The sequence below is a fragment of the Juglans regia genome, unplaced genomic scaffold (assembly GCF_001411555.2).
Source record: "Juglans regia cultivar Chandler unplaced genomic scaffold, Walnut 2.0 Scaffold_57, whole genome shotgun sequence".
Taxonomy (NCBI): domain Eukaryota; kingdom Viridiplantae; phylum Streptophyta; class Magnoliopsida; order Fagales; family Juglandaceae; genus Juglans; species Juglans regia.
This window is the reverse complement of record NW_023360567.1, coordinates 1,175-73,263: the sequence shown is the minus strand read 5'-3', so window position 1 is coordinate 73,263 and position 72,089 is coordinate 1,175. Positions and strand designations below refer to the sequence as shown.

General features: G+C 36.7%; 5 protein-coding genes across 6 annotated transcripts in view; 2 read left to right on the top strand and 3 right to left on the bottom strand.

The window, feature by feature from the left end:
• The window catches only part of LOC118345911 (bifunctional riboflavin kinase/FMN phosphatase-like), a 13,006-nt gene extending 10,354 nt beyond the window's left edge, over window positions 1-2,652 (bottom strand). For both annotated transcript variants that reach the window (XM_035687041.1, XM_035687042.1), the window contains exons 1-2: window positions 2,485-2,652; window positions 2,193-2,382 (exon numbers count right to left, since the gene is read on the bottom strand). In XM_035687041.1, the coding sequence (XP_035542934.1) occupies window positions 2,193-2,382; window positions 2,485-2,566 (272 nt within the window). In that variant the 5' untranslated portion in view covers window positions 2,567-2,652. The remainder of the gene's footprint in view (window positions 1-2,192; window positions 2,383-2,484) is intronic.
• A 22,272-nt stretch (window positions 2,653-24,924) lies between these two features.
• On the bottom strand, window positions 24,925-25,365 carry LOC109018055. The gene has a single exon (XM_019000245.1). The coding sequence runs from the start codon at window positions 25,363-25,365 to the stop codon at window positions 24,925-24,927; it is 441 nt and encodes a 146-aa protein (XP_018855790.1).
• A 14,293-nt stretch (window positions 25,366-39,658) lies between these two features.
• Window positions 39,659-45,338, bottom strand: LOC108998966 (heavy metal-associated isoprenylated plant protein 28-like). Its single transcript, XM_035687043.1, has 3 exons — window positions 45,263-45,338; window positions 44,913-45,180; window positions 39,659-39,761 (listed from the first exon to the last, which is right to left on the bottom strand). Exons 1-3 carry the CDS (start codon window positions 45,327-45,329, stop codon window positions 39,659-39,661), a joined length of 438 nt encoding a protein of 145 aa, XP_035542936.1. The 5' UTR covers window positions 45,330-45,338.
• A 1,980-nt stretch (window positions 45,339-47,318) lies between these two features.
• LOC108998965 (protein AGENET DOMAIN (AGD)-CONTAINING P1) lies at window positions 47,319-47,759 on the top strand. The gene has a single exon (XM_018975738.1). The coding sequence runs from the start codon at window positions 47,319-47,321 to the stop codon at window positions 47,757-47,759; it is 441 nt and encodes a 146-aa protein (XP_018831283.1).
• An 8,257-nt stretch (window positions 47,760-56,016) lies between these two features.
• LOC109020806 lies at window positions 56,017-56,439 on the top strand. Its single transcript, XM_019003324.1, has one exon. The coding sequence runs from the start codon at window positions 56,017-56,019 to the stop codon at window positions 56,437-56,439; it is 423 nt and encodes a 140-aa protein (XP_018858869.1).
• Window positions 56,440-72,089: the final 15,650 nt, after the last annotated feature.

Here is a 72,089-nt window from a genome sequence, read left to right as displayed (position 1 = left end):
TCCATTTAGGGGAAACTAGATGCTGATATGATATGAGTATACCACAAGCAAGTTGGTGTGGATCAAAGATCGTGCTAGCAGCAATTATTCCTATCATATGCACAAACAGTGGCATTGAGGAGCAAACCAGGAAGGGTCAAGATACAACTGCCTAGCAGTACTGATTTTGACTATCATCAGGGATGAAACCATATCAAAGGTTAGTGGCCCCCCCGGCAACAAGAATGAAAAAGTATATCATTCTAATACGCCCCCAAAAGCTTCTATCACTTCTATATAAACAGAAAATTGCCTCCCCTGACTCTTCCAAAAAATTGATAATTCTTCTGCCCCAAAAGTTTTATATGGAAATATAGATAGAAAATGCCCTCCCACCCAAAAATAAATTTATATCTCTTATGCACCCCTAAATTTGTATAAATTCTAATGTACTGTGTATTTTCTATGAGGCAGTCCTCCCACCCAAAAATAAATTTATAGCTCTTATGCACCCCTAAATTTGTATAAATTCTAATGTACTGTGTATTTTCTATGAAGCAGTCCGTCCAAAATTAATGTTTTGGCCCCAAACAATTTCTAATTTGATGGGTTAGTTATAAAAATTAAAACGGGAGTTTGAGTTGTATATGAAATACTAGCCTTCTTAATATGGGCCCGGAAGTTTTTATATAATACTATGCTTCCTAATATGAATGCCAAAGTGTATAAACCATTCAAGGTTGATGCAATACTTGCAAATTAGATGAGAAGTTTTATCCTGAAGATTTCATGGAGGAAGAAATCTGTTTGAGATTTCAATTGTAGCATTATGACCTTGCTGTGGCGCCAAAATATCCAGATTTTACACTAGCTTTGGTAGTTTATATTGCTAAAAATATTTACTATAAGGATGATAATAGATTAAGTTTATTCCATGAAAGACCGTTTTCGAGCATAATTTTGAAGTAGATGCCAAGTTTTTTTTTTGAATTTTGGTTGTACATGTCTATAATAAATTAGGAAAGTTTTGTATTGAAAGGAAAGTTCCCTTCAAATGAGTTTATAGACATGTAACTTACGTATACAATTATGGTTTATGACTTGCTATAGAACTAGACTTAATTTATCTGTTTCTATTTTACATAAACACAGAGACATTATTCATATAGAAAGATTATATGAATTTTAGGTAGGTTGCCCCATCCCAAACACAAAATTTTGGTTCCACCCCTGAATATTATCATACAGATCATGTCATTCATCCACTGCTCTCATGCAAATCAGTACACAGATGTAAATGTCATTAAGAAAGCAGCCATACCTAACTAGTAACTAGTACCTTTTCTCCTGTAAAATTCTGAAACTTCATCTTCTTAAAATGGACTGTAGAAAATTGTTTTCCTACGCAATCATTATAAAAATTCTTATGTAATTCTTTGAAACATTCCAAATGCATGACTTTTATTTTGTATGGCCTTGGCTTGCAGTAAATAACTAACAATGACAACAAAAGAAAAGACAAGGATCATAGACAATAATGACAGAAATACTGCTTCCAATCCTTAAACTTGAGATCTAATAAGTTAATATAGCTCAATCCTAATAAAACCTGCATCTCCCTTGTGCAATTCATTCAGATCTAAATGCTTGTGATAGCATTATTTATGATAGTACATCAAGACAAAAGCTGTTCCTTTATAACCGTAATTTATTGTTTCTAGCACCTTGATTAGTCCAATTCAAAACTTGTTAACTTAACAAAGACGCATGTTGGGGTGCTAAAAGTTTCTTATCAAAATAAAGTTTCTTCTATGACCGCATATAGTGAATAGAATGAAATTTCTCAAATGAATAACAAAAGCTATAAGATTCTTTATAAGGATGTCTAACAAATGCACCAAGAAAATTAAGGAGAAAATAGGATTGAGGTGTGTGTGGGCATGCGCATGTGGGCTATTTTTTAGTTTATATTTGTTACAAATAACAACAAGAAAAAATCCTGACGCGCATATTTTCACAAATGAAATAAAAATTATACAAAATTCACAGACAAGAAGAAGCATAGGTTACGAAACAGGGTCGTCAAGGAAAAAAGAGAGAAAACAATCAAATCGTGTCGTACATGTTCCTGCAGTAAATCCTAGGGAGATATAAGCTAATCTTTTATTCACTTTTAAGTAAATTGACATAGAAAAAGAGAAAAAGACTCTTACTTTTCACGATACATAGGTGTGATTTCTTTGATATACTGATCGGGTGTCAATGGGAGGTCATAGTCCTTAACGATACCAGCAGCTGACTCCTTCTGTGTTGCCCCCAGCCTTTTCTTGTCCTCCCTCTCCCTATCGATTTGTTTCCCATATTTTGCCAAGAACTCCTCCAAAACGCCTTTTGTAGTTCTCTCTACACTCAATTAACCACGCAAATAGAATTTAGAAAGAAAAACAAGAAAGAAACCATTAAGTGAACACGAACGAGCCATGATTTTGAAAGGAATTAAAGGACCTGTGTCTAAAAGGGTCCCATCCAAGTCTAGAATTACTGCCAAAATTTTGGTTTTGGGTTTGCAAGACTCACAGCAGCTCATTGTAAAGCCCGCGAAGTGGGTGTGTATGTTTTGTGCGTGTCTTGAGCGAGCGAGAGAGATAGAGAGAGGACAAAATGGTGGTGCGTGTGTAGGTTGTGAAACAAGGAAGATATAGAAGCGTAGTAAGAATAAAATGCAATAACAGGAGACGTGCGGAGGGATCAATACCCTTGAAGAGGAGGGAAAGGGACAGCCAACGGCAATTTGTTGGGTGCTCTGTAGCGTATGAGATCTCATGCAAATTGTTCCCGCTTTTTTTCCTGCAGAAGAAAGCGGTCATAAACAGTTCCACAATTCATACGGAGTAATGTTAAAATAGAAGTTATTATAGCAGAGTATACTTTAATATTCATTATGTGACTGTCTCTAATTAATTATTTTTAATATTTATTTAAAAAGATGTGTGGTTTACATGATGTCACATTATGTGTACAAAATAAATGTTCTTAATAATAACTTCTATCTATATTTATTTTTCATATAAATTCCCTCTCTGTCATTTCTTAACGAGATAAATCAATATTAAAATTAAAAAATAAAATAAAATATTATTATAAAATATTTTTTAATATTATTTTTATTTTAAAATTTAAAAAAATTGAATTAATTATTTTATTTTATATAAAAATTTTAAAAAAATCATAATATTTAAATAAAATGAACGGAGATAAAGTGTGAAAACAAACTAAAAAAAGACCAAACACTATTTTATCACAAAAGAGGATATTTGGGTCATTTTTTTTTTTTTTGAGAAAAATTCTATTTCGAAGTCAGTGTCACACTCTCAATTTAATTGAAAGGATAAGATTTAATTTATTAAAAAAATTAAAATAAAAATCTCTTATAAATCAAATTATTTTTATTTTTTACCTGAACGTTGAAGATGTATTTGTTCTATGTCTGGTGATACCAACTGATACAGTGTCAGCAACTGTTGATGATAAAGGATGATCTCTAAAAATAATTGGTACTCTTATAATTGTATGCGCATCTGGAGAGAGGATAATGGATATACCCTCTTTTGCCCATTAAAAATGGAGGATACATAAATTCAGGCTGCAGGAATATGTTTATATTCACCAATGAATGCCCACCACTTGTCTACTGCTGGTTAAAGCTTTCAACTGCTTGCTCACGAATTTATTCCTCTTTCTTGCAAGCACCAGATTGATTTTCCCCCCAAACATAATCACGAATTAATCACTTTATTATTATTATTATTATTATTATTGATACTGAGTGTCCGGAATAGCGTTCTGACTAATCTGAAATGTGTATAGACCATCCAACAAAGAATTTCATGTAAGTACATTCAGATAATTTAATGAAAAAATCTCTTTAATATGATATATATATATATATATATATATATATATATATATATGAGCAATGCTAGGTACAGTCCCCACTTGGAGACTGCATGTGCAGGCTTAGGCTATTTTAACTTTAAAATTTTATAAAATTACAAAATTATCCCTCCTAAAATAATGTTTTCTCTCATTTAAGCATGTGCTTGCACATGCAGTCCCCACTTCAGGATTACAAATAGAATTTCTCTATATATATTAGTAATACTAGATGTGATGATTCATGATTTTGAAGGAGGAAACAAAACAAAGAGATATCCCCTTCACCCTCCAGTACTCACTAATTGCTTTGCATTTCGAAAATTCGAATTATTAAAACAAAATTGACACATCTCAATTGTTCAAAACTTGATATTCCTGGTAAGAAAATCACAATTAATCCCTAAAAAAGTTCGTGCTTAATTTGTTATGTAATTTGTGTTTATAAGATAAATGTTTTAAACATAAAAAAAAAATTTCACAAAAGTAAATTTACAAACGGAAATAACTTGATATGATGCATCATATTGTTAACTATTTTTATTATAAAATAGATATAACATATTATATAAAATCACGTTAACTTATAAATTTAATTTTATAAAATCTTTTTATAATTATAGTACTTCCCTATTTATAAGGCGACATCAAAACTCCGCACTTCAGTAAACAAAAATACCGCCTTTTATTTTTCTTGCAAATACATTATTTTTTCCCATATTTCGATGCCTTGAGAAAAGAATATCTCACATTCGGTTGAATCAATTTTTAAACATATTGCTAGTAGAAAACATGCAGTCTTCGTGGCGTTCCGATGTAGAACATAAAATTCAAAATTCCTAAAAATCCGTAGTTTTGGAAATAATTCAAACAAAAAAATTTCAACTAAGAAGCACAGACAATTCTGTATATCTCTTTAAGGATTGCCTTTCTTTATAAATTCCGATGTTGCAAAAAAATCTCCAACCAAAAAACTGATAAAAGGGCCTTATTTCATAAGGGTGACAATATGTGATAAGACCCGTTAATATAATACGAATACGACACAAAAGTATCAAGTTTGTATTTGATGTTAACGGATTCAGATCAAAACAGGTAACCAGTTAATACACGATTCATTAACCGGTCAACCCACTTAATTTATTAGTAACCCGTTAAATTTTTTACTCAAAATTACAATTATATCATTTTTAACCTAAACACAAAAATACCCTAACCCTATTTTGTATTTTCTGACTCTCTCTCAGTTCTCCATTGAGTCAGTTCTCACAAGTTACAACTGCCTCTTATCGTTTGGATTGTAATTTTGGACTTATGTAGTTAGTTTTATATTTTTAGGAGATATTATGATTTTAATTTTTATGTGAAATTATATTAATCAGATCAAATTGATTATTTGAGTCAATTCAACCCATTTATATAAATGGATTGAAATGAGTCGTGTCATGTCAATATAATTTTAATTAATGCATAACGGGTCAAAATGGGTCATGTCGTTTTAACTCGTTATTTTAATAGGTCGTGTTAGGGTTTAAAAATTTAACTCGTTAAGCTTAACGGGTCATGTAAGGGTTGGCCCATATCGTATAATATATACGACTTGACACGACACGAACACGACCCGTTAACACGATTTTCCACCTATTATAACTAAGAAGAAGGATACAAGGGATTGTAAAAATGGTTGTCTTTCTTACTCTTGAAGGTTCATGGATGCTAGCCACCAATTTCATGCGTTATGCAGTCTTCTCAACCAAACAATCTGGTCTTCTTCAAAGGATACAAGGGTTCTGAAACACACAATTGAACAGACAATCGAAGAGTTTGCATATGGATCACCTATTTGGCAATCATCCACGAATTGAGAAGATCAAATTGCTGGTTTTTAGACTTAAAATATTTACTGTTAAGTAAAAAATAATGTGAACTATTGTCATTGTTCAATGTGTTGGTTTAGTTATCAAGATTTAAATTAATGTGTCATAGTGACTTGAACCAATGCATACCCTCTTTGGGATAGGAACCTTAACTACTTGGCCAACAAACAAGGGGGGGTTGTGCCCTTTGGTGAATCAGAAAATTTTCAATCTATTCTCTACAATTTGAAAAGTTGTGACTTCTCATAAGTACCATTTCATTTTATATAAGTTGTGACTTTTTACAAGTACTCTTTTATTTATATAAGTTGTGACTTTTTACAAGTACCATTTCATTTATATAAGTTGTGACTTTTCACAAGTGCCATTTCATTTTTTATAAATAGATAACCCCACCCACAAATTTACTCACTTCAAATTCTCTATAAAAATTAGAGAAACACTTCCTCTTTTTTGTCTTTCTTTCTTTTAGTTTTGACTATTTTATATTGGGTTCATTATCTCTTTTTGTGTGCACCGAAAAGAAGATTAATGGGAACCAACATTGTTATATCTTGGGAGTAGATTGTCAAGAAGCCTAATGCATATTAGATTTGGAAGCGGCGAAATCTACTCTAAGGAAAATATACATCACAACGTGCCTCAACACTGGGTTCTCTCTTTCTAATTTGTTCTTATTATTTCTACATATTCTCTAGTTTACAAAACGTTTGCACATATATATTTTATTATACAAATTTTCCTAACACAAACAATTGGTAGCAAAGGCAATGCAACGAAAGTAGAACTGACTCCAATTATTTTTCTTTGAAAAAGGAAAAGGCTTGCATGAAAAAAATACTTTGAACTTTAAAGCCAATATGATATACAAACAACAGAAAACCCCCCTAAGGAATTAGGTCAATCCTCTATAATCCATCTACCATGATCAAGGGACGAAAAGCTTCGGTAGATGCAAATTGGATTGACAATGTCCAAACATCACACTAGATAAACCACACCATCTTTTGCCTCCCCAAAATACAATAAGCCCTTTTTAGGATCTAACTTGAAGCAGAATAATGAAATAGATGGAAAAGAGAAGTATGAAAGGAATTAGAGAGAAATACTAAAGTGGATATAAATCTGAGAAAAAAAGAGTCACATCTTAGAATAGTTTGAGGCACCCCAATTACTCCATAGATTCAAGCTAAAGCAATATTCCAGAATGCACTTCCCTCTACAAAAACTCTCCATGTGGAGGATTACAATTTGTAAATGAAATAACAAACTCAACAAAACCAAATGATAACCAACTACATGTAATGTATGACTACAGACTACAAATTATTGGACTAATATGCAGCGTTCCAATTTTGATGGGAATCAAGGTGGACCTAGTCTTAAAAATATTTTGCAAATTCCAGATGAGCCAGTTACTAGTTGAAGGGCCAAGAAGATTAAGGAGGCAATGCAAGAATTGATGCAATCTACTTGGGACGAATTTAGTAAGAGCTCTACATTCAAGACGGGCTTAAAGGATGAAGATTTAGTTTTGATTAATTTGATAAGTTATGGAAAGGGCAACAGCATGACTTAAAGGCTTTGGGCACTTGAAGGCTTTTAACTTGTTTAATTCATTTAAATGACTTATTTTATTAGTTTAGAATAATTGAGTTTATTATGGGAAGCACTTAAGGGGGGCCTATGCAAGTGCATGTTGGGAAAGTTATTATTTTATTGAGGGTTTTATTGTAGCTGCACTGTAGATGCGGTACTATTCACACAAGGGGCATTTTATTGAACTAAGGTTAGGGTTTTACTATAGCGAGTACTGCAGCCACACTGTAGCCACGACACTGTTCATCTAGAGGCATTTTTGGAATATGGGACATTATTTAGGCTAGGGTTTGATTAGGTTTTGTTTTAAATACTCTTTGTAGCCTCATTTTAATAAGTTTATGAAATTTGATGAATTTATTCATTGTGAGTTGAGTTTTACTCCTCTTGTTCTTAACTGAACTTTTGAACTTATCAAAGGTAAATCACAACCTTTGTGGCGTTCCTCCTCGTAATCTGGGTTTTTGAGACTGGTTCTTCAACGAGTCTAGATTTTAATATAATCTAGGTTCTTGAAACAAGTTCTCATCGGGTCTAGATTCTCCATCCATTGACTTGATTTTGGCTTTCTTCGAGAGTTTTCAAATTGATTGTGGGTTCAAGTGATTTCATTCCTACGAGTTCATATCATTTGGTATTCAAAGTAAGGTTTCCAATCAGCTCTGATTTTATCTTTTAATTATTGTATCTTTAATTTTGATTCTAGGGCTTCATTGTTCTAGGGTTGCAAAAAAAAAAAAAAAAAAGTAGGCTGTCGAAATTCTTAGGGTTTTTGGTTTGGCTGAAAATTGCATCACCTAGGGTTTCAGAATTCTAGGGTTTCTTGCATCTCTAAGTTTGTCAATTGCTTGGAGTGCCGTTTCATTGTTTCTCTCATTCATTGTCAATTCTTATGTGCTTGAATTCAATTGCTTGATTTTCACAATTGAATATTGCTGTTTGTGATTGAATTAGAAAAAAAAAAAAAAGAGAAAAGAAATGAAATGAAAAGAAATGAAATGAAATGAAAGGAAAGGAAAAGAAAAGAAAAAAAAAAGAAAAGAAAATTCAAGAAAAAAAAAAAGAAAAGAAAAGGTAGCATATTCAAATGTTGCTATATAGTTACAACAAAGAGAAATAAATACATTTGTTGATTGATCTTTATCATCAAAGTGGCTGAATACATCTTTCTAGTTGGTATCTTGGTTTATAATTACTCTTTCCCTCATATAAATTTCTTAAGTCTCGTATCATTTTATTCCTTCCTTATTTCTTGGATCTATATTACTGGTTGGGATAATACAAGGTTGTATCTTCTTAATTTTAGTTCAACTAATTCTTAAATAATTTGAGCAGGAAAACTATTGTGGTAAAAGGCAAGAGAGTGTGAGACTATTATCGGGAAAAAACCAATTAAGAGTGAAACACGAGTGAAGTGTCATTATTCGAGTGTAAACACGTAACGGAGTGTGTGAGGTTTTCCACTAACATTTTTTTTGTGTAAAACATTACGATGTCTCATAGGAGTGACTCATCACCAAAGGGGATGACAGATAACTCATCATTTGTGTTGCAAGCCATGCAACAACGGTTTGAGCGGTTGAACTTGGTGTTGGGTAAAGTGAGGGATGGTATGGATCATCAAGAAGCAATGATTAGAAATCTGCAAAGTGTGAGAGATAAGAGGCGACGTGAGCCTAGTATTGAGAATGGGTATGAGAATAGAGAGTTTGGTAAGGATGAGAAAGACCTAACATCTGAAGTTGGATTGGGTAGACATAGAGGAGTTAGGCATGAAAAAGGACTTAGGGCAAACCCAGGGGGTCGAGATGGAGTAGATAAGAACCTTGGGAGCATCAAAATAAAAATACCATCATTTTAAGGTAGAACTGACCCTGGAGTTTATTTAGAGTGGGAGAAAAGAATAGAGTTGGTGTTTGATTGTCATAATTACTTTGAGGAGAAGAACGTGAAGTTGGTTGTAATTGTGTTCACTGATTATGCGATTATTTTGTGGGATCAATTAGTGACCAATATGAGGAGGAATCTTGAGAGGCCTGTAGAAACATGGAGAGAGTTGAAAGCTATCATGAGGCGAAGATTTGTACCTAGCCACTACTATAGAGACCTCTACCAAAAACTACAAAATCATACACAGGGGTCTAGGAGTGTAGAAGATTACCATAAGGAAATAGAGGTGGCTATGATTCGGTCTAATGTAGTGGAGGATCAGGAGGCCACGATGACAAGCTTTTTGAGTGGGTTGAATAGGGAGTAGCCAATGTAGTTGAGTTGCAACATTATGTAGAAGTAGAGGACATGGTGTACATGGCTATGAAGGTGGAGAGGCGGCTAAAAAGAAATGGTACATCAATGTATACTTTGGTTTCTAGTACTCATTGAAAACCAAAGTGGGACAAAAATAATCAAGTTGTAATAAATGGGAAGACCGAACCATCTAAGGAAAAAGTTGAGAGTGAGGCTGAAACCTCAAGAAAAATAGAGAATGAGTTGAAAAATAATTGTGAGGCCGAGAATTCAAAAAAAGAGGAGAGTGAAAGAAAAAATAGAGTGAAAAGGACAAAGAGAGTGAGAAGAAAAAAGAGAATGAGGCTGAAACATCAAAAGAAATAGAGTGAAAAAGAAAATAGAGAGGTGGTTGAAATACAAGAAAAAAGAGTGGAGCCACAAGAGAAAAAAGAAAGAGAGATTGCAGAGAGAAACAAAAAGATAAAAGAGAATTTTTATGCTAAGGCAAGCTTTTATACTAACAAATTTAACGACTCTTTGCCTAGTGTTGTTGTTTCTTTGTTGCAGGGATATGAGGTCATGATTCCTAGTGGTGTGTTTAGTGGATTGCCACCTATTAGAGAGATAGAGCATTACGTTGATTTTGTGCTAGGTGCGACAATTCCTACCCACCCTTTCTTTGAAGAACACGAGTCATTCACACACTTGAAGGGACAAGGTAAGTTGTTGACTAGAATAAATGCTAAGTGGGAAGACTGTATTGAGACTTTTTCTCTTGTAATAAAATACACACATGGTGAGGAAAATTTTGTGGTTAATGCATTAGCAAGAAGGTATGTCCTTATCTTTATTTTAAATGCAAAGTTATTGAGATTTGAATATGATAAGAAATTTCATGCTAATGACGATGAGTTTGCTAGTTTGTATGGAACATGTGAGAAATCATCGTTTGGTAAGTTCTATAAACTAGATTGGTATTTGTTTAGAGAGAATAGACTTTGTGTGCGTACTAGTTTTATGCGTAAGTTGCTTGTGTGTGACAGACATAGTGGTTTATTGGATAACTTTGGTATAAGGAAGACTTTTGATGTGTTGTATGAACGTTTGTGGGAGTATCATTTACCATTTATTGACGTGTTGCACGAGCATTTGTGGAAGTATCATTTGTTATTCATTAACATGTTACATGAACGGTTGTGGGAGTATTGCTTGCCATTTATAGAGTTTGCATATAATAGGACCATGCATACTACTACTTCATATTCACCTTTTGAAATTATTTTTAGACTTAATCCATTTACTCCTTTAGATTTAATGTCTTTACCAATTGATGATAGGAGTAGCTTGGATGGACTTTTTCAAATTCTTGAACAAATTAATGATAATGCATATCAAGTAGATCTTCCAGGCGAGTATCATGTTTATGCTATTTTTAATATTAGTAACATTTTTGCCTTTGATTCAGGTGGAAATTCAAAGTCGAATCCTTTTGAGGAGGGGGGGAATGATGGAATAAGGTTGTCCTAGTCTTAAATATATTTTGCAAGTTCCAGATGGGCCAATTACTAGTTCAAGGGCCAAGAAGATCAATGAGGTAATGCAAGAATTGATGCAATCCACTTGGGACGAGTTTAGCAAGAGCCCAACATTCATGACGGGTTTAAAGGATGAAGATTTGGTTTTGATTAATTTGATAAGCTATGAAAATGACAACAACATGACTTAAAGGCTTTGGGCACTTGAAGGTTTTCAACTTGTTTAATTCATTTAAATGACTTATTTTATTAGTTTAGAATAATTGAGTTTATTATGGAAAACACTTAAGGGGGGCTTATGCAAGGGCATGTTGGAAAATTTATTATTTTATTAAACTAGGCTTAGGGTTTTACTGTAGCGAATACTGTAGCCGCACTGTAAATGCAGCACTATTCACACAAGGGGCATTTTATTGAACTAGGGTTAGGGTTTTACTGTAGCGAGTACTGTAGCCAGGGGAATTTTTGGAATATGGGGCATTATTTTGGCTAGGGTTTGATTAGGTTTTACTTTAAATACTTTTTGTAGTCTCATTTTAATAAGTTTATGAAATTTGATGAATTTATTCATTGTGAGTTGAGTTTATCTCCTCTTGTTCTTAATTGAACTTTTGAACTTATCAAAGGTAAATCACAACCTTTGTGGCGTTCCTCCTTTGTAATCTAGGTTCTTGAGACAGGTTCTTCAACGGGTCTAGATTTTAATATAATCGAGGTTCTTGAAATGAGTTCTCATCGGGTCTAGATTCTCTATCTATTGACTTGATTTTTGGCTTTCTTGGAGAGTTTTCAAATTGATTGTGGGTTCAAGGGATTCCATTCCCTCAGGTTCATATCAAACTTATTGCTACTCGATCCCATTCTTCCCTAAAATGATGTCGTGCTGTACTCCCTTGCTTGTGTGACACCGTTTCTCTCTTGCTTATGCGACACCATTTCCTTTCTCTTCACATACTTCCCATTTTTCTTCTAAACTATTCTCTTCTAGCCTATACTTAGCTTCATAACAACTCCTTCCCTATTAGAGAACCTTGCCCACAAGGTGTGGGTAACGTTTTTGTAGCTTTTTTAACACCTTCTGGTTGTTGTCGTCCGAGGAAGCTCCAACCCACTTGATGAATACTTCTATAATGGCCCTCTGCCCTAAGCTTTTGAGCCTTTGAACCACTATAACCTCAAGCTCTGGCATGATGTCCCTTGAGGAGATACCGGCGGCAGTGATGGAATGGGGTGGATGTGAGCCCCAAGCTTTTTCTTTAAGTACAAAACGTGGAAAACAGGGTGGATCTTGGAGGGAAGATTCAAGTGATAAGCTACATGTCTGTGCTTCTAAACCACTTTCAAGGACCCGTAGAACCGAGGGGAGAGCTTGAGGTTGCTGTGGTTAGTAACCAATTTATTACGGTATCATTGTAAACGGAAGTAAACCCACCCTCTAAGATCAAATTTTCTCCCAGTTCTCTTCCTATTTGCATAAATCTTCATCCTATTTTGTGCTTTTGTAAAACTTTCCTTGAGAAAGTTTCGAATTTGTTCTCTATTTTGCAACAAATGGTTCATGGCCACATTGGCTGAGGTGCCTGGAACATATGATAGGAGGCTGGGAGGGGGGGGGGGGGGGGTATCCGTATAGTGCCTCAATAGGGGTGAACTTGGTGGAGGTGTGGTAGGAGCTATTGTACCACCACTCTGCCATGGGAAGCCAATGTGACCAGTTGTGTGGCTTGTCTCCTGCATAACACCGTAGGTTGGACTCTAAACATTTATTTAGGGCTTCAATCTGGCCATCAAATTGTGGGTTGTAAGCTGAGTTGTAGTGAAATGAGGATCCTTGTAGCTTGAATGGGGCTTGCCAAAAGGAGCTAAGGAATCTAGTGTCCCTATCGAACACTATGGTCCATGGCATTCCATGTAACTTAAAGACCCAAGACAAAAATAGTTAGGCCATATTTTGAGTTGAATAGGGGTGAGATAAGGGCATAAAGTGCCCATATTTAGTGAAATTGTCTATCACTACTAGGATCACACTGAACCCATGAGACAATGGTTGCACTTCTACAAAATCAAGTGAAATGTTCGTCCAGGCTTGATGTGGGACGGGCAATGGTTATAATAGGCCTACAGGGAGTGTCATTTTAGTCTTGTTAACCTGGCATATGTCACACACTGAAACCATTTTCTTAATGTCTTTTTTCAATCCCTTCCAATAAAAGCAAGACTTTGCCCTTTGATAAGTCTTTAGAAAATCCGCATGGCCAGCCTGGGGTTTGGTATGGATGTAATGGAGAACCTTTTCTTTGAAGAGGGAATCGAGAACTATCACTAGTCTCCCTTTTTTGAGTATCAAATCATGTTGCAAGGTAAATCCCTTAGGAACTTCTTCATTATTTTTGAGTTTGTGGAGTAAGTCTGTCATTTCGATAAAAGATATATAGCTTAGCTTCAACTCCTCAATCTAATATGTAGTTGGGAAAGTAATCATGGCCATTAACCCATTTGTCTCAAAATCTATTTCTTCAATACATGATAATGCATCTGCCACATGGTTCTCCTTTCCTTGTTTATATTCAATTACAAAGTTGTACCCTAGTGATTTGGAAAGCCATTTTTATTGTGTTTCAGCTCCAATAAGAACTTAAGAGCCTGTTGGTCAGTCTTAATGACAAAGGATTGCCCCAATAGGTAGGGCACCACTTTTGTATTGTAGTGACCACTACCAATACCTCCTTTTTGTAGGTGGATAGTTGAAGGACCCTCCCTTTGAGAGCTTTGCTCATATAAGTAGTTGGCTGCTTTGTTTGCATTAATATTGCACCCATACCATTACCACTCTCATCACATTCAATGGTAAAAGTTTTTGTTAAATCTAGTTGTTTGAACATCGGGGTTGGGTGACTGCTTTCTTGAGCTCCTCAAATGCCTTTGGTGGCTGTTTCACTCCATATAAATGCATTTTTTTAAAGACGGACAATGAATGGGGCTGCAATGAGGCCATAGCCCTTCATAAACTTCCTATAGCATCTGGCCAACCCATGGAATCCTCTTAGTGCCTTCAAATTAGTAGGTTGTGGCCACTCTACCATAGCACAAATTTTTCTAGGGTTAGCTTTTACACTCTATCTCGAAATTACATGACCCAAATAATCCACCTCCCTTACCCCAAAGATACATTTAAACCTCTTAGCAAAGAGTCTATGTTGTTGTAATTTTTCCAAAACCAACCTCAAGTGACCCAAGTGCTCGGATAGTTCTTTGTTGTAAATCAAGATGTCGTCAAAGAACACCAATACAAATCACCTTAGAAAGAGTCTAAAAATATCATTCATTAGCCCTTGAAATGTGGAGGAGGGCATTAGTGAGCCCAAGAGGCATCACTAGAAATTTGTAGTGCCATCGTGAGTGCAAAAGGCTGTTTTCGGCACATCTTCAGGTACTACTTTTCTCTGGTAGTATCCTGACCTTAAATCTGACTTAGAGAACACTACTACCCCAAACAACTCATCCAACAGTTCATCAATCACTGGGATGGGACATTTATCTTTTATAGTCTGTTGGTTTAGAACCCTCTAATCCACATAAAGCCTTCAACTTCCATCCGCCTTGCATACTAATAACACAGGTGGGGAAAATGGGCTGGAGTTTGGCCTTATTACCCTTGTTTTGAGTAAGTTGGTAACTATCTTTTCAGTCTCAGATTTTTGGTAAAATGGATATTGGTAAGGCCTTGTAGAAATGGGTTGGGTTCCTTCCTTAAGGATAATTCTATGGTCTTGGGGTCTATGAGGAGAAAGCCCTTTGGGTTCATCAGACGACCCACTAAACTCCTTAAGAAGGCTATCTATTAACTCACTTGGGAATTCCCTAGTTTTACTGCATTCTGGGGTTATCATTTGTATTAACAGAGCTCTTCCCTTACTGATTGAGTCCTGTACTAGCTTTTCAGACCATTTAAAGGTTGAGTTCTTCACACATAACCCATTCAATCCAATCTTACAGCCCCCTCTTTTAAACTGCACATGCAAATTAGCAAACTCTCACACTATGAGTTCCAATGTTTCCAACCACTGCACCCCTAGCACTACATCATAGCCACTAAATTTTAACAAATAAAAGTTAAATTGGAACTGATTACCTTGGATTTTAGTTGTGATGTCCCTGCAAAGTCATTTACTCTTAATTGTATCTCCATTGGCTATCTCGACAACTAGCCTAGGGCCTTCTTCTCTATAGGGTTTAACCTTCTTCGCTATTGATGGATCAAGGAAGTTGTGAGTACTTCCAGAATCCACCAATTCACTCTTGATTTTGCCCAAAAGCCTCATAGTATTTGGAGTTGGTGTTCTAGCCATGGAATGGATGGATATTTCTGGCTCCCCTTCAACCATTGTATGGATTCCACCTTCCTTAGTTTCTTTAGAATCAAAATAGACTTCGTCATGCTTTTCTTCTTCTTCATCCTCCCCCGTTGCAGTAAATACACTTAGGGCTTTTACATAAGTGAGTAGGGTTCCACTTTTCATTGTAATGATCATATAACCATTTTTTTCTTTTCTCATCCATTTGTGTATAGGAGATTCTTCTAGTTGGAGGAAAATATTTCTACCACTTCTTAGAAGTCTCAGCTTGCTGCATAGGTTGATTTCCACTCAGATTGCCACCCCCAAGTGAGCTTCATCTATCACCTCCTACTTTCATAGATTTCTTAGTGCTATTGAGATACTCTTACTGAATCTTGGTCAATCCAAAAATCAAATCTCATCTATCATCCACTCAAAAATCAGCTAAGCTTGTGGTGTTCCGAGAGGCCTTTCAGCCGATTCACCAAGGCCTCAAATTCGGCCTTGTAACTTGCTACTATTAAGGTTTGTTTGAGGCGGGTAAGAGCTTTCATTGGATCGTCATACATGGTGAGACCAAAACTCACCTGCAATGCTCTGCAAAAATTTTCCTATTTGTTAAAGATCCCGCTCTCCACAACGTCCTCATACCAAACCATTGCTTCCCCCTCCAGGTGGTAGGAGGCCATTAATTATGTGTGCTACCCGCACCCCCCGAGGCGAGGCGTGCCGCATCTCGCACCCCACCCTCGCTTAGGCAAGGGGTAGGGTTCCCCCCAAGATCCGACCTCGCACCCTAGGGGTGGGGCCCCTGTCCGAAGTAAATGGGCCTAGAACCTTTTACTGGGCCTAGAACCTTTTACTGGGCCTAATTCTAGGCCATTTTGGGACCAGATCTTAAAAAAAAGAAAAATTTTATTTTATAATTTACATATAACGTAGAATTAAACAAAGGTTGTTTAAAGCAAAAAACATAAAAACCAAAGTATTCTAAGCTATTACAATAATATAAATTAATCTAAAAATATTACAAATTGTCAAATAATTGAAATGAATAATATTACAATATTAAAAACTGTATCTAACAGTTTGATAAACAAGATGACTTTGAGTTTGAGTCCTGAGATTGGAATTTGGGTGTGGGACAAGTGAGACTGTGAGATTATAAAACATGAAATATTAATAGGAAAAAAAATTAGAATTAAAAACAATATAATGATATATACATATGTAAAAAAGTTAAAAACATAAAACTATAAGTACAAACCAAGTGAGACTATCAAGGATTGCATATGAGATCATTGGAAATTTGGGATTAGGGTTGAAACTTAGGCAAGTCAGGATGTGAGACTCTAAAACATGAAAAACAAAATAAGAAAAAAAAAAATCATAAGTATAAACATTATATAGAGTTGTGAAAAAGTTACAAAATCAAAATTACAAACTAAGATGAGATTGAGATTGATGATGAGATCATTGGGATTGTGCATATGACAATGAGACTATAAAAACTGAAAAAAACACAAGAAAACTAATTAAAATTACAAAAAAAAAAAAAACATTATATACATATTAAGAATAAATAAGAGAATCATTATATAAACCAATGGTAATGGTTGATCGAACGAAGAAGTCATATTAGGGTCGATGTAGATTTGAATATAAGTAATAACACTATATTATAAGCAAAAGCAATATTATAGTAATATCAAAGGTAAGAGTGATTAGCGAATGCAAGCTGTGAACCACTCATCTCTTCCTTGGTCTCCAAAAAGTCTACCACATCTAGAATATGAATTAGCTAAATTTTGAGTGCAAATCAATGTCTCCACAGTGGTAGGAGACAGTGAACTCCGGAATAAATCCAATATGTGCCCTCGGTGCTTAAGGCCGACTCTGAGAATATTGTGGTAATAGGGATGGCTAAAATACTATGGGCTATGTCTATAAGGATGTGATATTTGATATCGTTGACCTTCCACCAAGGCAATATATTAAACCCCTGCGTGAATGGGTGCATCTCCGCTACCAAGTACCTATCTAACTCTGACTGTGTGTCTAAAGGTTGACAAAGCTTTGCAAGCTGCCCCAACCTCTCACACTACCTAACCTACGTTTTTTCCCATCCCGACTTCAGAAGGAGGCGATGTAGTAGGTGTAGGTGCCAAAACATTACCACCACTAAGAGCGACAAACTCATCAAACAATCTTTTAAGGGTTTCCCAAACCCTTACTGCAATATGATCCACCCATGTCGAGAGTTCACCAATGCAAATCCATACACCATGCCATCAATTTTGTATTGGGGGTTCAAGAACAATAGCCACATATAGAAAAATATTTAACCTATTTAAATTCCCCCAATACTTGTCATACTTAGCCTGCATGCTCATTTTCATTTTCCGCAGCCATGTTTGGTCACTGCCGCACATTTCATCCAATTGTTCTTTCACTTGACATACTTGCTGATAGAACTAATTGGATATATTTAACATACAAAGAGCTGGAAATTGAGGTTGTGACCTCGTAGAAAAGTCTAAAAAATTCTACAAATCCCAACAACCACCCAATCATCATCATTAGGCTTGCCCAATCCACCCTTATCACTAAAATGGTTGACATATTGTATGTCTTCCTCACCCACTATTTAAAAGGCCTTTTAAAACTTCTAGGCCTTCTCCAACATCAAGAAGGTTGAGTTTCACCTTGATGGAATATCAATACACAACCCCTTCTTGCAATCAATACTCGCAACCCTTACAACAACCTTGAATTTATCAAGGCACATTGGTGAGGATGGCTGTTTTAGGTGCAGAATAGTTCCAAAAAAATCACTGGTGTTTCAGCTTGCAAGCTTCATTCCCTAGGCCAAATAGTTGGCTTTTGGCTTAATCTTTGGAACTATTTTTGTCTTCTTTTTAGGTATGATTCTAGGGGATATAATGATGGTTTAAAGGTGTAGAATGCCTCTTGAAAAACTTGTGAAGAGGCATTGGTTTTTGTGGCTTGTTGTGTGGGTCCCTCGGTTTTGCAAGTAGAAGCTGATTGTTGAGTTGTGGTGGCATTGACATGCCTTTGACTCAATGGACATGGGTTGGGTTAATTCTAACCTTCAAGGGTTGTCTAAGAATGATGCAAAATAAGTGTAAAAGACAAAATTTTCAGATCTAAAATTATGGAGAAAAGGGTTTCAAGAAAGCTATGAAAACTCATGATGCGATACTTGAGTTACTATTCATGGGTGAGATGAATCGTGATCTTAACGCAAGTTAGGAGCCTTACCATGGTTGGACGAGAACCCTAGGGGAGTGTGGTTGGTGCTTGGGTAAGATGGAAACTAATGGTATGGTGTATGTGGGTCCTATTTGGAAGAGTGAAATGAAATACAAGGCTTGGGCTTCAAGTGTTGGGCTTTTATTGGGCCATATGAACAAGCCTTTGTGGTGGGCCTATATGTGGACTTATCCATAGACTTTATGTCCAGATTTATTGGGCCTTTCCTTGGCCTCAATAGGCCACTAGATTGGGTCCCAACTTTGGGTCTATCTTCAATTAGGCCAATGGCCTTGAATTTTACTAAATTGGGCCTAATAACCTTATTTTTATTAGTGTTATGCTTAATATCTTGTGTCTAATAAGTTAGGCATGTAGTCTTGTGACTAACAAGTTGGGCTTAAGCCTTAGTCTCTCTTCTTACCTAATAAGCTAGGGCCCTAATTAAACCAACCGCTTGGGCCTTCCCAAATCCATCTAGTATTTTAAACAAATCACTTTGCCCATCAATGCCACTTGTCATTCTTCTATTGGCCTCTTGTCTTCTTTCCTCAAAAATAAATATTGCACTAGAATTTTCTAAATATACTAACTAAGTTGATAATGTAAGCTTCTTTGCCAACTCAAACTCCAAAATTTCATTTTTCTTAAGAATCACAACTTGTACTTAACTAGAGTCATGGTTACTATGGCCAAGTCCTAAGGAGCTTTTAAGTGGGGTGTTACAAACAACATGCAAAGTTTACATGCTACATACGAACATTATCCAAGGGTAGGTTAAAACCTAACTTACAAATATATGAAGAAATGAAATACCAACAACAAGCAAGCTGTAAATATATTGCACAAATCATTAGATCAAGTGAAATAACAAAACCCTAATTCGAGAGTGAGTGTGTGGCATGCTTAGGGTTCATTCCAGTCAGTTCTAGGGTTTCTTCCTTACTTTGTGTGACCTTTTATGAGTTTGGTCCTTAAGGAAAAATCCTAGGCTGAATGGTGTTTAGGTCTCCTCCAGTGATTTGGTCCTTTTAACCCTAGTAGTTACTAGTGTGTGTGATGCATGTATGAGGTACACTTCATATGTGTCCATCTACTCTTGTGGCCAAGAGCTTTATTAGAAGGGAGACCCTTCTCCAAAACCTTAGTGGTGGTCGTGTGTAAGCTGGCCCTCCAAAGGTTCTTTTACTCCCGTTCTTGCTAGTTGTCGTTTGGTCTCCTTAAGAGAAAAGCCCTAGACTCTCATACTAGATAAGATCTATCATGGTTGAACCGACATTCCATCATCCTCACAACTCAAGACAAGGTGGTGTTGCACATCTCTTACTCACCCAAACCGAACCCCCTTAGACTAAAGAAAATCCTTGTGAGTGCGTGTGTGATCAAAAGAAAATAGTGGAGTAGAAGTGTGACGGTTTCTCACAGTGCTAATTCTTCTAGCGTGGGCTCCTTGCTTCTCTTCTCACTTGTGTGGTTAGATGGTAAGGAATGGTATGGGTATAGGAGGTGTTTTGTTGGAGAGAAAGTGAAGGAGTTAGTCTTTCCCTAAGCTTGCGAGAGAGAGAAATGGAGTAAAGGAGAGTGATCTGAAAATGAGAATGGCAAAAATGACTCTTGGGTTCTGGCCCCATAAAGGCTCCCCTTAAATACTTCCTCATTTTTCCATACTAGCCCTTCCTTTCATCATTATTTCTAACATAGAAAAACCAGAAATCTCTGTGCATGGGTGCCATGTGGCACCATGCCTCTTGTTTGGCTGAAACCCTTCCCTTTCTTTCCATTATGATTGCCCTAGCTTCGGAAATATCAAAGCCCTCATGCATGTGAGACAAGTGGCATAACTCTTGCCCAAAATTGAAGGCCTTAAATGCTCTTGGCGTGCTCCTCAAATGGTCTTGGTTCAATAAACCATCAAGGGTGTGTTAGTCTTTTGGCCCAAACCCTAAGTGGGTGTCTTGGTGTTTTGGGGTTTGGGAGTGTGCATGGTTGCCATTTGCCTTTTGTCTTCACCTCTCTCTCTAGTTGACCCTTCTCTCTTCCTCTTATCTTCACCTCCCACTAAGATTTATCTTAAATCCTCAAAAGTCAAGTGTGCCATTTCCCAAAGCCCTCTCTTCCTCTTCCAGATGATTGCACCCTTCTAGAGACTCTCATACTTCATGCATGCATTAAGTGGTAAAAGTGGTGGTTGGCCTTTGTGGTTAGGTGCGTAGATGCCTTGGCCGAAACCCTAAAGTCTCTTTGAGACTTGTGCTTCAGATTTGATATCTTTCCCATGCGCCTCTTCCCATTCCTCGACATTGCATATCCTCTAGGAACTTCACATAAACGCATGGGTGGGACTGTGGCTCTTAGGGTTCCGAAACCCTCTTTTCTCTCTCTCTCCCTTCTTCCACTTTCATGTCCTAGTTCAATGTGGTCTAGGGGTAGGCTTTGCATGTAAGTCATGTGGCATGTGGGTGGTGCAATGGGCATATGCCCTTTATGTGTTGAACCCTAGACTTCTCCTTCATCAAATTTGCCTTTTTCTAGAAGCCTTTAATCATGCTTGCCAAGTGGCAAAACATGTGCCAAACGAGATGCCCCTACCCTAGGCTCCTAATGATGGGGATTTTGGAAATCTAAGGCCTTTTCCATCCAATGGGCACCTCCCCTAAATTCCAAATCCCTAACTAGGGTTTTCTAAACCCTATCCTTTTGGTGGTTGGTTGCCACATGGGCCAATGGGCCTCTTGGTGGCTTGGGCACCTAAGGTGCTAAGAACAAGATAGAGCCTACATCTCTTACCAAGTGTTATCCTCATTCCTACTTGGGCCCAAAATTCTACTGGGTTGCAACCCAAATGATAGGCGAGGACTTGGCTAGGTTCGGGTCGTCACATCCTTCCCCCATAAGAAAAATCTTGTTCTCGAAATCGGCACTGAACTAAGAAAAGAAAATTAAACAAAAGAAAAATATATCAACCAACTAGAGGTATCTCACCTGTTAGTGGCAGTCGAGTCCTCAAATGATGAAGGAGATGGAGCCTCTCCCATTTCTTCCATCACCGAGTCTAGGGACAGATAAAATATCACGTCCAGATTCAGGTTGTAGTACATATTCAGCATCATCTCTTCAGCTTGTGCTCTATGATGATTTCATTATCCTCTAAGGGCTGGCCTTACTCACAGAGGTGAATACTATCGGTAGAGGTATCCGAAGCCTCAATGGTCATATACCTTTTAACGCAAGCTTTTGCGGTGCGACTGGTTTCTACCTTTTGGTTTATTTTTTTTTAAATAGTCAAAGGTCACATGTCCAGGAATGACCCCCTCCCCAAATTTGTTAAAAGCCCTCACTTATGGTGGAGGAATACCGAACATAATAAAAAAAATGTGCCAAAACTATGAAAAAAAGAAACAAACGTTCCCTTCAGGTGCTTAAGAATCCCCAAATCCACACTCCAAACGTCTCTAACCACCTACACAAACCCACATGCCTGGCCCCTACTAGATGGTAGCCCCCATTTATCAGTGCGTACAAGCCCACTAAATCGACTCTCTCTAAACTCCTCTCCCTAAAAATCAAAATTTCATCCCATCGCCCCTTCCTTCGCAAGAAAATCAACAACCATGTTTGCTTCACGATAAATATGCCTCACATTAACCTTCATCATCCAAAATAGTTGAATAGCTTTTTTCCAAAAATCCCATAAATACCAAAATTTGCAAACACCCGTGCGAAACCACCCCACAACCACCATTGAATCCGACTCCACCACAAAAGCCCTCAGCCCAAGTTGATTATACAACTTTAAACCATAAAAAAAAAAAAAAAGCACGACATTCGGCAATATTATTTGTAGCAAAACCATAGCAATGAGCAAATCTAGTAATAACTTTCCCATTGTGATCTCTAATGACACCACCCCCTCTAGATCTACTTGGATTTCCACAAGACCCTCCATCCACATTCAACTTGATGCACCCCACCCTCGGCCTATCCCAAGCAACCATCTTCACCTCCTTGTTAATGATCGGCACCACTGGGCAATTTAGATCCTACAAAATAAAAACATCTCTTCCATTAAGTTTTTTTTGTTTCCTTAAAAGTGTCGAAAGTTCCACAAAATAACCATTAACACATCACACAATTTGTCTCCAATCAAAAACTCCCCCATCAATACGCGCTTTACATCTCACCCTCCAAATAGCCCATGTAATAATTATCGGCGCAGCCCCACAAAGCCATCCCACTTGAGAACAAGAAGATGCCCGTAACCACCATACATTTACAACTCCTTCCCACCTTCTCATCTACGGCATCCTAATCCCAAACATCCTAACTCCCTCCCCTTCACACAAAACATGATCTAATGATTCAGTATGGCCAGCCTCACAACAATTACACTTTGATACTATTGGAATACGCAACTGCCTAATTCTTCATCTACTGGTAAAGCATGAAGTCGAGCTCTCCACATTACAAAAGACATTTTTTTTGGGATCTCATTTTGCCATAACCACCTCCTCCACAAGCATATTGTGACCCTCTTTCTCACTAACTCCCAGGCTAGCTTTGACATGAACTCCCTATCATCAGCTTGCTTCCATACATAACAATCCCTCGCTTGTCGCAAATGCACCTGCACGTTAAAAACATTTATAGCCATCTCCGCACCTTCAAGCTGACGCACACAAGTCTCGTCCCAATTACTTCCTTCCAACAAATCCCGAATCCTCAAACCCGGGTCCCCAACTACCACCTCTGATTCAGCCAATACACCATCCCTCATCCAATTATCAAACCAAAAACTTGAATCCCCCCTCGGACTAAACACTTAGAGTTTCTCAAAACAATGGGAATCACCTTCAAAATTCCTCTCCAAAATCTCGAGCCCCTCCCAGGTGATACCAGCTGAAACACATGTGAATTACCAACATATTTTTCTTTTAAAAAATCAACCCACAAAGATCCTCCCTTCAATAATCTCCAAGCAAACTTCATGAATAAAGAAGTTTGTACATTCGAAAGATCCCGAATTCTCAAACCCCCTTCCTCCATCAGCAAATAAATCCTCTTCCATGATACCCACTTTCTCTTTTTTTCCTCCACACTCGACCCCTAGAAAATTTGCAAACATCCCCTTTAACTCCTTCACTACCCCTTTCGGGACATTCATCACCGAAAGCAAATGAACCGGCAAGCTATTTAAAACATGTTTCAAGAGAACAATCTTACCCCCAAAGGATAATAACTTTCATTTCCATCCTGCAAGCTTCTTTTACACTTTTACCAACGACTCAAATAAACAACGCACCATACACCCACATACAATGACACTCCTAAATAAATACAAGGCCATGATCCTTCTCTATAACTTGTCAAACTTATCAAATCTTCCTTCCTTATTAGTGAAAATGATGAAGAAAAAAATAAAGAAGATTTACTTGGGCATAATATTTTGAGAGGAATCTCTACCTCCATTCAAAAATAACAGAAGGTCATTCGCATATAAAAGATGTGTAATAACCCTGCCCCCCATTGGCTGAAATGGCTTTAATTTCTCCAATTAAAATTCTCGACGTAGCAAACGCGACAAAATCTCCTCCGTCAATATAAAACGATAAGGCGATAACGGATCGCTTTGACGTAAACCCTGGGATGATCTAAAATAACCCTTCAAGCTTCCATTTAACATAACTGAAAAAACCGGTGAGGAAACACAGTTATAAATGATAGTTCAACACCTCTCTGAAAAGTCCAACCTCTTCAATGCCTCTTGGTTAAGTCTGAGTACCTGCATCCATGTAGCGTCCCTCCATACTATTGGGTCATGTGGAAGTTGTCGCTCTTCATGTAGTAACGCTTGTCGTAAGAATATGCTCCCTCTAAAATCGGTATTCAACACGTGGGTGCGATGCTGCTCAAACCTTTCCATTTGTTGCCAATGAGCTATAATCTCGATTTGTTCTTTCACGCTGGTTCTTGTGTCTATGCTCCCCTAATCCTAGCTACCGACAACGTGGACATACGTGCAGTGGTTCTAGTTCACACCATGCCCTATTATCACGGGTATGGTATATATGTAATATTACTAACAATCAATTGAAAATCCACACAGAGTCTTTTCATTCAAAAGTACAAGCACAAAAACATAGAGTTCTTAGCAGTCAATTGGCTCTAAGATACAAATAAATGAAGGTATTTAGTCTTCAACGAGTCCTCTCTTTTCCAGGTGGCTTCTTGGAAGTTCATATTGTTCCAAGGTACCTTGACCAGAGGTATCTTCCGAATCCTCAACTCTTGTTCCTTCCGATCTACAATCTGCACAGGCCACTCCTCATAAGATAGGTTCGACTGGAACTTAATACTGCTTGGCTCCATTATTACTAGTCGTCGTTCTTTGAATCTCTTTTTCAGAGAAGATACATGAAATAGGCCATGTATGCCCTGCATTTCTGCTAGTAGATCCAGACGATAAGCCACACGCCTAGTCCATTCTATCATTTCATAGGGTCCTACATACCGAGGACTTAGCTTCCCTCTTTCACCAAAATGGACCACTCCTTTCATTGGCCACACCTTAAGATATACCCTGTCTCCTACTACATCTGCACACATCCTAGTCCCATTTTGGATGCGTCGCTATACACCACATAGGGCTTGTGGGGTTCGAGTAATGCCAAAACTGGCATTGTAGTCAATCTTTTCTTTAACTCCTAAAACTTCTTTCACATTCCTCGCTCCAAACATACTTGGCGTTCTTCTTGGTTAAAGTCACAAGGTGTCCCAAAATTTTAAAGAAACCATCCACAAATCTCCGATAATACCCGGCTAAATCGAGGAAACTATGTATCTTGAGGGCGTTAGTTGGCTTCTGCCATTCCGTTATCACTTCTATTTTGGCAGGGTCAACTACTACGCCCTTGCTAGATATGATATACCCTAGAAACTTTACCTTTCTAAGCCAAAACTCGCATTTACTGAGTTTTGCATAAAGTTGGTGCTCTTGCAACCATTCTAATACAAGTCTCAAGTGTGCCCGGTGTTCCTCATCACTACGAGAGTAGACTAGAGTATCGTCAATGAAAACTACTACAAAGCTATCTTGATACGGCCTAAAGATTCGATTCATCAGATCCATGAATGTTGCTGAGGCATTTGTCAGTCCAAAGGGCATTACGAGGAATTCATAATGTCTATAACAGGTCTGAAATGTGATCTTAAGGACATCTTCCTCCTTGATCTTAAGCTAATGGTATCTCAACCTCATATCTATCTTAGTGAATACTGAGGCTCCTTGAAACTGATCCAAGAAATCGTCAACTCGTGGTAGTGGGTACTTATTTTTGATAGTCACTTTGTTTAGTTCCCAATAGTCGATGCATGCTCATGGATCTGTCATTTTTCTTCACAAACAATACCTGTGCAACCCATGGGGATGAACTACGTCGAATAAAGCCATTTTTTTAGAGTTCCTCAATTTGGGCCTTTAACTCTTTTAATTTTGCTGGGAGCATTCTATAGCGTGCTCTATGTACCGAGGCAGCTGTTGGTTCCAGATATATGACAAATTCCATCTCTTTGTCCAGGGATAATCCAGGCAAATCATTTGCGAAAACCTTTGGGAGGTCCTCTATTATGGGTATTCCTCATATCGCTATTGGTTCCCCCGCCTTATTTATTGTAACTAGTAGGTAGGCGGTTGCGCCATTTCTCATATATTTCTTTGCTTGACAAGTTGTAACCACCAACGGGGTTGTCTTGACTGGCTCACCTATGTAGCAGATTTTATTTGCAGTAGGTGGTTTGAACACTACCTCCCTCTTCCGACAATTGATCTTAGCATAATGCTGAAACAACTAGTTCATTCCTAAAACTATGTCAAATTCCGTCAAATGGAAAACGATTAGGCCGACCTTTAGCACTAGGCCTGCCACTTCCAATGGGTAGTCCTTAACTTCACGTGTAAACCCAACTATGGTTCCATTCGGAATAGCTACCAAAACCCTCTGCAGTAGAGGCTCTGAAGTCAAATCACATAGTCATACAAAAGTAGCACAAACAAAGGACCTTGATGCTCCAGAATCGACCAAAGCGCAGGTTGAGTGTTGCAACAACTTAATCAGTAATCGCTCTAGTGCACTTGCTTCGTCAGCTTCCAAATCTACTTCTCTTGGAGTGATGGCGTAGACTTTAGCTCCTATCGGGGCCTTGAGGTTGCCATTGGGCGCTGCTCCCACACTAGGTGTATTGCATGGACAATCTCAAATTAACTGGCTGGTCTGACCACACTTAAAATAGGCTCCCGTGGTCAATCAACATTCTCTGTTATGCCTTCCCCACACCTTCGACATGGTTTCAATTGACATCGATTAGGTTAAGTCTAACCTTCTAAGGTTGTCTAAGAGTGACGAAAAACAATCATAAAATTCAAAAATTTCAAATCATAATTTATGAGGAAAATAATTTAAAGAAAACTATGCAAAAATCATGATGCTTTGGTTACTATGCATGTGTGAGATGAATAGTACTTCTTAACTCAAGTTAGAAGCTTAACCATGGTTGGGACCTAGGGGCATTTGATTCAGCTTGGGTTTAAGGGAAACTAATGATATAGTGTATGTGGGTCCCATTTGGAAGAATGACATAAAATACAAGGCTTTGGGCTTCATGTGTTGGGCTTTTATTAGGCCATATGAGCAAGCCTTGCCTTGGTTGTCTGCTTAGGGTGGGCTTATTCTATCTTTGGCCTCAAAAGTCTACTAGGTTGGGTCCTAATATTGGGTCTTTCTTAGATTTGGCCAATAGCCTTCACTCTTACTAAGTTAGGCCCAATAGCCTGAAGTCCAATACATTGGCCCTAATATCTAGTGTCCTTTATGAAGAGCATAATGTCTTAATTCTCCCAAGTTGTGCCTAGGGCTTTTAAATCTATCCTTAGACCATCCATTTGCCATGTGTCATACCACTATTGTCATTTTGGAATTAATCCTTAGAATTACTAAAACACTAAAATCTTCTAATAATTCTAACTAAACCAATGGTGTGAATTCTTATGCCAATTAAGCTATAACATTTCCTTAAAAAAAATCACAAATAAGAGTAGCTAGGATTTTAGGAGCAAAATCCAAGTCCTAAGATAATTTTAAGCGGGGTGTTACAAAATATTCGTCACCTTCCCTTTGGAATTTTGCATATATTTGTGAATAAAGTGCGAAATGTGATTTGCGAAGGAATTGGAATGCCAAATTTTGTATTCTCGTTAATGAACCTCGAAATGAGTCCAAAAGAGAACAAATAACTATCATTTTTAGGTTTGTTGATAAAAATAGTTTTATTAGAGAGCAATTTTTTCGTATTGTGCATGTCAAAGATATCATGGCACTAACTCTAAAAAAACAAAATGAGATATGTGTTGTTCTTTCTCATTACAAAACAATAGATACGATTTCGGGTAAGCCGGAGAGCTTGGGCCAGCCGTCTATTACATAATCTAAGTCAGTCCTCCCTGAAATTAAAGAAGGGAAAGCACTATTCTTTTAGGTCTTGACCACGTAATCAGAGGCTTAAAAGGGTCTCTGAAGTGGAATATTTTTTATGTGTTGGACGGATGACCGTGTTACCAGATGAGCTGCTTTGCTAGACTTATGTAAAGTGGAATTCACCTTTTATGCCACCTGAAGGGCCTTATTTAAGATAGAAGAATGAGGTTGAAGCAAGAGACTCCGGGTTTTGGACCTCTAAATTGAGAATAGTTGAGGTCAGAGATTTGATGGTAGAAGTAATATGCGTGGTGAATCAAATAGATTACAAGCTTTATTTCTTAAATATTGTTCCTATGCATATTATGTGCATTGTTGGGCTCATAAACTACTCTGCAGCCTCTAGAGAAGCCAAACATGTTTATTAGTTTTTTGTCCATTTGACATCTATTATCAATATTGTTATTGATTTTTCTAAACGTAATGATGAATTACAATCTATTCAAGCTGTTGAAATTGAAAATTTGATCGCTTCTAGTGAGCTGGAGATATCAGATGGGGATCTCATTTTAAATTTGTTTGTAGCTAGATAAGAAAGTTTGGTGCTACTTGGTCAATTATCAATATTATCTCAAATCAGGGATCAAATTATTCTCAACGTGGTGACTTACATATATTAACATTATTTAAATTTATTCTGATATTATATATGATGAAGAAAATCATCAGAATCACCAATGCACTTTGCCAATCTTTGTAGCAAAATTCCCATGACATTGTGAGTGCCATTACCCTAGTTTTAACTACAAAAGTACTCATTCAAAATTTGAGAGATGATGGGTGGGAGTCTTTAATTACTGATGTTAAATCATTTTATGAGCAACACCAAATTGATATGTTTGATATGAATGGTCATTATACTAGAGCTTGAAGTAAATCTCATCATCAAGTTGACAAGTCATTGACAACAACGGAGCATCATTTTAGAATTGATATATTTACTGCTACAATATACTTCCAATTGCAAAATTGAACAATATAATTAATGACCATACAATGGAACTTCTCATTCTTAGTTTTGCTTTAAACACTAAAGGTTAAAGGTGCATACAAATCTTTTAAAATTGATGATATATGCAAATTGGTTGAGAAGTTTTATCCACAAGATTTTACTAAGCAAGAAAAATTCATTTTGAGAATTCAATTGCAACATTATGAGCTTGAAGTGCTAACGCATCTAGATTCTTAAGATATGTTTACATTATCTAAACTATGATGAGGACTAGCAATTTCAGAAAAGTCAAAGATTTATTATTTGATTGACATGTTAATTCGTCTAATATTAAATCTTCATGTTTCTACTACTACTATTGAGTGAGCATTTTCTGTCAAGAAAATTATAAAAACTAGATTCCATACTCGAATAGAAGATGAGTTTCTTGCAGATCATTTGCTAGTTTATATCGAAAAATAAATTGTCAAAAATTTCATTTCAGAGATGATAATAGACGAATTTTTTTCCATGAAATATTGTTGTGGATCCTAATTTGAAAGGAAAATCCTAAGTTTTTATTTCAATTTCTTTTCTTTTTATAAAGGTCTCTAGCAAAATTGTTGAGATCAAGAGATTTAGAGCAGGAGATATAGATAGCAAACCAGGAAAGTTCTATTGCTAGATGTGTGATCCTTCCCCTTCGTTAGAGCCCACTTCGGCAAATCTTCCAATATTTCTCTCCCTAAGGGATCGAGCATGACATATTTTTTTGGTCCCAGACTCCATTCTGAAATGCAAATGATAAACGATTGTACAATATATGTGGTAGAGTAAAAAAAAGTACATTAGTATACCTTGAAACTTGAAAACATCTCCCTTCCACGTGCCTAACCACTGTATATTATTTGTGAATCTTTCTGTTTGCATGCGTCTTTGTATTAGACTGTATATTTCCCACACCTGACTCATATATGTAATATTTTTAAGCATTGACTTGAGAAAGGTGCTAATGGTCCGCATCGTTAGTTCAAATTTGTTGTTTTTTATTTTTATTTTTATTTTTTTAAAATATATTTTTAATATTTCTAATTATTAAAAAAATTAAAAAAATATATATACAATTTTACTAATTGTCACTTCATTAATCATTAAATAAAAAAAATTAAAATATTTGAGCAATGATTTTGAGCAATAATTTCATTGAGAAAATACATTTTTTAATATCTTTTTATTATACGTCAAGTCCTTTAAATACTTTTTTTTTTTTTTTTTATCTTCTTAATAATTTTTCTATTTTCTATTTAAGGGGATCTAGCTGTAGTGCCAAATTTTATGTTGATAGTGCTAGACTAAATTGAGGAGTTAGATCAATGCAAATATGACAATATCTATCAAATTCGTCAGATTGAGGTAATATAATTATTGATGTAATAGTATTTTACCCATAACTTTAGCTACAAATATCATAAACACTTATAAAAACTCAATTTGAAAAGTTCTTTGGCAGTAGAAAACCATAAACAAAAAGACTACTACGTTTCTCTGCCGAACTCTCTCTCTCAAAACTCCCGTTTCCAGATCTGGCTCGAGGGGGTGGGAGCTTCGACTCTTCCCCCTCCCTCTCTTCTCCCCACCCTCCGTACCCTCTGTGTAGTGCTCCATTTTGTTTTGGTTTGTTGTGTTTTGCAGGCTAAATAAGGGAAAAACGAGGATCTAGATCCTCCGGGTAACATAGATCAACACGCGCCTCTCCATGGCGTTGACCAGCCGCCAATCTTCAAGACTACTAAAGGCGGCGCCAAACGGAATGGCGAGTTGCTCGCGTGTACGACCAGAAGTTATCGGAGACGTTTGGCGAGTGGCCCTCTCGCGCCGTTGCGAGGCCCTCAGCCGTCGTCACGCGCGGCGCCACTGGGTTTTGTGAGTCTGGATCCTCCAAGATCGGTCGACGTTTTTCCCCCAGGGTGGCGCTTGGACCAGTGTCTGTGTCCGCTGTTACAGTAGTTTTCATTGTATTTTATTTCGTGTCTTGTTCTTCTTTTATTGAAAATAATAATCCAAAAAAAAATTTGTCCCGTCGGACCTTAGTCCGATCGGTGTGTTCTCCCCTCTTCGTTTAGGCGGTGTATGGGGTTTGGTGCACCCTACTCTGCATGGTCGGGATATGGGTTTTATCACCTGGTTACTGTTACTCTGTCGGGGATAGAGATGTGCACGACGGATCTCTTAGACTTAGGTCTTTAGAGATCTGTCGTCTGAACTAGACCATGTCTGCCACGGAAGTGTGCTGGAGAGCTATTAACATTTGTAACTGACTTTTTAAGTCATTTTTGTGTGTTCATTATTATGAATGAAATGTGATCCTTATTCTAAAAAAAAAAAAATAGGTTTGAAAAGTTCTTCACGACCTGTACACTGAGGTCGCCACAATAGGTGGTCAACCTTTTGACCCCAAAATTAACCATTTTTGTCTTCATATGTTTCTATTTTGTAATTAGCATTTTTTATGTAGTTTCCTCTCATTTAGATTCCTTGCCCCTGCTTTACAATAATCTATAATTTTAAAGCATCTCTTTTTCACTGTGATATGTTCGGGATTTTACTCTATTATCATAGCACTCTCATTGGCTACTTTATCTTATACTTTAAAACATATCACCAAAATTCACTTATTCTATTTTACATACTAATTTTTAAAATATAGCATATATCATCTTATTTATTTTTTCTCTATATCATTTAAATTTTTAATATTTTTTATTCATTTCAAATCTTTTTTCTAACTACCAGTAATATCCTCATATATTTTGATATTTACAATATCTGCCATATACATCACTTCCTTCCAAATGATGGCACTTCCGTAGAATTAAGATAGTTTGACAGGTCAAAACCACTTTAAAAAAAAAAAAAAAACATTTAGCCGCATGTTGCATTGCAACTCCAAGTTGTCCACCTCTCATTCCACATGCAACCCCAAAATAAAATAAAAAACCTTTAGCCCCATGTTGCATAGCAACTCCAAAATCCCAGTTGTCTTGCCTCTCATTCCAAATGCATGCCTCCTATAACCACCCAAACGAATGGGATATTCAGCATTATTGGACAACCTTAACAACATTAAAAAATAAGACATTTTCTCATTAACATTGTTGTCATAGTCCTATTCTCTATTTGCTTGTTTACCTAGGCAATGATATTATTAATATTTTAGGATATGAGAGATAATAGTGTTTTAGGGCTCGTTTGTTTTCGCAGATGAGATCAGTTGAGATTAAAGTTAAAAAGTTGAATAAAATATTGTTAGAATTTATTTTTTAATATTATTTTTATTTTGAGATTTGAAAAAGTGGAATTGTTTATTTTATTTTGTATTGGAAGTTAGGAAAGTTGTAATGATTAGATGAGATGAGATATTTTCTGAAAACAAACGAGGCGATCAATCAATATTAATGCTAGATGTATTCATATTGGAGTCTAGGCATATGGTTGTAAAACAACACTATTGCTCATACCCCAAAATCTCAGTTGTCTACCTCTTCTTTCACATGCATGCCTCTTGTAAACACCCAAATGAAAGGGATATTCAGCAATACTTAGGCTCAATTCGAAACTTGTTGACGGTATTTTGTCATCCTAAAAAATTTTACACCGGTTTAAATTCTACAATGTAAACAATGAAGTTCCACTAGGTATTGTCTCATCTTAGTACTTAGGATCGTGATAAACATAAAAGACTAAAACAACCGGAAAATATTGTTTTTCGTGACTAACTCCAAACTCGTGATTTGACGTGGTGTGAAATAAAATGACATGTCATGACGTGACATGTAAGTATGACTTGCAACATGACATAGCAAGACGTGTAACAGTTAAACATGGCATGACATAATATAATATATAACAGGTAATTTCGTACTTGAAAATAAAATATGGCATAACATAACTTAATATATAGACATATATATATATTTATATATATATATATATATATAACTTAACTAATATGAATGATGGTTTCTTATCACCATACACACATAAATACCCTGAAAATAAGTTAGAGGCATAACATAAAAAAGTGCAAAATAACAGAAACTGTAATGAGATATTTTTAAAGGTTAGAAACTCCTCACTAACATACTTAGAAATATAAAATCACTTATAGCAAAATTACCATTTTACCCCTCTATATGTTGGAAATGACATTTTACCCATAATTTAAGGATTTCGCATCCTAACTCCATAATTCATCAAAATTTACATTTCTCATATAAATTTTGTCCTAAATCTAAATATCTAATTAGAAAAATTTTAAACAAAACATAGTTATAAGAACCAAATATAGGCCAAAACATACAAATATTAAAATCCTTGATTTTTGTTACAATTCTTTCAAACTCTAACTTTCATGCTAAAATCGAATCATGAAACATACAAAAATTATATCCTATGCCTTAATATCATGCTAGGACATCAACAAAACTCACATCATAACAATTACAATTCCTTCATGCCAAAACATCAAATCTTTTGACAACAAAGAACAACCCATGATATTCTTGGTCTATCCTTCTTCAAATCAATTCCAAGAACTCCAAAAGTTCAAAAATATACACTTAACATGTTCATAAATCAATCCTAATAAATATCATGCTTGAAAAAAAAGTCAAAGATCACAAAACATGAACCAACATAATCAGTTTGCACATTATTCCAAAACCAAGTACTATATATTTTGGTTTTTTATCAAACCACTAGATCTGAATTTTCCATGAAGTAAATCATAAAGAAACAACATCATATACTTCATATACTTCCATGAAGTATTAAACGCAAGATCACAAGGAAAACATTACATATAAACACAACAAAACCTGTGAGCCTTAAGTTTGTGTTCCCACCAGACCTTAACATGCATAAAAATTCATTTCTTCAATATCACAACAAAAAATCTTCAAAATAAATTCCTAACACATAGATCAGAGTCCTTATAACAACATATGTGAATATCAAGACTATAAGAGCATGCTTCCATAACAACACATCCAAGATTTCTCAAAACAGAAACAATTTTTACACCAATAGTTTCCAACTTTCTAGATATATATAAAATTCCTACTAAAAACTTTCAACATGTAATAAATCCACATCAACATTCCATGTTAACATGTTAAATTTAAACCATAAAAATATCGGACCAAGATCTTGCCAAGAACTTCATAAACAAAATCAAAGAATCACACACTAGCTAAATCTTCTCCCAGTATGACCTTTGCATGCATAAATAGATTTTTCACCAAACAAACGTCAACAAAAAGTTTCACAAAGTATGCCAATGGAATCTAGACACAAAGAGAAATAACTAATATACAGAGATTTTTGTAAGAATCTACTTACAAAAGCTTCAAAAAATTCAAGCAAGAAAGGTCAAAAAATTATCTCAAGTCTCTCCTTGAGTTCTCTCCATGAAAGTGAATCAAAAGTGACAAAAATCTAAGGGACAAGCCATGGATGAGTGCACATGGTGGAGCTTTTTAGTGGGCCTTAATTGGCCCAAATCGATTGGTTCAATAGGGTTTGGTTTAGGGTTTCAGTTTTAACAAGCCCAAATCTAATTTTTATTGGTCTAATAAAAATATTATGGCATAAAAGAATGGATAAGGGTGTAATGATATCAATCTTAATGGCTAATAGCATATGAAAATGATTTAATTAAATGATTAAACACTAGGCTAAAATGTCTACATTTAGGGTTTGGGAAAACAATTTAGGGTTTCACTAGAGTTGAAACCCTATTTAGTTTGGCACAAAAATCAATGATTGGATGGAATAGTGTGTCTAACTTAGGTGACATGATCACAATGCTTGATTTTCTTTCATTTCCTATACATTTCGTTTCATTTGGTGCCAAGTGTGGCTAAGATCTTTCCATGTGTCCAAATAAAACTTCTCTAAACTGATTTGGAAACGATTGGATTGTGTGCTAACACTGGTGTTACTATTCACTCCGAAAATGGTGAAAATAACTTTGTACCATAAAATCCTAAATAATCCTATGAAACTTAGAGTGCAAATCTCAACTCCTAAACATCTTGAATAAATCAAAACATGTTTTCTAACAACTATCATCTAGAAAATGAAAATCGTTTTATTGTGCCGTAAAATATTAAATATTCATCTGAGACTAATAGCGCAAATCGTTTCTAATTCTCACACTCCTAAGTACTTCAAATAAATAAAATTACATTTTTGTCACCAAAGTGGGTAAGAACTGACTACGTGACAGACTAAAACCTACGTGATTGCTTGCTTCGTGAGATCTTTATGGGATTTTCATCCACTGAATTTCTAGTGGACTGTTACAGTTACCACCTAAGAGGAATAAGGATAACAAAATGAATCTCAAGGAGGGCACAATACTAGTAGACCATACAAATACCCTTTTTACCAAAAATCTGAGATTGAAAAAATAGTGAAAGAATTGCTCGATGCAAGAGTGGTTAGAAGTAGCCAGTCTCCATTTTCTTCACTTGTACTTTTAGCGAGGAAAGTTGATGGATCATGGCACATGTGCATTGATTATAGGGCACTTAATAGGAAAGTGGTGAAGGATAAGTTTTCCATTTCTATTATTGATGAATTGTTGAATGAGCAGTGTGGAGCAACATTTTTTCCAAACTAGACCTCAAGTCTGGATACCATCAAATTTGTGTTAGGGAGGGTGATATTGAGAATACTGCATTCAAAACACACCAAGACACTATGAGTTTTTAGTTATTCCTTTTGGCTTAACCAATGCTCTAGCTTCTTTTCAGGCCTTGATGAATAGGTATTCCAACATTTCTTAAGAAAATTTGTTATAGTTTTCTTTGATGATATATTGGTATATAGCATGAACAAGGAAGAATATTTACGACACTTATCAATGGTACTGGAAATCTTAGCAAGCAACACACTTTTTCATAAGAGAAGTAAGTGTAAGTCTGGTTATGAGGAGATTGACTATCTTGGGCACTTAGTTTCTGCTAGAGCGGTAAGAGCATATCCATCCAAGACTAAGGCTATGATTGAATAGCCTTTACCAAAATCCATTAAGTCTTTAAGGGGGTTCCTGTGACTAACTAGATATTACAGAAAATTTGTGAGAATCTATGGTTTGATCTCTGGTCCACTCATTGAATTATTGAAGAATGATGCCTTTATTTGGGGGTCTGAAGCTTCACAACCTTTTGAGGCATTAAAATAAGCAGTAACCAACCCACTTGTTTTAAACTTACCTATTTTTTTAGGCATTTTTTTATCAAGTGTGATGCATAAGAAAAGGAGTATTGGGGCTATGTTGATGTAAGATGGAAGACCCTTGGTATACCTAAGTCAAGCCTTAAATGGAAGACCCTTGGCTATCAAGAAGTTGAGACCCTACCATTTGGGGACTACTATTGTTATAAAAGTTGATTAATAGAGTTTAAAATTTTTGTTGGAGTAGAAGATAGGGACCCCATCAAAATAGAAATCGATAAGGAAGTTACTTGGGTATGATTTTACCATTGAATACAAGAAGAGAATGTGGCTGCAGACGTTCTTTTAAGAAGGGATGAGGTTATAAAGAGCTTGTCTGCTATCATAGTTTTGGATCTAGTTTGGTTTGAAGATTTAAAGGCTTCTTACTTGCAGGATGAACAAGTTTATGAGATTTGTAAAAACTTACAACGAGGGTCTGCTACTTATCAAACCTTTGAAGTTAAAAAAAAAGGCTATTATTTAAGAAATAAAGATTAATTTTGTCAGCTCTATATCTTTTGAAGGAACAAGTATTGCAGTTCATGCACAATATTGCTTTTGGGGGACATTCTAAATATAAAAAATCTTTGCATCGAGTCAAGGCAAATTTTATTTGAACTGGAATGAGGAGGGACATTAAGAAGTTTATTAGAAAATGTGCAAATTGTTAAAAGTACAAGGTGGAGAATTCGCAACTAACTAGATTGTTACAACCATTGCCAATTCCCACTAGATCATGGAGTGATATATTCGTGGATTTTATCGGTGCCCTTTCTGTCTCAAAAGGATTTTTTGATATTTTTGTAGTGGTTGATTGATTTACAAAATCTGTTTATTTTTTGCCATTATCTCATCCTTACAATGCAGCTTCAGTGGCTAAGCTTTTTATTTTTAAGATCTTCAAGTTACATGGTATGCCAACAACAATTGTAACAAATAGAAATGTGACTTCCACGGATAATTTTTGGAGGGAGCTATTTAGAATACATGGCACTAAGTTGCATTTCAGCTCTCCTGCCATCCTCAATTAGATGGGAAGACTGAAATAGTCGACACGTGTGTGCAGCAGTATCTTAGATGCTTTGTGTGTGTGAGACCAAAGCAGTGGGCTCATTGGCTTCCTCTCACAAAATGATGGTATAACACATTAGTCCACACATCAACTAGAATTACACCATTTAAGGCCTTGTATGGTGTTCCACCCCTTACCATTTGAGACAGTCGATTCTGAGTTGAAATCAAGGGTAGAAATTTTAATGTTGTTGAAGAAGAATCTCCTAGCTGCTCAAACTAACATGAAACAACAATATGATAAACACCACACACAAAAGCAATTTCAGGTTGGAGATTGAGTGTATTTGAAGTTTCAGAAGTATAAAAAGTAGAGTTTGGTTCAAGTTGCTAATCCTAAGCTAGCAGCAAGATGTTGTGGCCAATTTAAAGTTCTGAAACTCATTGGGGAAGTAGCATATAAACTGAAAATGCCACAAAATTCATCTGTCTATCCAGCTTTCCAAGTCTCAAGATTGAAGAAACATGTTGGACCAACAACTAATATTTCATCCTCATTTCCATTACTTGATTCTCATGGGGGGTTTAGGACAAAATCCAAGGCTATATTGCAAATTAAGAAGAATGCATTCCCTTAACAACAAACCATTGATTGAGTTAGTGGCTAAATGGAGTGGGGCGCCTGAGTAAGACTCATCTTGCATTCCTGTGAGCAGTTGCGAGCTCACTATACCTTGTGGGCAAGGTCTTTCGATGAGGGGGAAAGTTGTTATGAGCATTATAATGGCAGTGGCATGGATGGAAGTGCAGTGGAAGAATAGTGGAGGCATGTCAAGGGGGAGTTAAGAGGAATTCAAGGAGTTGAGAGTTCGTACTCAATTGAGAGGCACGTGATTCATTAAACATGTAAATTTACAAGGTAGCCTCATCTACTGTAAATAGATTACATGAATATCCACTACACGAAAACTGCTCATTTGCAGCTAGTTAATTCTAATGAAATGACTATTTACAGTTAAAATGAGTCTGTTTTGGTCACAAATAGTCTTTTTACCACAACTAAATGGTCATAAATATCTGTTTTTCCTGTAGTGATCCTTCCCAACTGTAATGAGAATAACGACCTCCATTGTTGTATAAATACTTATGAAACTTTCATTGTAAAAGGCATTCAAAAAAGTCAATAAAGATTCTATTATTGTAATTTGCGATGAGTCTTGTAAGTGGAAAATAAAAAATGTATGTTGTGACCAAAGCTTGTCGCCTGAAAAAGTGGATAGTTCATCTCAAATAGCCATGCATATTATTCATGAACTGGTCCAGCATTATCACTACCACACATTTGTGGCGCTTTGTTTTTCCTTCGGAAGAAGTATATTATTGTTACAATTTTTCCAAGAAAAATGTTTTAAGTACAAAGAAATTCTATAAAAGGAAACCAACAAACTAATATGGCTTGATATGGTACGTTAGATTGTAATGCTACTTTTATTATAAAATAGATCTAGCGTACTATCATATGAAATCATGTTAGTTTGTGAATTTACTTTTTTGAAATCTCTTTGTGGCTGCACTTCTCTTTTTCTATGGCCGAAAGCTAAACACCGCTAATTAAGCCCAATTTTGTGGTAGTCAAAGCTATGTACGTACATATGAGATCTAAGAGGAGGAATATAGAGTTAAATTTATGATCTACTTGGAAGCCTACATTTGACAACCATATTTCATAACCATCAGCAAAAATCTCTTTTAATTTCCCCATTTTTTGTCTAGAAGTTTTTTATCTTCTCAAATGAAAAAAAAAAAAATTAATAGTATTGTTTCCTAAAATATAATAGTCAAATAGTACTATCGTTCTTATACTAAATATATACCTAATTAAATATATACTTATGATACATGATCAAGATCATAAAAAAGTACTAAGGACCCATATATTGTTTAATTAGCATGGTTTCTTCATTAGGTAAACCCACATGGCTTGGGCATAAATTACAACTAGGACAAACTGCGCGCGCAGACAGAAAGACGGAAAAACAAAAAAAAAAAGTCACATGGAGTTTCATATAAATAATGCATTGATCGTTATTTAAAAAAAAAAAAAAAACAAACAAACAACATCAACAACAAGAAATATGGAACTTTACATGATAGAACAAGCATTAGGGTTATCATCACTGAAAGCGGTACTGGTTTGATACCCAAAAAGGGTGGAATTATGAGAAGTAGGATTGTGATAGTAAGAAGCATGTGTCAAGTTTCAGATGAATTGAGAATTGACATAGTCGTGAAGCAAAGAAGATACAAAAGAAGATGAATTGGAAAACTTCCATGAAATGAAATTGATTGGTATCAATTACAGAGTACTTTAACTATATTTATATACACGGCTTAAATGAGAAAATGAGAAATAATAAACTAAATAACAAACTAACTACCATAACAGAAATAACTAACTCTCCTCTTCCTCTTCTAGTTTAACACGTGTAGCTTTAGATTTTAATTCCATTTGTTCAATCCGTGAGGCTATATTCCAACACCCCCCCTCAAGATGAACATGTATATTGAGGATGTTCATCTTGCGGAGAGCATGATGAAAAGGAAGAGAGCCTAGAGGTTTTGTTAATATATCCGCCAGTTGCAATCTTGAAGGGACATGGAAAAGCTTGATGATATTTTGTTGCAACTTCTCTCTAATAAGATGACAGTCTATTTGTATGTGCTTTGTTCTCTCGTGTTGGACTGGATTAGTTGCAATGGATAATGCGGATTTACTGTCTGTATAAACCAAAGTTGGCTGCTGGTGGTTGATAGCTAGGTCTTGCATTGCATAAAGGAGCCATTGGATCTCACAAGCTGTTGAAGCAAGGGCCCTATATTCTGCTTCTGCAGAAGATCTGCTGATTGTAGCTTGCTTTTTGCTCTTCCACGAAATTAATGAGTCACCCAAGAAAATGGCAAAACCTGTTACACTCCTTCGGGTGTCAACACATCCTGCCCAATCACTGTCTGAGAAGGCCTTGAGCTGCAATTCTGATGAAGCTGGAAAAAATAATCCTTGTCCAGGGGTTGCCTTGAGATATCTGAGAACTCGAATGGCTGCTTGGTGATGACTAACAGCTGGTTTGGATAAGAATTGACTGAGAACTTGGACAGAATAGGCAAGGTCAGGTCGAGTTATTGTTAAGTACAACAATCTTCCAACTAGTCTTCTGTAGGCTGAAGGGTCTTTATACATATCAGGATCTGAGGAAGATAGCTTTAGATTCGATTCCATTGGAAAAGTTGCAGGTTTAGCTCCAAGTACCCCAGCTTGTTCTAGTATATCTAGAACATATTTTCTTTGACAAATTGATATGCCATTTTTAGTTCTTGCTATTTCCAATCCGAGAAAATATTTGAGTTCCCCCAAATCTTTAATAGTAAACTTATCATGTAGAAAAGTTTTAAGCAATTGGATTTCAATCAAGCTATCACTAGCTAACAGAATATCATCTACATAGATTAGTAAAGCTATGAAGGAGGATTCAGATTTCTTGACAAACAAAGAACAATCTGAAATACCTTGAGTAAAACCATAATCAAGCAATGCTGTGGAGAGTTTAGCAAACCATTGTCTAGAGGCTTGTTTCAAGCCATATAGACTCTTAAGAAGTTTGCAAACTTTATTTTCTTCTTTGACAATCAAACCAGGTGGCAAGTCCATATAAACTTCTTCATGCAATTCACCATGTAAAAAGGCATTATTAACATCTAATTGGTGAAGATGCCAATTTTTAATAGAGGCTATAGCAAGTAGTAACCGAATGGAAGTAATTTTTGCTACTGGAGAAAAGGTGTCAAAAAAGTCCAAACCTTCTTGTTGAGTGTAACCTTTAGCTACCAATCTAGCTTTGTGTCTTTCTATAGTCCCATCTGCCCTATGCTTAATTCGAAATACCCACTTACAGCCTATGGTCTTTTTATTATTAGGGAGAGTAACAATTTCCCAAGTTTTATTTAATTCTAATGCATTTATTTCATTTTGCATGGCAATTTGCCATTCAGAAATTTTAGAAGCCAATTTATAAGTTTTGGGTTCTTGGGAAGCTGAAAGTGATGCAAGAAAGGCTTTGTGAGAAGTGGATAATCTATTTGCAGAAATAAAATCAGATATGGGGTATAGAATGTTTTTATTATGAGAGGAAGCAGCAATAGCAGATGAGTCAATGGCATTTGAAATGTGGGAAGCAGTTCCACAATAATAATCCTGCAAGTAATTTGGCACTTGTTTAACTCTTGAGGATTTTCTGAGATGTTGAGATTCTAGTTGAGTAACATGTTCATTGTTCAAAGGAAGGGGAACAGATTCATTGTGCAAAGGAAGTTGATGGTTGGTAAGGTTCTGGTTTGAGGTGATATTCGGATTTGAGTTCAGATTTTGCCTTGAGGCAATATGTTGATTAGAATGGATGTCAGGAGGATAAAAATAGAAATCTGAAGCAGAATTTGTTGGAGGGAATAAGAAAGTATGTAATTCAGGATTGGAAGGAAAAATCTTGAAAGGGAAGACATTTTCATAAAAAACTACATTTCTTGAAATGAATACTTTGTTGGTATGAAGATCTATTAATTTGTATCCTTTGGTATCAGAAGGATATCCTAAGAAGAGGCATTTTGTGGCTCTCGGGTCAAATTTATGTCTATGAGTTGTGAGTGTTGATGCAAAACAAAGACAACCAAAAACTTTGAGGTGAGAAAGATTAGGTGGTTTGTTAAAAAGCATTTCGAATGGGGTTTTGTTTTTGAGAAGAGGAGTAGGAATTCTATTTATGATGTGTGCTGCAGTGAGCACACAGTCACTCCAAAAGGTTAAAGGGATGTTTGATTGAAACATTAAGGCCCTGGCAGTGTTTAATAAATGTTGATGTTTCCTTTCCACAACTCCATTTTGTTGTGGAGTTTCCACACAACTTCTTTGATGCACAATGCCATTGTCATTATAGAATTGAGTCAATAGGAATTCAGGTCCATTATCTGATCTTATTGTTTTGACAAGAGTATTAAATTGTGTTTTTACCATGTTGCAGAAATTTTTGAGAATGGAAGGAACTTCAGATTTCATCTTGAGCATATATACCCAAGTACAACGTGTATAGTCATCAACTATAGTAAGAAAATATTTAAAACCAGAATAGGAAACAGTATTGAAGGGACCCCATATATCAGAATGTATCAAGTCAAACATTTTATTGGAATTGGTTTGAGATACAGGAAATGGAATCTTTCTTTGCTTTGCTAAATGACATACATCACAAACAGTAGAAGAATTAAAAGATATAGATGGCTCTAGTTGTTTAAGGAAAGGTAATCTTGAATTAGAAACGTGGCCTAGTCTGTGGTGCCAAGGATCTAATTGACTTAGAGTGATAGCTGATACAAAAGAAGAAGAATTATAGTTAGGTTGAGTGCAGGCAACATCTTTTGATATAGCTTGAGATAGGTGATATAATCCATGTTTTTCAAAGGCAATCCCAATCATCTTCTTTGTTGATTGGTCCTGTAAAAGACAGTAGGAGTTAAAGAAAGAAACACAAATGTTAGATTGTTTTGTTAGTTTAGAAACAGATAATAAGTTGAGTGTAAAACTGGGAACACATAACACATCATGCAAGGATAATGTATTTGAAAGTTTGATATTGCCAATGTGTGAAGCTGGAACAGAGTTCCCATTTGGCAAATTAATAGATGTGTTGATGGATGTGGGTGTAGAAGAATACAATAGGGGTGAACAGACCATGTGGTCTGTTGCACCTGTGTCCAGAATCCATGAGGACACATGCTGTAAAGATGAAGAAACAGAATAGTAAGGGTTCAAAGATTTACCAGAAATTTGAGAAGTAACAATGTTTACAGCTGGTGAAGTTGTTTGGGTAGATATTTGAGAGAAGTTAGAATTTGCAAGTGCTAGCAATTTATGGAATTCCTCAGAAGTTAAAGAGAACTTTTGATTGTCATTACTGGGTTGGATGTAGAGCTCAGAAGTTGATGTAGCAGCATGAGCAGCAGGTGGATTCCGTTTCCCTTTTGGTCCAGTCCAGCCAGGGGGGTAGCCATGAAGTTGAAAGCATTTCTCTATTGTATGGCCATTGTACCCACAGTGGGTGCAATATAAAGAAGATCTCTTCTGTTTGTCTTTGGAGAATTTCGATGGAACAAAGGTTGGAGTGGTTTGTTTGGCAAGCAAAGCATGAGTTTCATTGCTAACAGAATTATTGAGTTGTCTTTGGCTTTCCTCTTGAAGAAGTAAAGAGAATACTTTTGCCATACTAGGCAATGGTGAAACCATGAGCAATTGACTTCGAATTGAAGCATAGGAATCATTCAAGCCAACCAAGAATTTTAAGACATAATCAGACTGCTGTCTAATTAATAAGAAATCAAATAAGTTGCAAGTACAGGTTGCCATCTTGCCACAGCTACAAGTTGGGAATGGTCTGTAATTAATGTACTCATCCCATAAAGTCTTGAAAGAACTAAAATATTCAGTGATTGGTAGAGAATCTTGAGTGATAGAACTTAAAGATTTTTCAAGATGAAAGACTCTCGGACCATCACTTCTCAAGTATCTTGTTTTCAATTCTTTCCAAAGGTCAACAGCAGAAGCAACATAAAGAAGACTGTTCCTTATGTCCTTGGAAATAGAATTCATTAACCATGAGAGAACCAAGTTATTGGCACGTAGCCAAGCAGTATGAAGAATAGATTGATTAACAGGAGGAGCAAGAATTGTACCATCAATGAACACTGCCTTGTTCTTGACTGTTAGAGCAATGGTGATGGATCGACTCCATGCAATATAGTTATCACCAGTAAAGATTTCAGAAACAAGTAAGGCACCAGGGTTGTCACTTGGGTGCAAGTAGTATGGACTTGATGAATCATCTGAAGGGTTGATCATGCGATGAGAGGTATGGGAACTGACAGAGTCTTCTCCATCAGAAGTCATTTCTGGAAATTTTTCCAAGAAATGCAAGAAAAGTATGTAGCAGGAGAGTTACAGAGATTTCAGAGCAAAATCTATGTAAGGTTGCGGAAGCAAAGAACTATTTCTCAATCTGATACCATGTCAAGTTTCAGATGAATTGAGAATTGACATAGTCGTGAAGCAAAGAAGATACAAAAGAAGATGAATTGGAAAACTTCCATGAAATGAAATTGATTGGTATCAATTACAGAGTACTTTAACTATATTTATATACACGGCTTAAATGAGAAAATGAGAAATAATAAACTAAATAACAAACTAACTACCATAACAGAAATAACTAACTCTCCTCTTCCTCTTCTAGTTTAACACGTGTAGCTTTAGATTTTAATTCCATTTGTTCAATCCGTGAGGCTATATTCCAACAGCATGAGCATCGCCGTCGTAGCCGTGCTTGTAGTAGTTGTAGGAAGAGGCAGGCCGGGGGGCATAAAGATTCATTGGCCCGTTACAATAATATTGCTGTTGATCCGCACTGTAATTATTACTGTGGTGGAAGTGCTCCGGATTGTAGGGCAGCTGCCACAGTTCTGCCCTCCGCCCGGTCTTCCTCACTGTCTTAAGAACCTTCTTTTGGTCTGCCCATCCGGTGACCGTCACTTTCTGCGTCGCCATGTCTATGTCAACATCGTCCACGCCTGCATATATTATACATACAAAATTAGTTAAGGATCGATGAAAATGAACCCGATTTGAGGATCATGTCAGATCGATACGTACCTTTTAGTTTTAGAAGCGTATCTTTTACCTTGCTTTCGCATCCAGCGCAGTCCATGTGCACTCGCATCTCTATGGTCTGAATGAAAATAAATAGAATTTTAGGACACACCAAATTGAACAGAAACAGATCAGACTGCATGTAGATCATTGGTTTGCTTACTGTCATTTTGCTTGTTGTAAATGCTTCTCTCTCTCTCTCTCTCTCTCTGATCTCTGAACAAGAAGCAGGTGTCCGCGTGAAGGGGTCGAGAATGTTGGACGAAGAAATGTATGAACTCCAAAGCTATCGAGCTAGGCTCAGGCTCTCTCTTTGAGTTGCAGTGTATAAGCTATTTCACAGTTTTAGAATATAAGAGGCAAATGACAATGGATCGAGTGACCTCTATATATACATTATATATAGCAATGGAGTGACCTATATATATATAGATATGATCCGCTAGCTGGTTTGCAAGATCTCTTAATTTCGTACTGCACACTCATGAACGCGTCATTATCATTTCTTTCTCCATTAATGCACCGACTTTCACATATAATTATTGTCTTGTGGGCCGGATATTATAGGGGTTTCAAGCAAAGGAGGCATTACTTCGGATGGATCCCTTTCCAAAACCAATGGGCATGAGTAGCCACGTGCTAATAACATGTAGTACTCCGCCATTTCTTGCATGAGGATCCATACCAGCGACAAGCATTGGAGATTGGCGTTGACTTCATGCATATTAAGCATATATGGTACTATATAACATAATGTAAATATAACATGGGAATTGACTTTTATAGCTTAATTAATACCTTAGCAAATATTATATATATATACATCATTATTAAGTTGAGATAACAGGAGCATAACTTTGTGCTTAAATTACATCTTATATATTAATAATTAGTACCTTCAATATTAAGGTGAAGTGGAAAAAATATCCTCTCTATTAATTTATTTGAAATGAATAATACATTTTAGTTTAAATCATGAGATATATATATTTTCTTAATTATGATCATTATATATCAACCCGAAGATCGAATATATATATATATATATATATATATATACACACACACACACACATACGTTATTTCCCTTAATTTCATGGTCACTTTATTGGCTGGGATAGATCAGTACCAATATTTATACGTATGTACGCTTAAAAAATGGTCGAATCGGAAGTGAATATATAATACTCATGGATTAATTATAAGGCCATTATAATTTAATGCTGCGCTAGCTGGTACTTATATATAATCATTAAGCATTACTTATACATGATATATATGTACATATATATATATATATATATAGTACTTGATCATGGAAGTTGAGAGAAATGCACATGATAGCGATCGACCTTACCGGATCATGTTTTCAGCCTTATTAATTTTCCGTCAACACATGAAATTAAACTTTCCCATAGTGAAGCTAATTATTAATTTGGCAGGGTTTTTTATATCAATTCCTAGTCGAAGTACTTATATATTGATCATAGGTTGATGTCTTGCTGAGTACTTGTGATTTTAGGATTTTAGAGAAGCAGAAAATAGAATAATGAAATTTAACAAATGCATGCAAATTAACCCTGCACTTATAATTTAGAGTGGTTCATGACGTACTTTGGATTATAAGATCTGAAAGTACAGTACTAGCTATATATCACTACAACAAATACTAGTTTTTCTCGGGAGGGATTGTTGTCAGAAAAGGTATGAATTCCGTGAGAAAATGTCTTTACTAACCACAATTTCCTTAATTCGTAGGTCACTAGTGACATAAAATTGGTGACTTTAAGTATATTTTCCACGAAAGGCCTAACTTGTGGGAAAAAAACCACTTTTTTCCACCACTTAGGCTGTGTAGAACAGATATGGGGCTCGCCGCAAATTCGCCTAAACTAAATAGGATTCCCAAACCGACTCAAATCTGTAGTAGTATATATCTATATATCTATATATATATATATATATGTAAACCCCAATACAGACCCAATGAAGCATTCTCACACTACTTTCCAATTTGGTCATCTCTTTGAAAGTTGCCAAAAACCCTACCCAAAAGAAGATGGCCTACTTTCACAGGGGGATGAAAGTCGAAGTTTGCAGCAAACAAGAAGGGTTTGTGGGTTCGTACTACGAAGGGACAGTGGTTGCAGAATATCGGATCAACAACTCATACGCAATCTGTTACAGGAACCTCTTAACCGAAGATGAATCTCATGCACTGATTGAGGTTGTGGGTGCAGACGAGCTGAGGCCGGCGCCACCCAAAGTTAATATGGCAAAAGATGATCAGTTTGTTCCATTCGAGGAGGCTGATGCGTTTGACAACGATGGTTGGTGGGTGGGAAAGATTAGTGGCAGGAAAGGAGCATCAAAGTACAATGTCTTCTTTGATGTTTATGGGGTTGAGATTTTGTATCCATCTTCTCAGTTGAGGCCTCATCTCGAATGGATCGGTGGGCAGTGGGTCTCAGCTTCTCTATCTAGGAAAAGGGTGTTTTGATGCCCTCTTTCTGTTCTGTTTATTAACCATATACCCTTTATACCCTCTGCTGTAACGTAACATTTAGTTGTATTTTTATACCTTTATATTCTTTTGTAACTGAATTTGATTCCCTGTAAACAGTGTATAAATATACACTGACTTAATGATGAATAGTAGAGAAAATATTCAGAAATTGCTCTCGTCTAACATGGTATCAGAGCTGCTCGACTAGCAGTCTCTCTTGATCCATGGGTTCGCCTTCTCCTAGCCTATCTCACGTAGTGACTACCAAGCTCACTACTGAGAATTTCTTGCTCTGGAAAGTTCAGATATCTGCATACCTTAGAGGACAAGATCTCTATGGATATGTAGATGGAACTAATCGGTCACCTCCACAATTTCTCTCTTCTACCACTGAATCTGTTCCAAAAATCAACCCAGATTATCTTGTCTGGAAGAGAAATGATCAGCTAGTTCTTAGCATCCTCTTCTCTTCGTTATCAGACTCCATCCTCGGCCATGTACTCCGAGTTACAACAGCCCATGGCCTCTGGGATTCTCTTATCACTCTTCTCTCTTCTCAGTCTCAAGCAAAGGAGTACCAAGTGCGTTTTCAGCTTACCAATCTAACTAAAGGAGATTTGTCCATAACAGACTACCTTGGTAAAGCTCGTCTCCTTGCTGATACACTTGCCTCTACTGGAAATCCCTTGCCAGACAAAGAAATTGTCACCTACTTACTCAATGGGCTTGGACCAGCCTATGAGCCTTTTGTGACTTCTATCACCACGAGATCTGATCCGGTTACTACAACCGAACTCTATCAGCTTCTATTGGTGCATGAAAGTCGGCTCACTCATTCTACTCGATCTGCTGCTGAGTTCTCAGCAAACTTTAGTTCTTATCAACGTGGTGGACATGGCAATAATCGTGGTGGACGACAGGGAAGAGGCAGGGGACGCTCAACTGGAAGAAATGGCCGTGGACCCACTGGAAACTTTCATCAAACACCTGGCGCCCACCAACGTCCAACGTGCCAAGTTTGCAATAAACAAGGTCACGTAGCTCTCCAATGCAGGCACCGATTCAACCAATCCTATCAGTATGAAGCACCATCCTCCTTCTCTGCCAACTATGCCTCTCCAAACGCCCATCCACTACCAAACACCAACCCGTGTTCATCAAACACCAACCAGTGTTCATCAAACACCAACCCGTATACACACTGTGATCCCACCTGGTACCCAGATTCTGGAGCTACTCATCATCTAACCCATGATCTTGGTAACCTCAATCTCTCCAGTGAACCTTATGGTGGTCCTGAGACAATACGCATCGGTGACGGTTCGTGCCTTCCTATACAGAACTCGGGTAATGCTTCTCTTCTCTCTAACTCCTCTCCTTTCCATCTTCGAAATCTCCTCCATGTACCAAATATTTCAAAAAATCTTGTTTCGGTTCGACAATTCTGCCTTCATAACAACTGCTTTTTTGAATTCCATTCTTCTAGCTATAATGTAGTTGGTTGTCGTTGGGTCTATAAGACCAAGTTGAATTCCGATGGGTCATTTGCTCGTCGGAAAGCCCGTTTGGTAGCAAAAGGGTACCACCAACAGTTTGGTTTAGACTATGGTGCGACCTTTAGTCCAGTTGTTAAAGCCACCACCATTCGTCTAGTTCTATCTATTGCTGTGAGTCATACCTAGCCTCTGCGCCAAATAGATATTCAGAATGCGTTTTTGCATGGAGAGCTTATTGACACTGTTTTTATGCAGCAACCTCAAGGATTTATTGATAAACAATATCCTGATTATGTGTGCAAACTCAACAAGGCCATTTATGGTCTTAAACAGGCACCAAGGGCCTGGTTTGCTCAATTGAGCACCTGGCTCACTGATTATGGCTTCTCTGCTTCACGTGCTGATCCATCACTATTCATTTTGAATTCTGGTGATTTACATATGTTTCTACTGATTTACGTTGATGATATGCTCATTACTTCTTCCATACCTACTGCTATAGACAAACTGATTTCTACTCTGGCCAGAGCCTTTCCTGTGAAGGATCTAGGCCGATTGTCTTACTTCCTTGGGATTGAAGTTGATTACTCTAATTCTGGGATTTTTCTGTCTCAAAGGAAGTATATAAAAGATCTCTTGGAAAGAAGTAACATGCTTAATTCTAAGCCAATGACCTCACCTATGGCAGCTTCTCTCAAGCTGTCACAGTTTGATGGTCCTGAATTCACTGACCACACTTTATTTCGAAGCATTGTTGGGGGCTTACAATATTTATCAATGACTAGGACCGACATTGCTTTCTCAGTAAATAAAGTTTGCCAATTCATGCATTGCCCAAAAGTTTCACACTGGTCAGCTGTGAAGAGGATTCTTAGATACCTCAAGTCCACCATAAATTATGGCATGCTCTTCAAAACCTCTTCAAGTCTTACCTTGCAGGCCTACACAGACGCAGATTGGGCAGGATGCCCAGATGATAGACGCTCAACTGGAGCCTTTTGTATTTTTCTTGGCAAGCACCTTATATCATGGAGCTCAAAAAAACAGAAGACTGTGGCCAGATCAAGCACAGAAGCCGAATACAAATCACTTGCCACCACAGCTGCGGAGTTGATCTGGATTCAAACTCTTCTTCGGGAACTTGGCCTTTTTCTAACTCAGCCACCTACTCTCTGGTGTGACAACATTGGGGCAACCTACCTATCCACCAATCCTGTCTATCATTCAAGAACAAAGCACTTAGACATAGACTTTCACTTTGTACGTGATAGGGTAGCTGCAAATAGTCTTAAAGTCTTGTTCTGCTCTTCCAAAGATCAAATAGCTGATGTACTTACTAAGCCAATTGTTTCTGAGCGATTTGCTGCTCTTAGATCAAGTCTCACAGTGGTTGATACCCCTATGGACTCGAGGGGGCGTATTAACCATATACCCTTTATACCCTCTGCTGTAACGTAACATTTAGTTGTATTTTTATACCTTTATATTCTTTTGTAACTGAATTTGATTCCCTGTAAACAGTGTATAAATATACACTGACTTGATGATGAATAGTAGAGAAAATATTCAGAAATTGCTCTCGTCTAACACTGTTCATCTGATTTTGATTTTATTACTGTGATTATGATATCTTGTAGTTTTCTTTCTATCCATTGCAGACAACCAGCTTCTGGCATGTAGTATAATCTGTTCTTGAACGTAAACTTATTTTCTAATTTAGTTGTTACTTTTGCTTCATCGATGCATTCTCAGTTTGCATACCCTGTATCCATTGTTTAAACAACTCCCTAAAAGCAAAATAAATCACTATGGATTTTCACGCATTTGCAAACCACTCCCCAGTTCAAATTTACACTACAAAAAAAGTAAGAATTGCTGGCGTTTATATTATCGGCGGTTGTTTATGCGCCGGTAAAAATATATTATTGCCCGCACTTATTGTTTATGCCGGTAAATAATTGATCAATTTTTCGGCGTTTATATTGTTACGCCAGTCAAAATATTTAGCTTTGGAATATATCAATTTTACACCGGTAAATTAGCTGTTTCCCGACGTTTATATTTTTATGCCGGTAATAATATATAGTTTTGGCGGCATTAAAAAAAGTCGAAAAGTGATCAAATTTATGCCGATAAATTATTGAGTTTTCTGGCATTTATATTGTTACGTCGGAAATAATATATAGCTTTTTCAGTGTTTAACAAAACTTTGACAATTGATCAATTTTATGTAGGTAAATTATTAAGTTTTTCAACATTTATATTGTTTAAAAAAATGCCTACAATTGATCAATTTTAGCCGGAAAATTTGTAGTGTTCCAGCGTTTATATTGTTACGCCGGTAATAATATATAGCTTTGACGGCATTTAAAAATATGCCAACAATTGATCAACAGACTTCAATAATAATTTTTCTATATAAATCACTAATTGTTCATTCAAAGAATGGGTCATGAACCAAACTAGTAAATGGCATCTTACGAAGATTCACAACTTCTAAAAAGAGTAGTAAAATTAATGGATAATCCACCACTTCACTTAACACCTAACTTCAAAACTTTTACGACCCGTTCCAATTCCAACTTAGCAAAATGGAGCAAATGTAGATATATGACATAACCATAAATATTATCTCAATTAAGGAAAGTTACAAAAACCATTAAACTAAAATATTAATATAATTTGAGATTCTTCACTTATAATCCCCTCAATCCTCATCCTCATCATCCTCATCCTCTTTTTCATCTTCCTCTTCATCATTCCCCTCTTCTTCATCTTTCTCTTCCTCTTCATTTTCTATTTGATTTTGTCCTGCAACCTGAAAATAAATTCAAATAAAGGTCCAAAAATTTCAAAATAAGGTTGATTGATATCAACTAAACATATGTGAAGTGCTCACTTGTGCATGCATGAATGTCTTTACTAAGTTTTGCAATTCAGTTGGTTGGTATGTCGTAAGGAAAAAGTATTCTCCTCTTTTTTCTCTCTTTGGAAAAAGGATGGAGCGTATTGAGTGAGACGCGGAAACGGTTATAATGGAAGTAGTGGAATCAGGGTGGTGTGGGGTGGTAAAGAAGAATATACGGGGGTTGTAGGCGTATAAGTACGGTGGTTGAAGGTGTCTGCGAGTGTATCTGCAGAGAAGGTTCTTGTCGTAAGGGACCTAAGGTGCTCGGAAGGTGGTCTCTAAGAAGGAAGTGGGCGAGCAATGGAGGTTTTGGAAGAGAAATGGAAGAAATTAAGGTTACGGGAAGAAGAAGTCTCTGATATTGTTATAAAAGATAATGTTCCTGAGGAACTGTGATACAAGGAGCAAAGAAGCTTAGTGGGAAGAATGGTTTCACCCAGAACCATAAGCAGGGAGGCATTAAAGGCAACAATGGCGAAGATATGGAGAATGAGTAAGGCAGCTAAGTTCGTGGAGGTTAGTTTGAACATGTTTGTCTTGGTCTTTGAAAACCAAGAGGATAAGCAAAGAGTTTGGGCAGGAAGGCCATGGCTCTTCGATAACAATCTATTAGTATTGAGGGAGTTTGAGGGTCATATTCCTCTTCATCGCATAAGTTTTGACCATGAAAGCTTCTAGATCAGAATGCATAACTTGACTTTATCATGCATGACCAAAGAAAGAGGAGTACAGATTGGGAGTACAGTTGGTAAGGTTGAGGAAGTTGACGTTCAGGATGATGGTTGTGGATGGGGAAGTTATTTGAGGGTTCGGATTTATGTGAATTTGACACAGCCTTTGGCAAGAGGTTGTACTCTGAAGATAAAGGGAGAGAGTGTTGGGTCCCTTTTAGCTATGAGAAAATGCCACGCATCTATTTCTCTTGTGGATACATTGCTCATGGGACAACTGGTTGTTGTAGTGTACTGGAGGATTTAGAATACAAGGAGGAGCAATATGGGGTGTGGATGAGGGCTTCTCAATTTCAAAGGGTTAATAATGCTAGTAATATTTCCAGAGGGAAGAGGGGTTAAAGAAGTGGAGGAGGGAAGATTTTAGGCAATCTCAAGATGAGGAAAAGAGAGAAAATAAATATGCAAAGGGGGGTAGAGAGGGAGATGAAGGTGAGGGGGAAAAATTGAGTGGTGAGGAAAAGAGAAATGAAGTTTTTTCAGAAAGCTCTAATAAGGGGAGGGAAGAGGATTTTGCTCCTAATACTAATACAGAGGAGGTGAATATGAAGGCAAGGTTAGGGCAAAATCATGTAGAAAAGGGTCTGATAGAACTGTTTGAGGAGGAGCTAAGAGATGAGGCAGTTTTTCAAGCTAGTAGTATGAGCATTGTAAATGGGGAGAGAGAGCTAAGGCCTATGGAGGATGCAGTTCAAAATAAGGGGTGGAAGGAAGTTGAGTAGGCTATAAAAAAAGGAACATGGAAGAGGAAAGCAAAGAAAAAAGGAAAGAAGGACTGTACAACAATTAATGTAGTTAATAAAAAGAGAAATGGGGAATCTGGGGCAGAAGGAAAGGAAAGTGGAGCAAATAGAAAAAAAGGGAAATGGAGCAGTGGTGTGGAGGGAGAAGATAGTGTGGTTGAAGTGGCGAAGGCTGAGTTTCAGCCCCGCCAAGCATTATGAAAATCTTAAGTTGGAACTGCCAAGGATTGGGGAATCTTTGGACAGTTCAAGATCTCTGCATGATGGCAGAGAAAAATAAACTCAGCTTGGTTTTCATCATGAAACTAAGATTAGAAGGAAAAAGATTGAGTTTCTAAAGAAGAGGTTAGATTGTGAGGGCTGTATTACGGTGGATCCAGTGGGAAAAGGGGGTGGCTTGGCATTATTTTGAAAGGTTAATGTGGAAGTAGAAATTGTGAACTATTCTCAAAGGCATATTAATGCTTGGATTTGGGATGAAGGGGTTGACAATTGATGGTTACTGACTTGTTATTATGGTCAACCTGAAACGGCTAAAAGGAAGGAAGCATGGGACTTGCTGAAATCTTTTAAACCACAACCTCAGGTTGGATGGTGTGTGGTGGGGGATTTCAATGAAATCCTTGTTAATAGTGAAAAGGAAGGGGGAAGAGTGAGACCTGAAGGTCAGATGGCTTTATTTAGGGAGGCTCTTATTGACGGGAACCTTTATGACTTGGGTTGGAAGGGGGATAGATTTACTTGGAGTAATCTGCATAGTGATGAATCATTTACCAAGGAAAGGTTAGATAGGGCTATTGCAAATGCTGAGTGGAGAGAGGTGTACAAGGAGTCTCGGGTTGAAGTTCTGGTGGCTAGTTCTTCTGACCATAAACCTCTGTTAGTTCACTTACTAAAGCAGAAAGAAGCTGAAGGGGTTAAGAGGAGATCTTTTAAGTATGAGGCAAGCTGGGCCTTAGAAGATGATTGTGAACTAGTTCTAAAGACAACATGGAGGAAGGAAGAAGTGGGGAGGAATCCTTCAAATAAGGTGGTGAAGTTATTGGAGAATAGTAAAGTAGTTTTTCAGAAGTGGAGTAAGAAGCTAAGTAATGAAGGAAAAAAGGACATTGAGGAAAAATCAAGGTTACTGCAGAGGCTTCAAGGATGAAAATAGTGGCAATGCACTAGAGATAAGGAGAGTGAAGGAGGAACTGAATCTGTTGCTGGAAAAAGAGGATTTAAGGTGGCGGCAGAGGGCAAAGACAAATTGGTACAAGCTTGGGGATAGAAATACAAAGTATTTCCATGCTTGTGCCAATCAAAGAAAAAAAAGGAATCTTATTAGAGAAATGATGAATGAAAGTAATAAGAGAGTTTCTGGACATGAAGAAATTGAGCAAACTTTCAGGAGGTACTTTATGATTCTTTTTTAGGCAAACAATCCCACTAAATAGGAGATAGAGGACTGTATTGGAGGCATTGAAGCAAAGGTTACCCCAGACATGAATGACTGGATCTTGAGAAGCTTTTTAAGGGAGGAGGTGGAAGAGGCAGTTAAGCAAATGGGACCTCTAAAGTCCCCAGGTCTAGATGGATTTGGAGCTTGCTTTTTCCAAAACGATTGGAAGGTAGTAGCTGAAGAAGTGTGCCAAGCAACCTTATCTATTCTAAATGGTAACTCTATGGACTCTGCCTTTAATTATACTTTCATTGCTTTGATTCCAAAAGTGAAAGATCCTAAGTTGGTTAGTGATTTTAGACCAATTTGTCTTTGTAATGTCATTTATAAAACTGTGTCAAAAGCTATCACTAACAAATTCAAGAAAGTGTTATCTTCTATCATTTCTCCCACTCAAAGTGCCTTTCTACCCGGGAGATTGATTAGTGACAACATTATGATAGCTTATGAAATGCTTCATTCAATGAAAACAAGGAAGAAGGGGAGAGTGGGAAGTATGGCCATCAAGTTGGACATGTCCAAGGCCTATGATCAAGTGGAATGGAAGTTTTTAGAGGCAGTAATGGTAAGACTTGGTTTTTGTGAGAGATGGGTGAAGCTTATCATGAAATGTGTATGTTCAGTAACCTTCTCTATGTTGATTAATGGAAAGGTTGGTCACACTTTTAAGCCTTCTAGGGGGTTAAGGCAGGGTGACCCTTTGTCACCTTACCTTTTCATTCTTTGTGCTGAGGGGCTGAGTTCGATGCTTAATTTCTATAAGAAACAGAATTTGATTAGAGGTGTACAAGTGACTTGAGGGGGGACAAGTATCAATCATCCCCTCTTTGCAGATGATTGTATACTATTTGGAAGAACCAAGTTGAAAGAATGGGATAAGATTCAAGAGCTGTTAAATAAATATAAAAAAGCATCAGGACAATTTCTGAACAATGGGAAGACTTCTGTGGCTGGAGGATAAGAGAAGGATTTTTGTGGCTGGAGCTTCTGCGGTTTGTGGTAGTTATGAGAGATATTTGGGTCTTCTAGCTCTGGTAGGAAGATCTAAATACAACTCTTTTAGAGTATTAAAAGATAGGGTATGGCAGAGGATTTCTAGTTGGAAAAGCAGCTTCCTTTCTCAAGCTGAAAAACAAGTATTGATAAAGGCTGCGTTACAATCCATCCCTACATCTACCATGAGTGTGTTCAAGCTTCCTGTAAAGTTGTGTAAGGACATGAATGGGTTATTCTCTAAATTCTGGTGGAGGAAGCAGCACATGGAGGGGGTATCCAATGGAAGAAATGAGAATTTCTGGGATTGCAAAAAGGAAAGGGAGGCCTGGGATTTAGGGACTTGGAAAGCTTTAATTTAGCTTTCTTAGCTAAGCAGGGTTGGAGGCTATTTAAATATTATGATTCTCTAGCAGCTGTGGTTTTTAAGAAAAAGTATTTTGGGCAATCAAAGTTTTTGGAGGCAAAGCTTGGCCGTCAACCCTCTTTCTTTTGGAGAAGCATTTGGTCCGCAATAGATTTGCTTCTTGAGGGATTAAGGTGGAGAGTGGGGGATGATAGTAAGATTCAAATCTGGGGCTCTAAATGGATGCCAACACCATAATCTTATTCAGTTCAATCACCCGTGTCTGTACTGAGGGAAGATGCAAAGGTGGAAGGGTTGATTGATAAACAGAATAGGGCATGGGATGAAGGTAAAGGGAGAGCTATTTTTTCTAATAAAAAGGCTGAACAAATTCTTAATATTCTCTTGGGTAGAGGTAATGCACATGATAAAATAATATAGGGTCCATCAAAGAAAGGGGCTTTTACTGTCAGTAGTGCATACTATTTGCAACTTGAAAGATTGAGAAACAACAGAGGTTCAAGTTCAGATGCAGAAATGGTAGATAAGAGATGGAGGAATATTTGGGATTTAGAAGTTCCAGGAATGGTCAAGCTGTTCTTATGGAAAGCAGCAAATAATTTGCTTCCCACAAAGAAGAACTTATTTAAAAGAAAGGTAGTGCAGGATCCAAGTTGTCCCATCTGTTTTGCAAAAGAAGAATCAGTTATGCATGCCCTTTGGGAGTGCAAAGCAGCAAACGATATATGGGCTGATGAGAGAAGCATAGTATAGAAATGGAGCTGTAAGGAGGATGATTTTTTGCAGCTGTGGAAGAAATTGATGGCAAGACTGAACATGTCACAGCTTGAAGAGATTGCAGTCCTTTTTAGAAGAGTGTGGTTTCAGAGGAATGAATATGTTTTTTAGGAGAGATTCTCTTGCCCTAGGAAAATCTTTACTTCAGCTACAACAGGACTTGAAGAGTACATGAATTCTCAAAGGGTTCAAAGGCAGGATGTTCATCCATCAAGTGCAGGCGGGAACAGACACAAATGGTAGGCACCAGAGGCTGACTTTGTGAAGGTTAACTAGGATGCATCATTAGATTTAAAGAGGAAGAGAATGGGAGTGGGAATTATGATTAGAGACAATAAGGGAGAGGCATTGGTAGCTATGTGTGATCAGAGGAAGCATGTTCAGGACCCACTAGTGGCAGAATGTCATGCACTTTGGAAGACATTGGAGTTGTGTAATGAGTTGAACATTCAAAAGGTTATGTTTGAAGGAGATGCAAAGGCTATTGTTTCATCTGTTAACAGGGAGGAGGAGGATCTGTCCAATGTTGGTTTTTTCATTGATGATATACGTTCAGTGTTCATAAACAGATCAAATTGGTCTATACAATTTGCTTACAGAGAAAAATATATAGTGGCTCATACATTAGCTAAGGAAGCTTTGAAGTTAAAAGAAACTAAGATATGGATTGAAGAAATTCCAGGTTTTATTGTAAAATGCTTGGAAGATGATAAACTTTGTATTACTTAAAGTTAGATTAATGAAGTGTTGAGGTTTATTTCAAAAAAAAAAAAAAAAAGCTTTGCAATTTAGTTAATTCGTTTCACATTTTATCAAGCTCTTCCTTTAATGCACCATCTTCTTGCGTAGAAGTTGGTAGTGAATGCTGACAAGTTTGCTTTGTAGGGGTTGGCCCAAACCCTGAACCGCGCACACGTCCAGGCCGTTCTGGGCCCTTAACTTTAGAATAAGTATCATCTGATACTTAGTCTAGTACTCTTTGGGTTGCATGTTTTCTTTTACAACTAACTCCTTTCGTCCAACTCTCAAAAAGCTCTCGCTAGATCCGCATGCCAACAAATCAGAATTTGACATGTTTTACAAATTAAAGAATAATGTTATACACCAGACTCTCATTTTACTATGTAAAATGTGACACTTTTGTCACCTATAGATTATCTTTTATGATTTTAAAAAAGAAATATAAGGATTGATGGGCAATTAAACCTTGTCATAATGGGATAAAAATGAAATATGAATGCGGTCTATAGAATTTTCCTTCACAAAATGCTATAATATGTTCTTGATTGGAAGATACTTTAAGAAAAGGGCTAGATGCAAAATCTCCTTGCGTTTCCACACATTTGCTAAGGTTTCTAATTTTAACAATTTAATCCTTGGGTTTGCAACATTTTTATATATATTAACTCCATCCATCCAACCCCTCTCATGTTCACTAACACTGCAATAGCCATTTGGCATTAAAACCAATCAAAATTCAACATGTTGTACAAAAATGCACGTCAACAACTTTAACAAAAAGTAATAACAAAATAAGGCAAAACTTTAAAATCCAAAATTTATCAAAACTATTCAAGCTTCTTTTTTTTTAAAGAAAAGAATTAGGTAGTTCAATTTTATTAATAACCCCTATTTATAATGGGAGGACTCCATATTACAAACAAAGCTGAGGATTACAAAAGTCCCTAACCAAGATTTGAAAGAATTAGCTAAACAATCTGCCATTCTCTCTATATAAATATCAAAACTCAAAAATTTCAGAATGATAGTGCAACCTCTAAAGGTGACTTGAGCCGAACTAAGAAAAAGTTTCAGAATGATATAAATATAATGACAGTTAAAAGACATTAACTACGTTCAAGGTGACCTGAGTCACAACTAACATAGCTACCCTGCCTATTACTTTAAATTCCGTTCCTGTGAAATGATCATTTCAGTTTAAGTACTTAAATAGAATATTTCGATATTGGTGCATTTTGGTGGACCATTTCGGGATTAACTATATATTATATATATATATAAACTAACAACTGATAGAATACATATATATATATATATGTGTGTGTGTGTGTAAGCTGTGTAACTGTGTATCATGTGTATATACATAGAAGTATTGAAGATTTATAAAATGAATATATGTTGAAAAAAGTACAAACTTGAGTTGAGACACAAAAACAAAGAAAAGAAATAAAAGAAAAAATAAGTTAATAAAAAAAATGATATTAAAAAAAATAGAGAATGATGGGACATATTTAAAGTTACAAAAAAAATTAAAATTATATAAATACATTTTATATTCTAGAATTAACTAAATACCATTTAGATTTAAAATTTACAAAAATAATATCCAAGTACAAGAAAATTACAAAAATAGTCCGAAATAGAATAGGGTTGGAATTGGCATTCCAGCCAAAATTTGACTGGAATGGCCGAAATGGACAGGAACAAGCCATAATTTAGAGAGAAACAGAAGAAGGATGTATAGTGTATTGAAAACTACACCGAAATGAAAAATTCCAGTTGAAACAATCGAAACGGAACGGAATTTAAAACCATGATCGTGTCATCTCTAGGTGGCTTAAACCACCGCACAAGAAGTAAATATATTAGCTAATTATTTTTTGTTTTAGTAATGTTTCTATTTTTTTATTTACATTTGTCCTAACTTTTTCTTAGATTTTTATTTTTTAATTACATTATAATAGTTTTGGGTTTCTAAAAGCATTTTATATTTTGTTATTAATTTTGTTAAGAAGAGTGAATTAACATTTTTGTGCCACATGTTGGATCAATTATGTTATGAAAGTGTTTCGCACCCTTGTGAACGTCAACCACGAACCTCCGCTAGGAGAACAAAAAAAAGGTCTGAAAAGTATTAAATGCCTCCAATGCAGGCTACATTTAGGTAGCAAACTCTTCTCAACACTCTTTAAGTATTCTCATACTTATGAAAATACTTCACATATCAAACAACTTAAAATACTCTCAATGGGACCCACAAACCCACTTCAATCTCTACTCATAACTATCCACAAACATTCTATAATATTTATCACTATAATATTTATCACTATTATATATAAATAAAAAATAAAATCAATATAATATTTATTTATATTATATATAAATAAAACATAAAATCACTATAATATTTATCACTATTAAATATAAATAAAAAATAAAATCACTATAATATTTATCACTATTATATATAAATAAAATCATCATTAAAGAAAATCAATCATTGATGGGACCCACACATTTTTCAATTGTATATCCAAAAGTCAACAACTCAACATACTTCATACATCCAAACAACTCAAAATACTCTCAATAGAACCCACAAACCCACTTCAATCTATACTCATAACTATTCACAAACATTCTCAACACTTCTCAGCTATTTCCACTACCCAAACGTAGCCTTGTGAAATTGCTATTATTGTGTTGTTGTAAATCCAAGCGTTAGATAGAATTACCTCAAACATGAGTTCCCTTCAATGCATATAGAACTTGGGATCAAGCGATAGATCCTATGTAACAACCCAATCCCCTAGCTCAATCTCAACTCGAGGCTATTATTATTTGAATGGTTCGTTACCTTATAAGGAGTGGTTATCCTGGAGGGCATTGGATCCGTCATTAACATATGAATTGGCCATTCTGCGGTGTTGATATTGGTATGTGGACTTTGTTGGATCTTGGGCTTTTGAGGTGTGGGACTAGCCCAGTTGTAGAGGAAGATTTGTGTCCTTCTAATTACACTGTGAAATCTCATCACATGAATGTGATGGGACTTTTCTTTTTCTTCACGCCTCTTCATTACCCAGGAATTGTATTGATTTGCAGTTGTCTGTCAACATGCATTCCTATGTACGGGTGTGCATTGCTCCACCTTTGCATCCCTTCCGGTGGTTTGAGGATTCGTCCACATCTTTTCCGTATCCTTTTTATATGCAACACGTTTCTGTCTTATTGGGTAATACTAAACGACATCGTGTTCCCCAATCGGTTTGCCTTTTCACCTTGCCGCCCTTGCTGTTTCATTCCTTTTCTAACACTAACTCACTTTATTTCATTGTGCTCCCTCCTCTCTCTACCTTCCTTCTTTCGATTTTCCTTTTCTCTCTTCTTAGACTCCCTTCTTTCCTAATGGCTTCCCGCAAAACTTCACACTTCGATGCATGTCATGTTAGGTCCTCTTGACCCCGCAATTCTCCGAACTCCCCTAGTAGGATTGATTCACATTGTTCCCCTATCTTTGATGGGAACCAATGGTCAGCCACGAGCCCACGACGTCCCAAGCTGACCTAGATCTTGTTAGGAGTCGACACAAGATTCCTGATTCTCTGTCACTGGAGTTGCCAGAATCTCTTCGTGGGGTAGTTGATTATGAAGATTTTGCTGCTGGAGTAGCGTTATATTCTCTTATGTTTTTTATAGAGCTTTGCCTCCCATTTTGTCACCCTGTTTGTGATGTACTTGACGTTTTGGGGCTTGCTCTTTCGCAACTTGTTCCTAATGCCTAGAGGATCTTAATGGCGTGTTGCGTAGCATGGCGACAGGTTCTAGAGGCTGCTGGTGAAGAATACTCAAACCTTAATGTGAAAGAATTTCTATTCACCCACGGTGTTAGGTGTATAGATGGAAATCTTTGTAGCTTCTAGTCTCATTTCGGCTCAAGCTAAGGAGTGGCATAGGAACTTCTTTTTTGTTTCTAGAAGTGGTTAGGAATTTCCTTCTGGTGCGGCTACCTATCATGAGTTACCTATTCGTGAGATGTGGGTCCATGTTCTAGAGGATCATGACTTCACCATTATTCTTTCAAATCGGGAGGAGGCCCGTTTGCACTTAGTTTATGCTTGGGTGGAACAGAATGACAGTGCCACTTGGTCAGATGTACTTCTCACCCATGCCAATATGAACAAGTTCTTAGTTTCCCCTAATCTAACTCATGTTTCCAGTCGCTAGTTCCTAGGTGCCCCTCCGTTGTATCATGGGCAGAAGATGGGGACCTCGACCCCTTCGAGCCAAAAGGGTAAGAAGCCTCGTGTGGATCGTAGCCCCGTTCAGAGTGAGACTAAGTTATCCGACGAGTCAAGTTCTACTGGGGAAAGACCTATCCATGCTTCTTCCCTTCCTGGGGAAGTAGCTCGGTACGCCCCTCTTCTTTTTTAGGCTTGCTGGAGGAAATCATAAACCAAGCCGAGAACAATTTGGCCTTGGTGTTGGAAGTTGAGTCCTCTATGGCTCCGAATCAGGGGGCTGCCAATCAACTTCTCCTACCACGGGAGGTAAGGATGACAACTCGGGTTCTGATGAGGCTGACATTGAACTGTCACTTCTTCTGCATTTTTAGAAACTGAATCTACCATTCCAACGAACTCTACTTACCTTTTTGATGACTCAGGTGAGGTGTCCTTGGTTGATGTTGGTCATGTCGAACCTTCTGACTTGGAGTGCAGTCCTTTCTCCTTATATGCTCCCTCTAAGGTTTATGGTGGTGTAACCCCCCGAGATTCCTTTTGTTTTCCCAGAGTCCCTTCATGATGAAACCTTGGGCATAGATTTTAGTAGTGGTTGTGTATCCATCCCTTCTTCGTCCTTCAGTACTTCTTCGACGAGGGTTGGTGCTTCCCCGCTTGAGTTTCCGAACGGTGTCTCAAATGGAGATAATCCTTTCAAATTTGTTGAGCGGTCGAGGGACCATGGCACCTTGCCTGCAGGTGGTGATGTTTCTTCGACTATGCCGCTAGGTGACCCTTTGGCTGGAGACCATCATTTTGATTCGGTTGAGCAGCCTGAGGGAAATGTTTCGACCACTCCAATTGTTCCTCCTCAATGCCCTCTAGATCCCTTGTCCTTTCAAGGTGCTGGTGAGATGGGTGGCTTATTTTCCCCCTCTTGAAGGGGTGTTTAACCTTTCAAGGCTACCTGGCCCCTCAAGTTCTCATGCCGCCAGCCCTACCCCAAGAGCACGTGCTCATATGGAGGAGGTTCTTCGAGCCATGGTTTAGAAGCTTTGAGGCTTTCTCTCTTCGATAATTTCTATCTTTGTTCTAATGTATTTTTATTCTTCTGTTGTGACTTGTTTTGTGGCCCAAGGAGATGATCATCTTACAACCTGGATAGTCGACAATCAGGTTGACTCGGAGGAGAATAACCAATCGATGGGTTCATATATCAAGAAGGCACACTGAGTTGTTTTAGCTACCAAGGCAGAGCAAGATGAGAGGGCGAGGAACATGACCCAACACTCCCACTCTTTGGAAGATCATGTTGCCTTTCTTTAGTAGAAGGTGGGCAATTTCTAGTATGATTTAGGTTCAGGCGAGAGGTGATCTCGATCGTGCTATGGGTGAGGAGGGAAACGCTTCGTTGAGTTGTTTCCTCCTTTGTTTGCCGGGTGCAAGTGGAGAGACTCAACTTTAGGTCCTGGCAGGAGGTAGTCTCGACCGTGCTATGGGCGAAGAGGGAAACACTTTGTTGAGTTGTTTCCTCATTTTTTCACTAGGTGTGAATGGAGATACTCAGCTTTATATTTAGGCGGAAGATGGTCATGACCGCGCTATGAGCAAGGAGGAAAACACTTAGTTAAGTTGTTTCCTCATTGGTTTGTCAAGTGTGAGTGGAGACACTCAGCTTTAGGTTCTGGCAAAAGGTGGTCTTGATCGCGCTTTATGCGAGGAGGAAAACACTTCGTTGAGTTATTTCATCATTAGTTCACTAGATTCCACTTGGGATCGGACGGACATCTAAAGCATCGGGACATGCAACATAAGGTTACCTGCCCCCGTTCGTGACATATAAGATGCAATGTTCCTAACATGCATCTAGCATCATGCAATATTCGCAGCAAAAATGTTTTTTTTCTTAAGCAATACTATGCACCAAACTGATAATATCCCAAATAATTAAAATATAATCCATACATACTTGACAAAATAAACATCCATGATTACAATACGGATCTTAGAAGACTGTAATCTCAAAACATGAGAGATCAGGCTCTATAATTACATCACCAAAATATCCTATTGGGCTAGTTCGTCAAGTAACTCGCGTAACTCAACTAACGATGCCAAAATATTGTCCAAAAACCTAATTATGGAGGCTGTAAGCTCCTCATCACGTCTTCAACGACTAATCAACCTCCTCCAGTCAGCCAGTGTCCGCTCCCTACTCTGGTCCTGACACATCGCCGACCATTTGGGGGAATGGTAGTTGGGACTACCAAGGTGAGTTTTGATTACAAATCCCAGCAAGTTAATAGAAAACTTTCACACAAGTTAATGATGCATACATGACAGTAAAGACATGAATGCATAATCAAAGTCAATAATAAGCATAATATAACTTGGCATAACATGGCAAAAACTGACATAACTTGAATTGAAACGTGAACTAAACTAGAAACTTGACATGACATAAACTTGAAACATGGCCGAGCATGAAATTGAACGTGAACTAACTTGGACAAGAACGTGATTGTGAAATACATGAACTTGGAACATAACATGGACGGGAACTTGAAATGTATTCTCTCATGGGGTCACCATAATAGAGTAGTTTTATCTCATGGGGTTACCATGATAGCATAGTCTTCTCATGGGGTTGCCATGATAGAGTAGTCTTGTCTCATGTGGTTACTACGATTGAGTAACAACATTGAACTAAACAATAACTTAACTGCAGGAAGGCATACATGAACATAAACTTGACATGACTTGAAAGACGGTTCCAGAGGTACATAAACTGTACTTGAGATGGATTATGACATGAAACAAAAGCATAGAAGTCTTGATGTAACGTAACATGGATGACCGTACTTTGAAAGATATGATGTACTCGAGACAGACAATGAAATAGTATGACATAACATGTAATAGACAACAATTTCATAACATGGCATAACATGTAACAGAAGATATTATATGACATGACATACATGTAATAGATAGCATAACGTAACATGACATACTTGAAATAGATAGCAATACGTGATAGAATAGATTGTGTAAAAGATAAGCATTTCGTGACAGTATATGTAACAGCCCGCTAGAAATTCATTGGTGGAATTACTATTGACTTTAGGAATCTCGTGCAAACCCCATGAGTTTTTACGAATCGACTAATCGCATAAGTTTTAGTCTGTCAACATAGTCAGTGTTATCACTCACTATGGTGCTAGAAATATGAGTTTTATTTATTTGAGATAGTTAGAAATGTCAGAATGCGTTATGTTCTACGCCATTAGACTTAGTTGATTATTTAGGATTTTATGGCTCAATAAGTTTATTTTCATATTTTTGGACGAAACGGCTGTTTGAAACTATGAAATTATTTTTAGGGGCACTTTGAGGTTAAATTTCGATAAACGATTTTCACATTAGGTTAATATGAATATTTAGAAATTTTTAGTGCTAAGTTTATGATTCACTTTTTCAGAGTGAATAGTAACCTCGATAATTGCAGTGTTTCAAAATCACAATGTGGAATGTCTAAATTAGATTAGAGAAATTTTATTTGGACACTTGGCAAGATCCTAGCCACACTTAGTGAATAATATTAGACACTTGGCACCATGAGGAACGTTTGTTGGATTTGAAGGAATCAAGGTGTGAGATCATGCTACTTAAGCAAAACTTTGTTTCATGTGATCAACTAAATTATGCCAGACTAAAGAAGGTTTCAATCCTAGTGAAACCCTAAATGGTGGGAATCCAATTGAAAGCCCAAAAGCATGGTTAAAATCAGAACCCTAAACGGTTTCCCCAAACCCTAAAGTTGGCCTTCAAACCATTTCTAATCCAATTTCTAGTATTGTGTTTAATCACTTGATTAAATTACTTCCACATGCTACTAATCCTTCAAATTTTTGTTAGAACATTTTTATCCAACCTTCTTAACCTTGAAAAATTGATTGGGCCAAGTGATATTGGATTTGGGCTTGATAAGAACCCAAACCCTCTTTAAACCTCAAACTTTAGGCCCATTCGGTTTAGGCCCATTAAGGCCCACGAAATTGGTCACCATTAGCATTGCTTCATGGCTAAGTTTTGTACCCCGACTTGGCTGGCCAGATCTTTACAAAGCTAAAGGGCCACCTCACTCTTTCACTCTTACACTCCACCTTGAGAAAAGATCATGGACTGATTTTTATGAGAAGAAAAGGGCAACCCTCAAGCTTCCTTTCAGTCCTATCACTTTCCATAATTTGTGTAAGAGGCTCTCCAGTCCACTTCCCACGAAAATCAACTCTCCTTTACACTTTTCCTTCATAGAACACAAAAGACACTCTCGATAGTTTTTCGTACCTCTTTTGAACGCCTGTTTCAAAGCTTTTGTGAGTGTTATCTTGCAAAGTTTCCTTCATGAAAGTTATTTCTTTTGAAGTCTCATTTACGTTGATGTCTTATTCATTCCATTTGCAGATCATTTGATAGGTCAAAAGTGTTTTAGATCCCATAAAGGTCATTCTGGGAGATAAACTGGAAAATGTGTTATATTTTGGAGTTTTGACCAAGCTAATGAATAGATCTTGGTCCGAAATTTTTATGGAGTACTGTTAACATGTGTATATGATTATTGGTTGAGGATTTGTTGCATGATTAAAAGTTTTGGTCAAATATTTTCTTAGATCTAGAAACTTAGAAACTGGAAGGGAAAAAACAGTTTCAGTTTTGAGAAAGTTTAAATCTTTTCTGGTTTAATCTTATTCCAATGGCTTTGATATTTTTACTGAAAGATCCTAAGCCTCTTATATACATGTTAGAATGTTATTTTAAAGATATTTAATATTAGTTTCAAAGATATGAAATTCTATGCAATGAGATATTCGGTTAGGCCAAAGTGATGATGTTCTTGGCTAAATTTATGTTTTGGGTGATGTTTAACCATGTGATCTTGAGTTTGATACTTGGATCTGTTTTAGGATACCTTTCTAAACCATGTGATGTTTTGGTTTAAAGATTACTTCTTTATAAGTCATGGATCAAGAGGTTGATCAAAACAAGTTAGAAACAATATTCTGTTTTGAACTTAGAAGAAAAACCAAAAAGTTAAAGTATGGTTTTAGTGATTTTGATGACTTTTGTTCATGATTCAAAACATAATTATTCTTAGGAATATGTTATGAGTATATTAGAAGAAAATTTTTGGCTTAATCATAAGTTTTGAAATTTGAAAGAATTACAACAAAAGTCAAAGGAAATAGCCTTTGTAAGTTTCGGCCCTATAGAGTTTTAATGGTTGTGTTTAGTTTTAAATTTTTTTGAATTGATATTTGAGCTTAAGACAAAATTTACATAAAGTATGTAGATTTTGGTGATTTTTGAAGTTAGGATGCAACATCCTTAAGTTAGGGATAAAATGATCATTTTTCCACATGTAGAGGGTAAAATGGTAATTTTACTCTAAATTGATATTTTTTTTATATTCCTAATTGTTAGTGATTAAGTTCTAATTTTTAGAAATCAATATTTTCAGTTTCTCTTGATCGCACTTGAGTTTTGTCCCGAAACGCGAAGATCGAGGTAAGTTAGCTTTTAACTTACTATCAATTTAATGTGTATGAGTGATAAGTAAGGGAACTAAAGTGTATGTATGTGTGATGCCCCCAAATTTCGCTTGGGATCGGACGAACATTTGAAGCGTCGAGACATGCAACACAAGGTTACTTGCCCCTGTTCATGACATATAAGATGCAATAATCCTAACATGCATCTAGCATTATGCAATATTCGCAGCGGATAATTTTTTTCTTCAGCAATACTATGCACCAAACCGAAATATCCCAAATACTTAAAACATACTTCATACTTAACGACATACTAAACATCTAAGATCACAATAATAGTCCATATGGTTGTGATCAAAAGAGTGCTGGAGATTGAACTCCACAAATACAAGTAGTAACCTGAGGTAACTACTATACTATCATCTACGTCACACCCTTGCTTAGTCGATCGTTTTCAGTTGGTCGATTTCCATTCCTCCTTCAGATCCTGTAACAAAATCTACCATTCGGGGGGAATGGTAGTTGGGACTACCACAGTGAGATTTGATTACAAATCTCAGCAAGTTAACAGGAAACTTCCATACAGGTTAATGTTGCATGCATGGCAGTAAAAGCATGAATGCATAATCAAATCATAAGCAATCATAGCATAACTTGACATACAACATAACATAACTGGCATAACTTAAACTGAAACTGAAGCTTAGCATGAACGTGACTTGAAACATAACATGGAATTGAAACATAGCATGAACGTGAACAAGGAACATAACATGGACTTGAAACATAGCACGAGCGTGAACTTGAAATATAACATGAATTTGAAACATAACATGAACCTGAGCATGACATAACATAAATTTGAACTTGGAACATAACGTAAACGTGAACATAACATAACATGAACTTGAAACATATTCTTGTCTCATGGGATTACCATGATTGCGTGAACTTAAACTTGAACATAACATAACGTGAAACATGACTTGAACGTGAAATGCATGAACTTGGAATCTTATTCAATAGACTTAATCATTAAAGTGACCATATGGGTGCTACACAGGTCCCCTTGAGCCGTGTGTCCCTGCCGATTACCGCATCACATTACAAGTTTCTATACCAGCTATAAGTGCGTTAATACGTACTCCACAGTTGTTGTGGCCCCATGTATTCTTTGTGTCACAATTGTTGTGTCTCACGTAGTGTATGCTCTACAGTTGTTGTGGCCCCATGACTTATTTGTTTGTGCCACACTTGCTGTAGACATACGTAACATAATGTGTGGCACCATCGGCGTTAGTGCCTGGCTCACTCCAGTGACCAGCTAATTAGGCCCCATTCGCAACCTGTTGATTGTACTTCATCAACCCAGGGAATTTCACACCTATTTAGACACTCTAGTATGAACAAATGAGTTCCACTAGGATATTACCCCATCCTAGCGCTTAGGGTCGTGATTGACATGAATAACTTAACTGGCATACATGACATTTTGTAACGTGACGTAACATGAACTTGACATAAAAGACAGAAGTCCTGACGTAACATAACGTGACATGAACTAAGAAGACAGACATGACATACTTCGAGACATAAATGTAACAGAGAACATTTCATAACATGGCATACATATGTAACATGCAACATTTCGTAACATGGCATATCATATAATAGACAACATTTCTTAACATGTGACATTGAATATTATGTGACATGAAATACATGTAACAGATGGCATACTTAACTTAACATGACATACTTGCAATGTATAGCAATACGTGACAGAATATCTTGTGTAACAGATGAATAATTCATGACAGAATAAATTCTGTGTAACAGATAAATATGTAATGACTTGACATGGCACATATGATAACATGCATACATACAATTTAGTTCCTTTACTAATTACTCATACACATTAAACTGATAGTAAGTTAAAAGCTAACTTAACTCGGTCTTCGCGCTTCTAGACAAAACTCAAGTGTGATCACGAGAAACTGAAAGTAGTGATTTCTAAAAATTAGAACTTAATAACTAACAATTAGGAATATGGAGAAATATCAACTTAGAGTAAAATTACCATTTTACCCTCTACATGTGAAAAAATGACAATTTTACCCCTAACTTAAGGATTTTGCATCCTAACTCCAAAAATCATCAAAATTTAGAAAAACTTTTGTCCTAAGCTCAAATATCAATTCAGAAAAATTTAAAACTAAACACAACCATTAAAACTCTATAGGGCCGAAACTTACAAGGCTATTTCCCATGATTTTGTTGTAATTCTTTCAAATTTCAAAACTATGATTAAACCAAAAATTTTCTTCTACTATACTCATAACATATTCTTAAGAATAATCATATTTTGAATCATGAACAAAAGTCATCAAAATCACTAAAACCATACTTGAACTTTTTGGTTTCTCTTCTAAGTTCAAAACATATTTTTGTTTCTAACTTGTTTTGATCAACCTCTTGATCTATGACTTATAAAGACGTGATCTTCAAACCAAATCATCACATGGTTCAAAAAGGCGTCCTAAAACATATCCAAGCTTCAAATGCAAGATCACATGGTTAAACATCACCCAAAACATAAATTTAGTCAAGAACATCATCACTTTGGTCTAACCGAATATCTCAATGCATAAAATTTCATATCTTCGAAACTAACATCAAATATCTTCAAAATAACATTCTAACATGTATATAAGATGCTTAGGATCTTCCAATAAAAATATCAAAGCCATTGGAATAAGATTAGACCATAAAAGATTTAAACTTTCTCAAAACAGAAACTGTTTTTCCTCTTCCAGTTTCTAAGTTTCTAGATCTAAGAAAATATTTCACCAAAACTTTTAATCATGCAACAAATCCTCAACCAATAATCATATACACATGTTAACAGTACTCCATAAAAATTTCGGACCAAGATCTATTCATTAGCTTGGTCAAAAAGTCCAAAATATAACACATTTTCCAGTTTATCTCCCAGAATGACCTTTATGGGATCTAAACAACTTTTGACCTATCAAATGATCTGCAAATGGAATGAATAAGACATCAACGTAAATGAGACTTCAAAAGAAATAACTTTCATGAAGGAAACTTTGCAAGACAACACTTACAAAAGCTTTGAAACAGGCGTTCAAAAGAGGTACGAAAAACTATCGAGAGTGTCTTTTGTGTTCTATGAAGGAAAAGTGTAAAGGAGAGTTGATTTTCGTGGGAAGTGGACTGGAGAGCCTCTTACACAAATTATGGAAAGTGATAGGACTGAAAGGAAGCTTGAGGGTTGCCCTTTTCTTCTCAAAAAAATCAGTCCATGATCTTTTCTCAAGGTGGAGTGTAAGAGTGAAAGAGTGAGGTGGCCCTTTAGCTTTGTAAAGATCTGGCCAGCCAAGTCAGGGTACAAAATTTAGCCATGAAGCAATGCTAATGGTGACCAATTTCGTGGGCCTTAATGGGCCTAAACCGAATGGGCCTAAAGTTTGAGGTTTAAAGAGGGTTTGGCTTCTTATCAAGCCCAAATCCAATATCACTTGGCCCAATCAATTTTTCAAGGTTAAGAAGGTTGGATAAAAATGTTCTAAAAAAAATTTGAAGGATTAGTAGCATGTGGAAGTAATTTAATCAAGTGATTAAATACAATACTAGAAATTGGATTAGAAATGGTTTGAAGGCCAACTTTAGGGTTTGGGGAAACCGTTTAGGGTTCTGATTTTAACCATGCTTTTGGGCTTTCAATTGGATTCCCGCCATTTAGGGTTTCACTAGGATTGAAACCTTCTTTGGTCTGGCACAATTTAGTTGATCACATGAAACAAAGTTTTGCTTAAGTAGCATGATCTCACACCTTGATTCCTTCAAATCCAACAAACGTTCCTCATGGTGCCAAGTGTCTAATATTATTCACTAAGTGTGGCTAAGATCTTGCCAAGTGTCCAAATAAAACTTCTCTAATCTAATTTAGACATTCTACATTGTGATTTTGAAACACTGCAATTGGTGCACTTACCGAGATTACTATTCACTTCGAAAAAGTGAATCATAAACTTAGTACTAAAAATTTCTAAATATTCATATTAACCTAATGTGAAAATCGTTTATCGAAATTTAACCTCAAAGTGCCCCTAAAAATAATTTCATAGTTTCAAACAGCCGTTTCGTCCAAAAATATGAAAATAAACTTATTGAGCCATAAAATCCTAAATAATCAACTGAGTCTAATGGCGTAGAACATAACGCATTTTGACATTTCTAACTATCTCAAATAAATAAAACTCATATTTCTAGCACCATAGTGAGTGATAACACTGACTATGTTGACAGACTAAAACTTATGC

Bases quoted from the DNA above. Each gene is read 5' to 3' on its own strand.
- LOC109018055 (XM_019000245.1), bottom strand. From the start codon at position 25,365: ATGTGTGCAGATGTAGTAGGAGACAGGGTATATCTTAAGGTGTGGCCA.
- LOC108998966 (XM_035687043.1), bottom strand. From the start codon at position 45,329: ATGCGAGTGCACATGGACTGCGCTGGATGCGAAAGCAAGGTAAAAGAT. The intron at 45,181-45,262 runs GTACGTATCGAT...TAATATATGCAG, and splicing joins TACGCTTCTAAAACTAAAAG to GCGTGGACGATGTTGACATA. The intron at 39,762-44,912 runs TGCTGTTGGAAT...CTTGACACATGC, and splicing joins GGCTACGACGGCGATGCTCA to TTCTTACTATCACAATCCTA.
- LOC108998965 (XM_018975738.1), top strand. From the start codon at position 47,319: ATGGCCTACTTTCACAGGGGGATGAAAGTCGAAGTTTGCAGCAAACAA.
- LOC109020806 (XM_019003324.1), top strand. From the start codon at position 56,017: ATGGGAAGACTTCTGTGGCTGGAGGATAAGAGAAGGATTTTTGTGGCT.